General features: G+C 43.9%; 1 pseudogene; it reads left to right on the forward strand.

The window, feature by feature from the left end:
* Window positions 1-15,029: 15,029 nt before the first annotated feature.
* On the forward strand, window positions 15,030-15,147 carry LOC126482696 (5S ribosomal RNA; annotated as a pseudogene).
* Window positions 15,148-72,089: the final 56,942 nt, after the last annotated feature.

Here is a 72,089-nt window from a genome sequence, read left to right on the forward strand (position 1 = left end):
TTACAGAGCAACTTCTAAGCTTGACTGTCGACAGAAAACTTTAGTTCTAAAACGGCTGAAGGCCCATGAATTAAATACAACTGCAATAATTTATTTTATTGTATTTTATTTTTTTTTTTATTTTTTATTTATTTATTTATTTATTTATTTATTTATTTGAGACAGAAGGCTCTAGGCTTTAACTTTAAATAGTATTTAAGGCCAAGTGATGTAAGACTTGACTAGTCAGATAGATTAATTTTTTTTTAAAGCGGCTGAAGGCTGATAAATTTAAAACAACATAACTACAATAGCCTTTCAATAGTCACAAGGCCCAAGCTTTATGACCAATAAGAAACCTTACTCCAAAACGGCTGAAGGCCTTTGTTTGAAAAAAAAAAAAAATCTGCAACCAATTTTCCAAGGCAGAAGGCGCAAAGCTTTTAACCTTAAATAGTATTTAAGCGCAAGTGATGTAAGACTTGATAAGTAAGAAATCAAAATTTTAAAGCGGCTGAAGGCCCATCATTTTAAGAACAATACAACTACAATAAATTTTCAACAGGCAGAAGGGCCACAGCTTTATCTTGAAAGAATGTAATACTTGATAGGTAAGAACCTTAAAACTTAAAGCCGCTGAAGGCCGATGCGTTAAAAACAATACACTACAATAAATTTTCAACAGACAGAAAGCCCACAGCTTTATCTTTCAAAAGATAATACTTGATAAGTAATATCCATAAAATTTAAAGCGGCTGAAGGCTGATGCTTTAAAACAGTACAATAAATTTTCAACAGGTAGAAGGCCCAAGCTTTATCTTGAGACAATGTAAGACTTGCCCAATTTAGAAGAACTTACTTTTAAAACGACTGAAGGCCTTTGATTTTAAAAACACAATTACAAGCATACAAATTCCAACCATCGTCTATAAGCCATTAAAATACACAATTAAACGCCAACAAGAAAGGCCGTACAGGCAATGGCGCTCAGAACTTTCGAAGGGGCTCGGTCTGCCCTTGAAATCTTAACGTTGGCTTATGTGAGACAAGACGTCGGCCCAACTATACTCGATCCGCCAGCAACACAACCAAGAGACTGCCAGGAACCCACCGACAAGAGTACTTGTTAACCACCGACCAGTATACGAGAATTCCAAAGCCGAAACGTTACAGACATAGCCGGCCACAACCAAAAATACATTAAGCTGTCAAAAACTACACACCATGTTGGACAGCGTCAACAGGTGAGGAAAGGACACTGCCTGAATTTGCATCAGCGACCAGGGCAGGTAACCGGAACACTAACAGCCACAAGCCAGAAAATTCCGCTGGTGCACTTGAATTTCAAATCGACAAATATAGTTAATTCCACCACATGGCGGCTAAACCTTCACCAACTCGAACACTCGCTGTCGCTCCCAGGAATATCGCCAGCAGGGAATCACCAACCAAGGGGACATCATGAACAGACGTGGTTTCAGTAATTAAGTCACCACTCGACTTTCATGTCCTGGGTCGGTGAGCCACGAACCTCGTAGCACTCGGAACAGCCGCCACACACTCCGACACTGCACAGAGACCGCCAGCGGGCCCGGCCGACTGCGCCGCGCGGAGACTTGCTTGCTGATCCGCTCCAACCGACCAACTGACTGCCAGTACACCGACAACATTTAAAACAAGTTGTCACTGGAAATGATATCAGCTACACACACAGTTTGAGAAACACTTGCACGAAGACTTGAACGACACTCTGCAGTGGCTGTGCAATCACGAAGACAAATCGGGGGTCGATACACACACACGGCCAACCCATAAGCGATCGGCGACACAATTCACGCCGTCCTGTAGGACGACCTACCGACGATCCACCCTGGCTCGAGTGATGCGTGGCGGCAATGGTCGGGCGAGCCGTGGACATTCAGGCCTCACTGCTGCTCCAACCTGACTGGAGCCGCCTTCCAGCTCCACGACTGGTAGTTCGGAACTGCCTCCTGGCATGTTCCAGCTGGACTCCACGACAGACGACAACCAGGAAGTAATAGCAGTGAGGGCTGCAGCTGATGCTGCTGACAGGAAGACAAAGCTGCAACTCAGAGACAACAGAAATTGAAACTAATATAACGAGGTAGCTACACGAAAAAACAGGGTGTAAAATAAGAGATGGCACGGGTGTGAGCCATACACGGCTCACTTACCACCTTGCCAGTTGCTGGGCCAGTATGTTTACTCCTCAAGCCATCGTATAGCGCTTGGTGGAGGGTACCTTCTACCAGGGTAAAATAGCTATCTACTTGCCTCTGTAGGAGCCCTAATTCGTCTTAACTCATCTTCACGGTTCTTACTCTAAATGTACATTGGAAGGTGTAGAATACTTCTGCAGTCAGCTGCGACTGCCTGTTCTATAAATTTCCTGAACAGTTTCACCAACCGAGCGAGGTGGCGCAGTGGTTAGCACACTGGACTCGCATTCGGGAGGACGACGGTTCAATCCCGCGTCCGGCCATCCTGATTTAGGTTTTCCGTGATTCCCCTAAATCGCTCCAGGCAAATGCCGGGATGGTTCCCTTGATAGGGCACGGCCGACTTCCTTCCCTAATCTGATGAGACCGATGACCTCGCTGTTTTGTCTCTTCCCACAAACAACCCAACCCCCCCCCCCCCCCCCCAGTTTCACCAAAAGAACGCCGTCTTCCATCCAGGAATTACTATTTGAGTTCGCAAGTCATCTCCGTAGCACTCGCGTGATAGTCAAACCTATCGGTAGAAGATCTGTCAACACACCTCTGCACTGAATCAGTGTCATCCTTAAGCTCAGACTGATAGGGGTCCCAAACACTCCAACAGTACACGACAATGGATCGCACAATGGCGGATGCGCTCTGAAAAAGTACCCTCTCCCCGTTGCGTCCACACACGGATACCTGCGTGGTGAAGCTGTATATAGAACTGTGACTGGCCTGAAGACCCACCTCGAAAAATGTCGTCGTATAATTGTGGATCTGTTTGTCCACCCCATCTAGGGCTTCACCATATCAGTTAAAAGTTTCTTACATAAGGCCGATTTAAGTTCCTCAGATTTTGATGGTGTAATGACATTCCTATATTTTGCTGAGAATTCATCCACGGCGTTTGAATATTCGGCCCAAAGTCAGAGTTCTCCTTTAGGCATGCGTATACTGTTGGCAATAATTTTGTTGAAAAGATTATAACATACGGCGCTGCGTATGTGCGGTTTATTTTGTTCGTGTGCTGTCGTTCCATCAGAACTCTTTTGCAGCTCCACAGTCCAGAGGTCGGTTATAAGTCAATTGGTACTGGCAGCCTGGGAGGAGAACATACGTGACGTTAAAAGGAGTGTTTCGATTGTAGAAAGTGTTCAGGGTGTGTATAAATTAGCTATACAAAACTAACCTTTAATCGTGAGAAAGGTAAATAACTTACAGGAATGTTTGATTCAACACTGAAAGCAGTATATATTCAAGTTTTATTTACAACTGTTCAGTGGAGCTACCTTTGTTGCATGAAGAATGGCCCATCTGTAATCATTTTCCTGCCAAGTCCTAGGAAGTAGGTCTTGATGTATGGTGGCTATTGCTTGAGCTAGCCATTATCGCAAATCATCGACGTTTCCTTGAGGCAGTGGAACAGACACCCTGTCTGTAATGTAGCCCGATACACAGACGTCCACTGGGGTTAAATCACGTGATGCTGGTCGCCAGGATGTAGTTCCACCACGTCCAATCCAAGTCGCCAGACGCGACGACTGTTAGAATAACACACTCGCGAGTGCCACTTAGCGGGATCGTCGGGAACTAACATTGTTAGGTGGAAATAAATTTTAAGGTTTAATGCACTGAGTGCTTTACCAAACATTTCTGTAAGCTATTTACCCTGTTGACAATTAAAGATTGCTTTTGTACAACTAACTTATAGACGCCCCATATTTCGATATACCTCCAGGAATGCTAATTCTCAACTTACCTTTTTGATAGGATGTTTTAATTACAGCCCCTTCTTGGAAAGTTATTTGCAGAGTCCTTGTGGACGCTGACCGTGCAGTCCTTTTTTGGAAATTATTTGCAATCCAAAATTTTAATTTGCCTTTCCTTTCCACATCTTTTCTGAAAATATTAATAAAAACAATATATTCAGCATTATTTCAGTTTATCTGCAGTGTAAGCAGCCTAAAAAAAGTAAAAACGAAAAACAGTTTCCTCACGTGGACTCGAGCCCACAACCCTTGGATTGCCTTTCTCATTCAGCTGTGCCATCCGCCCCCTAGAATCCATTCTAACATATATGCTTCATGTCACGCCTGGCCCTCACAAGACAGGCTATATTTTGCTTAGTGCTCGGCCGTCTGGAACTCCCACTTTCATAACTTTCACTTCTGACCAGGCCCTGCACGTAGCGTAAATCTGGACGAAATCGCGCTGTTTCCTTGTCAGAGAGAGGCAGAGGACAGAGAGAAACAGAGAGGGAGAGAGATAGATAGAGAGAGGAAAGAAGAGGAGGGAGAGAGAGAGAGAGAGAGAGAAACAGGCTACAAAAGAAAATTGTTTTGTCAGAGACGTTGAAAATTAGGCAAGACAATACAGGAATGAGAGCCCATATTCTTGAAAGTTGTTAAGTATGCTAGCTGAAGTAATGGTACAGAGTATAGTGAATAATCGTAGCCAGGTCACTATCGCATTACAGAGATTGACACGACTAACGGCAGAGAGTAAATGCTCCCTTTACAGCGAACCACCAGTGACGCTGCAGAGCAACAAATTGAACAGGTGAGCGGCGCGCTGCAGCGGAGCGGCTGATGTAATTTGCGATGCGCGTGGTGGGGGGTCTGTCTGCCCCCCTGCCCCCAACCCTCATTACCCCCTGACAGATGTCGTTGCTGCTGCCAGAGCACTGTGCGGCGCGCAATGGCAAAAACTCTGACAGTGCGCCGCGCAGCGAATTTTATTCCAGTCCGCAAATACTCAAAACAGGGAGAATTTTTTGTGCTGCATTTCGTGGTTTCAGTCAGATGTGCAAGCACAGTACCGCTCAAAAATACCTAATATGTCTTAAAATATACTGCTGAAATATCCTATCCCTTTTTGGGGCTAAATATTTCATTCTGCAGCGGAGTATTTGCTGTAATTACCAAAATTACTGTTTGGTAGTGTTGGTACAGAACAAAAATGACGTGGTAAATAGTAGAATTACCGCTACTATTTGTAGCACTGGCAAAGAATGAAATATAAATTAATGTTTGAGAGAGAATCTGGGAGCCGACGACTTCTCTTTGTGTCTCGTTTGTTTGTTTTGCACATAATTAGAACCGCACATCGTCCACTGAGTGTTTTATATTCATACAAAACAAATATTGCATTTATAAGTAATAAAAATAAGTTAATCGAGTAACTTCTGCACCTTGATATCTCCAAAGCAATTACGTTTGATGCAAGCGCAGTTTACACTCACAAACATAAAAAATCTAGATAATTCAATTCAATTCAATTCAGTTCAAATGGCTCTGAGCACTATGGGACTTAACATCTGAGGTCATCAGTCCCCTAGACTTAGAACTACCTAACTAACCTAAGGACATCACACAAATCCATGCCCGAGGCAGGATTCGAACCTGCGACCGTAGCAGCAGCGCAGTTCCAGACTGAAGCGCCTAGAACCGCTCAGCCACAACGGCCGGCTTTTGTACAAAAGAGAACGTTTATCATCATGATGAGAGGAGAGTTTTCTATTGTTATTGACAAGTGGTAAAGTTGTTTAAGAGAAAGATAAACATGTTTTATATAGCCTCAACGAAGTACTGAAGCGATGTTTCATACGTATTCGTTTTGCGTTAGTTTTAATTTGAGAAAATTGTGTTTTCTGCGCTATATGTTAAATCTGTAACTTTTTAAATTTTTGCTACAACATACATTTGTTTCACGCTACAAATCAACGATTTTCGAATAAAACCTACCTTAAACATTGAAAATTTCAGTCTTACTATAAATATTGTTTATTTTTAAGTAACAGACAGGAGGATAACTACATTAAACAAGAATGTTCTATAGATTATGCGGCCCTTTATATATCCTAAGACAGCTCTGGACATATCAGCACTTCCGGTTTCTAGGGCAGACTAATACGGCACAGACTGCACATGCAAACAAAGGGATAGAAATGATGTAATGCCTGATAGGTATGGAACACATCTAATGCGCAGGTAACGCGCTTACGATCTTAGCTGACCAAGATTAAACACCAGTAATAATAACACTAATAATAATAATAAAAAATAAAAATAATCATAATAATGGCAAGCACCCGTATCATCTAACACAGCCACACATCGATCAAGACGCATCCAACACATGGCTACGAAAAGGCAATATATACAGTCAGACGGAAGGATTCATGATTGCAATACAGGATCAAACAATAAACACCAGGTATTACAGCAAGCATATTATTAAAGATCCCAATACCACAACAGATAAATGCAGACTATGCAAACAACAAATAGAAACAGTAGATCACATCACAAGCGAATGTACAATACTAGCAAATACAGAATACTCCAGAAAACATGACAATGTAGCAAAAATAATACATCAGCAACTTGCCATACAACATAAACTAATACAACAACACGTTCCCACATAGAAGTATGCACCACAAAATGTACTGGAGAATGATGAATACAACCATTATAACAGACAAAACAACACCACATAACAAACCTGACATCATACTCACCAATAAAAAGAATAAATTAACACAACTAATCGAAATATCCATACCCAATACAACAAATATACAGAAGATAACAGGAGAAAAAATTGAAAAATACATCCAACTGGCTGAGGAAGTCAAGGACATGTGGCATCAGGATAAAGTTGACATTATATCAATTACACTATCAACTACAGGAGTCATACCACACAATATCCACCAGTACATCTACGCAATACAGCTACATCCAAACGTATATATACAACTACAGAAATCTGTAATTATTGATACATGTTCAGTTACCCGAAAGTTCCTAAATGCAATGTAACATACACCGTACATTTAAAAGGAAGTAACGCTTGATCAAGGTCCACGTCACTTTCCATTTTTAACCAGACATAACGTCTGAGAAAGGAAAGAAATAATAATAATAATAACTGGCCAAAGTTACTAGCAAAACTACTGTAGTCTATGCTTACTTATAACAGCCTACATTAGTCTCTCATCTCTAGCTCTAATGAAACAGTTTCCCTAAAGCATAACCTCCAGCCGCTGTCCAAACGAAATCTCGGCGGTAAGGTCAGCACTAAGGAAGAGCAGGGTAAAATTGGCAAGTATTATGATCGTAATCGGTTGCGTGCTCTTCATCCGAACCATCCTTGTGTTCGCCTTAAAAATTATAAGGAAACAACGAACTGTATTCTCATCAGACAGCAACGAAGACACAAAGACATTTGGTATCTGTACAACCTGTATTAGGGCACATCGCTGGTAGTTGTAGTCGGGAAGTGTCGGATAGAGACAGCTCCAGGCGCCGTCCGCGCTGAGCAGACCTTCTGGCGTCAAACTATCTATAAAGTCCGCCGGCGCGTATCAACAGATCTCTCCGTTACAGTAAGTTGTTTGGAACGCGATGCTCCAGCCTCCCAGCGTCGCTGTGTACTTGCATTTTGTACTGTATTTCTGTTTGGGTGGGTTCGTGCTCTTCTCTCGACGGTCTTTGCTGTGTTTATGGAACCGCTGGTTCGAATCCTCTCACGTAGCTCGCGCCCATATCCAGGCAGGTGCGAAATGTGAACGTAGCCTTCACGATCTCCAGTGAATACATCGGCGTTTGGTGCTTGTGAAGTGGAACCCGAGCACCGCTATCCAGGACTAATTTCCTGAAGCCCAGCTTTGCTTTGCGGAACTTTCGTTCGGAGTACGTCACTGGCAGTGGCTGTTTGTATTTTGTGGCACATAAACTGTGGATCACCTAAATCTAGAAGACAAAAGGAACATCTGAAATACAGCCCTTCCGTACTCGATTAGGTTGTCTTATCACGGTGTAACGATCTAGTCACGCTCAGATTTTTGCTCACAAACGGGGTGGGTTTGCGTCCTAATTTCCACTCGTACAAATGTTTCATGTCATCCCTTTATTTGTGTCCCACAAAATAAACTGATCTACGCCTGAGACAATAATCACTGTGAGATAAATTCCATCTTGTTCCCCCAGTATCCACAACCGCGACATGACAGAGTTCCTTGTACGCAATGGAGGTGGTCAGCGCTTTCTCAAAAAGTCCTTGCAAGACCTAGAAAGCTCGACAGAAGGTCTTGCACCTTACAGACCTGCTCCAGGCCCAAAATTCCATACTGACTGGAAACGCGCAAGGCCTCAACTTGCACTGTTTAACTGGTGATCAATACGAGTTTGTAAACATCCATTCACGTTGTATCCTATTACGCGATTTATGTGTCAACATCGCGCGTCGGATCCTGTCACGACGTCGTGTCACAGCGTGGCGTCGACGTCATGATGTTGTCAGTTTTGGTCCAGATTTATGTATTATTACTAGTATTTGACGTCATAGTTTAGAAACTAACATGCTGGTAGAAATAGTGATGTCATAGAGAATTCTATAAGCCGAAGATATTGTATAAGAAATGACACACTACATTAGCAGATTGTGTGACTTCATGGTAAAATTCTGATACCTCCAACCAAAGGTATTATACGAGGTGCATTCAGGTTCTAAGGCCTCCAATTTTTTTTCTCCGGACTGGAAAGAGATAGAAACATGCGCATTGTTTTAAAATGAAGCTGCGTTCATCGTCAATACGTCCCAGAGATGGCAGCACCGTATGACAGATGAAATTTTGCCGCCAACGGCAAGTATGAGAACTGCTTTAAATACTTAAAATGGCGACGTTTTCCTTACTTGAACAGCGTGCAATCATTCGTTTTCTGAATTTGCGTGGTGTGAAACCAATTGAAATTCATCGACAGTTGAAGGAGACACGTGGTGATGGAGTTATGGATGTGTCGAAAGTGCGTTCGTGGGTGCGACAGTTTAATGAAGGCAGAACATCGTGTGACAACAAACCGAAACAACCTCGGGCTCGCACAAGCCGGTCTGACGACATGATCGAGAAAGTGGAGAGAATTGTTTTGGGGGATCGCCGAATGACTGTTGAACAGATCGCCTCCAGAGTTGGCATTTCTGTGGGTTCTGTGCACACAATCCTGCATGACGACCTGAAAATGCGAAAAGTGTCATCCAGGTGGGTGCCACGAATGCTGACGGACGACCACATGGCTGCCCGTGTGGCATGTTGCCAAGCAATGTTGACGCACAACGACAGCATGAATGGGACTTTCTTTTCGTCGGTTGTGACAATGGATGAGACGTGGATGCCATTTTTCAATCCAGAAACAAAGCGCCAGTCAGCTCAATGGAAGCACACAGATTCACCGCCACCAAAAAAATTTCGGGTAACCGCCAGTGCTGAAAAAATGATGGTGTCCATGTTCTGGGACAGCGAGGGCGTAATCCTTACCCATAGCGTTCCAAAGGGCACTACGGTAACAGGTGCATCCTACGAAAATGTTTTGAAGAACAAATTACTTCCTGCCCTGCAACAAAAACGTCCGGGAAGGGCTGCGCGTGTGCTGTTTCACCAAGAAAACGCACCCGCACATCGAGCTAACGTTACGCAACAGTTTCTTCGTGATAACAACTTTGAAGTGATTCCTCATGCTCCCTACTCACCTGACCTGGCTCCTAGTGACTTTTGGCTTTTTCCAACAATGAAAGACACTCTCCGTGGCCGCACATTCACCAGCCGTGCTGCTATTGCCTCAGCGATTTTCCAGTGGTCAAAACAGACTCCTAAAGAAGCCTTCGCCGCTGCCATGGAATCATGGCGTCAGCGTTGTGAAAAATGTGTACGTCTGCAGGGCGATTACGTCGAGAAGTAACGCCAGTTTCATCGATTTCGGGTGAGTAGTTAATTAGAAAAAAAATCGGAGGCCTTAGAACTTGAATGCACCTCGTATTTGTAGCACTCTTCTCAAGAGAGTCGTCCAGTATCTGAGACAACCACAGAAAAAATCATGTTGCTTGCTAGATGGTAGATAACCCCCCCCCCCCCCCCTAATACTCCTACGTGTGGGTGTGTAACCGCGAACACCGATGATAGCGGACAGAGGGTCCAGAAATTGGCGAGAAAGTTGCAGTTGGTGCCAAACATTGCTGGCCAAGATACGCCCCACTCGCGATAAAACGGCAAACAGATCCCGAGTTGTACGTGCATATGTCAAAGACCTAGTTTCGAGCATCTCCTCCCCTGTATTCGCCTCATACTGGAGATACGGAATGGAATTCCACGTACGATTGTAGCCACCAGGTCGCGAACGGGAGTGCTCCACATGTCTGTTTAACCCTACGCCAGACCATATCCCCAAAAGTGGTAGAGAAATTTGTACAAACTGTGTATAATCATCGGCGACCTAGTAACTGACACAAATGACGCTGAGTCGTCCAGGTATAGAGGACCTCGAGTCAGCAAAACCTGCCGTAACTTTGGAGATAAACGCTGCTAACAGTTTAAGCGCCAAGCGCTACTCCTCCTAGACCGTCAACAGTTTCTCTATGCAAAACAGTCGTAACTCACAGAGACCCATGTAATCCCCAGAGGAAATCTGTGAGTAGTAATGGGATGATGGAGTTCCGAAGAAACGATTGATATGAAAATGGTATGCAAATAAACAAATTAATTAGCCCCACCCCCAGATTATGTCATGGGTTTTCCACAGCCGGCCTGTGGAATCCCGCCCCAACCCTATCCCCCTCCTCTCCCTTCCTTTACTCCTCCCCAACCTGCCCTATTGGACGGAAATTCAAATTTTGGCAGGAATTTGAAATTTTGACAGGAAATTCAAAAGATGGTGGGAATCTTAAAAATGGCGGGGATTTCGTTGGCCCAAGGCTGTTCTGGTGTCCCACTCTACCACCACTCGGGACCTGGCGTAAAATTAAAAATGGCAGTGGCCTTCCGGGATTCGAGCCCCAGTCCTTCTCGTAGCAAAGCCCGATTAACCCCAGGCCTCCTCCCCCCCTCTCCCGCAACACAGGGAAACTCTCCAGATGCAGCAGAGGAAGATTAGTTTAGTGTACTTTATTATTTCTGGGTGGAAATTGAAGTAAGGATCGTTCCTAATTAGATAATCATAAAGATTGGGCTTAATTACACATCTACATGCATAGCGCTACACAAGGAGTGCCTAAAATCTCAAAGTATATCAAAAATTGAGGATACCATACAACTGTTGTTATCCTACTGGCAAAGAAATTCACAGTACTACTCAATCCTAGTGGCAGATGTATTCAAATTCTACATAGGATGATACCTTCACCTATAAGCTAACGGGAAAAAGTATGGAGGGGGAGATACTGTCTTTGTTTTTGGTGCGAAACTTGTTAAACTAACTAGATGTTTCTGTTGGACAGAGAGGAGTTTAACAAGTGTATTACCTGTAAGCATACAGCTGAGTCTGTGTTTATGCCTGTTTGACATTAATGTTCAATACAGACACCTACCGCTGCACTGCTCGACAGTCACCCCACAGTTCTTGTGCTCGAAATTCAGGAAGGCCATAATACTTGCTGCCACAATAGTTGGTTAACAGTTCTAATTATATATCGAAATTGTCGCGAAAAAACTATCACACATAAACAACAGGACATAATGCTACATATGTACTGGGGATTGAGAAAACCAATATTATAACACAACTATCACAAAAACCGACCCCAAAAGTTTGCACTAGGGGAGAGTGGTGGCAGCTGCACAAGTTTTCTCCTCGATTTGTGGTCATGAACTAACCAACTCAGAGCCAACCTCCTCTCCTCCCACCCGTCATCCATCCTTCTCCTCTACAGGCCTCTTGTATTCTGATGGTCCACTAAGAGATCCATCTGGTGGCAGTGATATACTGTCTCCAGTCTGTGGAAATCAATCACAGATGGACAAAAAAAAAAAAAGAGGATGCATCCTACGACCTGTTAAACGTATTTCTCGGAATGACTGACGCTCCACACACCCTGCTGGTTGGGACACAGCCAGCTGCCACCGCCATCCACCACATGCCAACAGCTGCCATAGCTGAGTGCACTATCTCCAGCAGGAATGGCTGGCCGTAGCTGGAGGTCCAAGTGGTCAGCACTATCAATACCAACAAAAGCTACACCTACACAATTGGCTGCAACGCCGGTGGGCCACAAAACAAAGCGACATGAATGATGGCTGCCTCGACCATGAGTTGTTTCTCTAAAAATGCAGCTGCAATAGCCTATAAGACATGCCCACACCCCACCAGCACCCATCATCACAAGCTCTTGCCATTCTGAGAGGTAAAGAACTTAACTTTAAAAACTGTACTTCATTTCAACTCTTCTCTTAGAGCGGAGAGCCAAAGAAACTAGTAGATCTGCCTAATATGGTTTAAGGCTTCGCGATCACGTACAAGTGTCGCAACACAGCATGGACTCGACTAATCAACTGAAGTGTGAAGTGAATTGCTGCATGGAAGTGCTGGAGGGAATTGACACCATGAATCCCTCATGGCTGTCCACAAGCCCGTAAGAATGCGAGGGGGTGAAGATCTCTTCTGAACAGGACATTGCAAGGCACCCCAGATATGCTCAATAATGTACGTGTCTTGGGATTTTGGTGCCCAGCAGACTTGTTTAAACTAAGAAGAGTGTTCCTGGAACCACTCTGTAGCAATTCTGGACGTGTGGGGTGCCGCATTGTCCTGCTAGAATTGCCCAAGTCCGTCGTAGTGCACAGTGGACCTGAATGTGCGTGCGTGTGAATTCCCAAGGGACCAAACTGCTGGGTCATCGGTCCCTAGACTTACACACTAAACTAACTTAAACTAATTTGTGCTAAGAATAACACACACTCATCCATGTCCGAGGGAGGATTCGAACCTCCGGCGGAAGGGGCCGCGCAATCCGTGACATGGCGCCTCAAACCGCGCGGCCACTCAACGCGGCTGGACATGAATGGATGCAGGTGATCATACAGGATGCTTACGTGTGCCGGCCGGGGTGGCCGAGCGGTTCTAGGCGCTACATTCTGGAACCGCGCGACTGCTACGGTCGCGGGTTCGAATCCTGCCTCGGGCATGGATGTTTGTGATGTCCTAAGGTTAGTTAGGTTTAAGTAGTTCTAAGTTGTAGGGGACTGATGTCCTCAGCAGTTAAGTCCCATAGCGCTCAGAGCCATTTGAACCATTTGGAGCTTCGTGTGCTTATATGTGTATCACCAGTTAGAATAGTATCTAGTCTTATCAAAGATCCCATATCACTCCAACCGCACATGCTCCACACCATTACAAAGCCTCCACCGGCTTGAACACCCCCTGCTGACATGCAGGGTCCATGGATTCATGAGGTTTTCTCCATACCCCTGTACGTCCATCCGCTCAATACAATTCGATACTCGTCCGACTAGACAACATGTTTCCAGTCATCAACAGGCCTATGTCGGTGGTGACGGGCCCAGGCGAGGTATAAAGCTTTGTGTCGTGCAGTCATCAAGGGTACACGAGTGGGCCTTTGGCTCTAAAGTCCCATATCGATGATATTTCGTTGAATGATTTGTACGCTAATAACTGTTGATTGTCCAGCATTGAAATCTCCACCAATTTTCGGAAGGGTTGCACTTCTGTCACGATGAACGATTCTCTTCAGTCGTCGTTGGTCCCGTTCTTGAAGGATCTTTTTCCGGTCGCAGTGATGTCGAAGATTTGATGTTTTACCGGATTCCTGATATTCATGGTACACTCGTGAAATGGTCATACGGGAAATTCCCCACTTCATCGCTACCTTGGAGATGCTGTTTCCCACCGCTCCTCCGCCCACTACAACACCACGTTCAAACCCCCTTAAATCTTGATAACCTGCCATTTTAGCAGCAGTAACCGATCTAACAAATGCGCCGGACGCTTCCTGTGTTACATAGGCATTGTCGACCGCAGCGCCGTATTCTGCCTGTTCACATACCTCTGTATTTCAATTCGCATGCCTATACCAGTTTCTCTGGCGCTTCAGTGTATAAGCCAGCATCTGTTAAAAAAGAAAACGCAATAGCGACAATAATAAATGTCCTGTTTCCATGAAAATAGACGCAGTCAATTTTCCTTATGAGCAAAATCGGCATAGTTTGAGAGAATTCCTCATCTTCAAATTCCACGAGGGCATTAGACTTTTTTTCAGATGATTCAGTTATCAATATAGAACGGTATCTCTACAGTCTTCCTTTACGTTTGATTGCAGGTTTCAATTCATATCTCTCTCGCCATCTCCGATTGATCTGTGAAATCCAATGAAGGGGAAAACTACAACCGCATTGCCATAGATACAGATGGGCAAACTGCAGTGTTTTGAGCTCTACAGCGATACATCCGACAGATGTATTAACTTATCTCACGTCTCATATACATGTCAACCCTGCGTAAAATGGAAGAAAATTTCACGATTTTGCTGCGAAAACTACTGATCATGCCAGAATGTTCTAATTATTTCGAAGCTTTCAAAAGCGAAAATTTAAACTCTGAAGAAAAAAAATCATACCGTCTAACAAAACGACTATGTTAAGGGATTTCTTTCAGCTTGATGGACAAAATTACATGATCTGAGTGCGTCCATGGCGTTCTAAACAGTATGAGTAAACAGTCATGCACATCGGTTTTACAGACATTTCAGGCATGTGAAATAACATTACAGAATATAGCCTTTGACATGTCAGAAAAAGCACTCTAGTTTTGTGTTCAGCAACAACAAGCCGTAATTCAAGAGGATATTGTTATTTTGTACAGTGTGGCAGGTCCTACTTTACCTGCGCAATGGTCTCTCATACAGGCGTTTACGAAATGTAAGAAACAATTCGTGAGAGCATGTCTTGTAATAGAACATCCTAACATCATCCAGCAGAGAATCCTATAAAATACCGTTTGTGAGGTGACATCTGACATTTTTGCTCCATAACTCAGCTCTGCCAACGGCCTTCCCGCAGTGGTAACACCGGTTCCCGTCAGATCACCGAAATTAAGCGCTGTCGGGCTGGGCTAGCACTTGGATGGGTGACCATCCAGTCTGCCGAGCGCTGTTGGCAAGCGGAGTGCACTCAGCCCTTGTGAGGCCAACTGAGGAGCTACTTGATTGAGAAGCAGTGGCTCCGGTCTCGGAAACTGACATACGGCCGGGAGAGTGGTGTGCTGACCACATGCCCCTCCATATCCTCACCCAGTGAAGCCTATGGGCTGAGGATGACACGGCGGCCAGTCGGTACCTTTGGGCCTTCATGGCCTGTGTGGGAGTAAAGTTTTTCTATAACTCAACTCTCCCGGCACGTATGTAAAGTTTCTGTCACCGAGCAGACAATAATTCGCAATAGCACCAGGTTCATGTATTGTAATTTCGTAATCAATGTAGTCTTCACCTCAGAACAGCCTGTTTCACACAATATAATCACATGTCGGGAAAACAGTATCATTTCTAAGTTCCGCAAAGATCTATAATACAAGTGGTGGTTACTTTATAATTAGAGGTTATGAAAAGTATGAAATAACACAGGACTTGCGGTAATAAATATTTTTAAACAAACAATCGTAACGATAATAATAACAATAGTCATGAACAGACACAGTCGATTTCTATTAGGGTTATGAGTAAAATCGGTGAGAGCATGCTGCGTGTTCAAATTGCAAGCTGTTGTGTAGAAGGCCATTACTTTCATTTGAGACATAGGAAATAGCAATACAGGTCAGCATCTATACAGTTGTTTATTACTCCTTATTGTTATTTTGTAACATCAAAAATAGGTAAAAAAATACTATGGATGATTCCCATGAGCCAGGGTAGGCCTGAGTTCGTGTTCGAATGTGGATCCACCCCACGCTACGCTCAGAACGATACCTAGAGATGGATCTACAATGCGCTACGTCTGGAGTAGGGTTCGAAGGTGAATCCACCTGCGAGAGGACTGGGTCAGGTTTATATAACCCATCCATGACACACGCCCAGACATAGAAATACAGAAAATAGAGCAATTGCATGGTATCTGGAAAATATCTGGTTGTAGAAGGCTGGGTGAAATGTTCATTGTTATCATCACTAATGTGTTGCTCTATCTCCAACATAAGAATAATACAAAGAACTGACTCCCTCCATCCGATGGGCACCTAGCACACAAAATAGTGGAATTGGGGTGATCATGTGTCATCATCATGGATGTTTAACTGTATAAAAGGAGGTGTCATAGGCGCATCAGGATGCCTTGGTTTGTTTTTATTACTAGAGAATCTAGGCAATCGTTTTACAAAATATGGATAACACAACTTGGATCGAAGATATTATGCTCTTTAGCAGGAGGAATTTAAACGTGCTTACGTCCCCTAGAGAGCTATTATGTGAAGAGTTTTTCGCTATTAGCAATGACGTAGCAAGTGGCTTAATTCGAGACTTCGCTATTGGTAATACATCTGCAGAGTCTCTATGTGTACGTGTGCAGAGCCGTCAGTGGCCAACTGCAGTTCGAATGCATGACGTGCCAACTGTTCGTCTATAAATTAAGCTCCCGGGGAGACGCACTCTGTAGGTAGGAGGAAGCGAAACTCTTACGGTCCAGGATGCTAACTACGGACGATACACTGTCAACTAATAAATAACTTATTACAAGGGTAAAAAATACCCTAAATCTACAGTTTTTAGATGTCCCAACAAGCTTGTGGGAATGTTTCAGAGGTGGAAGGTATAAACAAAAGCAGCAAAGTTCATCTGGTAAGCGATAAGGGGGTATACTTATGGGAAAAATACCAGAGCAGCAACAGAAATCAACGCTGTACACATGTCAACTCCCTGTTGCAGATCCCTACACAACAGAGTGGAAGTTAAATGAGCATATCGGACCGTTTCCAGACTTTGAGTTTCCACCTAGAGCAGCGCTGCAGGAGTCTACAGACAAGCTCTCTGATCTGTCGTAGCGCTACAGACTTCGAGTTTCCAATCTGCACCAGTCGTTGAGCCTCGTCTAGGTACAAATCGAGTATTATTATACGCTCCATGATCGTGCTATCCAAAATGCATGCATATACACTCCTGGAAATGGAAAAAAGAACACATTGACACCGGTGTATCAGACCCACCATACTTGCTCCGGACACTGCGAGAGGGCTGTACAAGCAATGATCACACGCACGGCACAGCGGACACACCAGGAACCGCGGTGTTGGCGGTCGAATGGCGCTAGCTGCGCAGCATTTGTGCACCGCCGCCGTCAGTGTCAGCCAGTTTGCCGTGGCATACGGAGCTCCATCGCAGTCTTTAACACTGGTAGCATGCCGCGGCAGCGTGGACGTGAACCGTATGTGCAGTTGACGGACTTTGAGCGAGGGCGTATAGTGGGCATGCGGGAGGCCGGGTGGACGTACCGCCGAATTGCTCAACACGTGGGGCGTGAGGTCTCCACAGTACATCGATGTTGTCGCCAGTGGTCGGCGGAAGGTGCACGTGCCCGTCGACCTGGGACCGGACCGCAGCGACGCACGGATGCACGCCAAGACCGTAGGATCCTACGCAGTGCCGTAGGGGACCGCACCGCCACTTCCCAGCAAATTAGGGACACTGTTGCTCCTGGGGTATCGGCGAGGACCATTCGCAACCGTCTCCATGAAGCTGGGCTACGGTCCTGCACACCGTTAGGCCGTCTTCCGCTCACGCCCCAACATCGTGCAGCCCGCCTCCCGTGGTGTCGCGACAGGCGTGAATGGAGGGACGAATGGAGACGTGTCGTCTTCAGCGATGAGAGTCGCTTCTGCCTCGGTGCCAATGATGGTCGTATGTGTGTTTGGCGCCGTGCAGGTGAGCGCCACAATCAGGACTGCATACGACCGAGGCACACAGGGCCAACACCCGGCATCATGGTGTGGGGAGCGATCTCCTACACTGGCCGTACACCACTGGTGATCGTCGAGGGGACACTGAATAGTGCACGGTACATTCAAACCGTCATCGAACCCATCGTTCTACCATTCCTAGACCGGCAAGGGAACTTGCTGTTCCAACAGGACAATGCACGTCCGCATGTATCCCGTGCCACCCAACGTGCTCTAGAAGGTGTAAGTCAACTACCCTGGCCAGCAAGATCTCCGGATCTGTCCCCCATTGAGCATGTTTGGGACTGGATGAAGCGTCGTCTCACGCGGTCTGCACGTCCAGCACGAACGCTGGTCCAACTGAGGCGCCAGGTGGAAATGGCATGGCAAGCCGTTCCACAGGACTACATCCAGCATCTCTACGATCGTCTCCATGGGAGAATAGCAGCCTGCATTGCTGCGAAAGGTGGATATACACTGTACTAGTGCCGACATTGTGCATGCTCTGTTGCCTGTGTCTATGTGCCTGTGGTTCTGTCAGTGTGATCATGTGATGTATCTGACCCCAGGAATGTGTCAATAAAGTTTCCCCTTCCTGGGACACCGAATTCACGGTGTTCTTATTTCAATTTCCAGGAGTGTAGATCATCTGGAAACGGGGAATTGTTAGGATTTTTTAGCAGGCTGGTGTATAAGACGCGCAAATATCCCACATAAAATCAGAAAACGCGTGTGTATGCGAGCAATATGACCATATATACACGGAAAACTATCGAAAAATATGAAAAATTACAAAAAAGCGGCAAAAATAGAGAAAACCTGGTATAATTACGACAAATTGATGGGAAATGCGTAAAATTGTGGGAAATACGACGATATATGTAAATTCGCGAAAACCCCGTAATAACTATGGAAATTGACTGGGAATACATGAAATTAGAGAAAAATAGCATGAAATGTGGGGAACTGAGGTGGGTTGGGCGTGCCCGGACACTCAAGACCGAGAAAAGCTAAAAAATTATGCTCTCTCTTCATTCACTTTCAATCTCCCCCTTCGTCTGTAAACTACGTGGGTTTTCGTAACACACACTTCAGCAAAGGCGACGTAAATATTACCCAGAAGCGCTGTATTACAGCAAGCGAAACATAAGCATTTCAATGCAAGACAATGTTCTCACATATGCAATCCAATATATATATATACTCCTGGAAATTGAAATAAGAACACCGTGAATTCATTGTCCCAGGAAGGGGAAACTTTATTGACACATTCCTGGGGTCAGATACATCACATGATCACACTGACAGACCCACAGGCACATAGACACGGGCAACAGAGCATAGAGCATGCACAATGTCGGCACTAGTACAGTGTATATCCACCTTTCGCAGCAATGCAGGCTGCTATTCTCCCATGGAGACGATCGTAGAGATGCTGGATGTAGTCCTGCGGAACGGCTTGCCATGCCATTTCCACCTGGCGCCTCAGTTGGACCAGCGTTCGTGCTGGACGTGCAGACCGCGTGAGACGACGCTTCATCCAATCCCAAACATGCTCAATGGGGGACAGATCCGGAGATCTTGCTGGCCAGGGTAGTTGACTTACACCTTCTAGAGCACGTTGGGTGGCACGGGATACATGCGGACGTGCATTGTCCTGTTGGAACAGCAAGCTCCCTTGCCGGTCTAGGAATGGTAGAACGATGGGTTCGATGACGGTTTGGATGTACCGTGCACTATTCAGTGTCCCCTCGACGATCACCAGTTGTGTGCGGCCAGTGTAGGAGATCGCTCCCCACACCATGATGCCGGGTGTTGGCCCTGTGTGCCTCGGTCGTATGCAGTCCTGATTGTGGCGCTCACCTGCACGGCGCCAAACACGCATACGACCATCATTGGCACCAAGGCAGAAGCGACTCTCATCGCTGAAGACGACACGTCTCCATTCGTCCCTCCATTCACGCCTGTCGCGACACCACTGGAGGCGGGCTGCACGATGTTGGGGCGTGAGCGGAAGACGGCCTAACGGTGTGCGGGGCCGTACCCCAGCTTCATGGAGACGGTTGCGAATGGTCCTCGCCGATACCCCAGGAGCAACAGTGTCCCTAATTTGCTGGGAAGTGGCGGTGCGGTCCCCTACGGCACTGCGTAGGATCCTACGGTCTTGGCGTGCATCCGTGCGTCGCTTCAGTCCGGTCCCAGGTCGACGGGCACGTGCACCTTTCGCCGACCACTGGCGACAACATCGATGTACTGTGGAGACCTCACGCCCCACGTGTTGAGCAATTCGGCGGTACGTCCACCCGGCCTCCCGCATGCCCACTATACGCCCTCGCTCAAAGTCCGTCAACTGCACATACGGTTCACGTCCACTCTGTCGCGGCATGCTACGATTGTTAAAGACTGCGATGGAGCTCCGTATGCCACGGCAAACTGGCTGACACTGACAGCGGCGGTGCACAAATGCTGCGCAGCTAGCGCCATTCGACGGCCAACACCGCGGTTCCTGGTGTGTCCGCTGTGCCGTGCGTGTGATCATTGCTTGTACAGCCCTCTCGCAGTGTCCGGAGCAAGTATGGTGGGTCTGACACACCGGTGTCAACGTGTTCTTTTTTCCATTTCCAGGAGTGTATATATATATATCCGAATTAGGGTTGGTTCTCACAAGCAATGTTATTCTGTTCGTATTAAGATGATGATGAGGATGTTTGGTTTGTGTAGCGGTCAACTGCGCGGGCATCAGAGCCCATACAGAGTTCCAGTTTTTACACAGTCCAATCTACCCACTGTCACGAATGATGATGATGATGAAATGAAGACGACGATACAGACACCCGGTTCCTGGGCGGAGAAAAATCCTCAATCCTGCCCGGAAACGAACCCGGAACACCGTGATCCAGATGCAGCAACACTAACCACTAGACCACGAGCTGCAGACATATTAAGAGATGAATCAATGTGTTTAACAGTCTTCAGCCATTCCCTAGTGTATTCCGTAGGAAAGTGGACTGATGCCACATAGTGTAAGGGGTACTGTAGAGACGTGGTGTTAAGACGAAATTCCTATATTATACTACACATGAACAAAACAACCTAATATCAGACCACGACTTCTGTGTGCAAGAGGAAGGCTACGAGGGCCGTGGCGACGTTAATGTAAACAGCAATAAGATTGTTACATCTCCTTTGGCTACTGGTAGTGGTGTTCTCTCTCTCATAAGAAGTCTCTGTTTCTTCGTGTGCATTTTCATGCAGCAGGTCGTGGGTGGTAACTCAGTGTATCAACTATCGAAAATATTCATGTTTTTTCTCCACCTACTTCCTTATGAAGCATGGCCCCATCCGTCAAAACCGCTGCTACTACTATAGTTCAATCCACAACGATGGCTGTTCTTGCATGTCGAGGCACTGACGGGAATGGCATTGTTGACGATTCCAAGCGACACTGGAATAATACTCCAGAATTGATAGTACAGTTGATTTACGTAAATTCTTTCGAACGTCGTCTGTTTGGAGCTCCATCTCGCATAAACCAAACGCTTCTTCGTAATCACTTGCTATATCATCACAATACTCTCACGTCTGCCATACACCGATACGGGGTGCTAACCTCCTCAATATGCACACATCTAGAGATATCTTGTGTACTTGAACAGCTGCCACGAGCAAGATTGGCGGAGAACAGCTGAACAGCAGTTATGGGGATAGCTCGCTCTGTTCCTTCACTAGATGTGCAATGTAACTGGTATATTATCCTCCTACTTTTGGTCAGTTGCAGATTAAATCGGCGACTGTGTTGCAGGGAGGGCTGCTCAAGGAAAATGCAGGGAGATCTTTCAATCTCCGACTACAATGGGGGTGGTAGTGGGGGGGGGGGGAAATGTAAGACTGACTCTAAGTTGGTTAAATCGTAATCGCACATCGAGGAAAACACATGTGCCGCTACCAACCCTCTCTCTTAGCGCAATCTTTTGGGATCGGTTTTTGTGGTAGTTGTGTTATTATAACGGTTTTCTCAATCTCCAGTACATATGTTGCATTATGTCCTGTTATTTATGACTGCTGGTTTTTTCACGACAATTTCGATGTGTAGTTAGAACTGTTAAGCGTTTCCCATCAGTTGCGATAGCGTGTATTAGCCTTCCTGAATTTCGAGCACCAGGGCTGTGGCGTGATGCAGCAGGAGGTGTCTGTATTGAACTCTGATGTCAAACAGGAATAGACACAGCCTCAGCTGTATGCTTACGGGTAATACACTTGTTAAACTCCTCTCTGTCCAACACCAACATCTCATCAGTTGAACATTTTCCCACCAAAAATAAAGACAGTACCTTCCACTACAGACTTTTTGCTGTTAGCTTGTAGGGGAAGGGAGATTTTGAATACGTCTGTCAGTAGTTTTGAGTTCTATTGTGAATTTTTTTCCCAGTAGGACAACAACAGTTATATGGCGTCCTAAATTTTTGATCTGTTTTGCGATTTTAAGCGCTGCTTGTGTAGCGCTACAAATATAGATGTGTAATTAGGTCCAATCTTTATTATTAATTATGTAATTAGGACATATCTTTACTTCAGTTCTCATCTAAAATAAATAAATTACACTAATCCAACATTCATATCCTGCATCTGGAGAGTTTACCTGTGTTGGGAGGAGGGCTGTCTGGAGCACCTGGGCTATCCACCAGAATGACTGAGGTTTAAGTCCAGGAAAGGGCACAACCATTTTGAATTTTCTGCCAATTACAGGGTGGCAGGTGGGGAGCGATATCAGCACAGCCTTGGGGCAACGAAATTCCCGCCATCTTTCATATTCCCATTGTGCTTTGAATTTGCTGCCAAAATTCTAAATGCCCGCCAAAATTCGAAATTCCCACCAATAGGTGGGGGTGGGGGAGAGGAGAGAGGGAAGGGGGATGGGGCAAAAGCGGGATCCACGTGCCAGCTGGAGAAAACCCATGATGCCATCTGGAGTTGGGGTGGGACGTGGGGGTAATTCATTGATCAATTTAATAAATCTGTTATCAAATCTCTCCTCAGAACCCCATCTTCCCACCACTTCTGTGGACCCCTATGTGGATAAACCTTGCTAACTGTTTAAGCGCCAAGCATATCTCTCCCCACCACGGTTTCTCTCTGAATCAATCAGAAACATACCTCACCCTCTCCCTCCAACCATTGTGTTTTTGGTACTAACAAGGGTGGCTCCATTTTCAGCTAGGTGACGCCTGGGTGGAATGAAGACTTGTAAAAAAATAACGAAATAAACGATGGAAGTATAAGCAACATTAATGTAAATCTCATTTGGTATGTAATTTGGAAGATTCATAGAATTCCTGACATATGCTGCACGCTCGGCGCACTGCTGTATTTGCTACGAAAACGTCTGTGTGCATAAATAATAAGTACCCCTAAATTTTGAACAGAACGGCTGCCACAGATGTGTCCTCCCTCGCTACATGTGAACTATACCTGGTATAGTGGGAAAAAATTACTGGCAGAAACACAATTCTAGGTGCATGTCGACTGTGGGATAGATCAGCCAGACTTGTAACTCCCACAGTATTGCTATAAATGGCTGTAAGACTTGTAAATAACTGTAGAAATAATCATATACGACTTTGCCAAATAGAAAAGTGATTGCAAAATGGTCACAGTGCAGAAGGGAACTCTTCCTGCATAGAAATTCATAGATAGATTAGCAGAGGACATGATACTATAAAATGGTACCTTAGAGACCAAATAATAAATTGCACAGAAAATAGGGAAAAATTAATATTTTTTCTTGTCACATTCACTTATTAAAAAAAAATATTTTTTCTCACAAAAGGTGAGCGTAATAAAATAAATTTTGCAATTTTTTTATAAAAGTCCACATAACAAAAAAATTAAATTCACTCTCACAAAGAATAACCCATATCAAAATTCTACTGGTTCAATAATTCAGTGTAAATAAATCAAAATTGTTCCATTCCATAACTAAAATTTTTCTAATTCTTTCTTCTTGAGCAGCTATAAGATTTCTATGAACAGTTGATATCTATCTTTTCCATATTTACCTTTATAAAGTTTATTAATATTATTTATATCTAGACAGTCACCACACTGCTTTAGCTTTTTGGTATTGTCGATTTAAAGATTATAAAACCAAATAGGAAAAAATAAATGTTTTAAAAATTGTCATAGAGTGAATTCCAGATCATGAAATTCATTGTTTCTATTTTTAAGTTTCTTCATTCCTTTATATTTCAGTTCCATCTGCTCTTTTTCAACTAATTGAAAATCCCAATCTGTAATTAATGTAGTACATCTATCTCATAAAATTATCTTAAATTGATTATTAAGCCCCACACAATTTTTTCTCCATATGTAGTATTTCCATATTCTCATTCAGTAATATCATATAAAACATTTATGTCTAACTCACTTATTCTTTTAGTCTCTTTCACACTTTCGTTTTTGACATTCTTGATTAGAGTCTCCATTTATATAGAAAAATTGTTATTAGATTTTTATAGTCATAATGTCCATTTGGTAATGTATGTAATGTATCTATTTTATTTTCCAAAACATATCCTTTGTCATCATGAGGATTCAGTACTTTGTTGTTTAGTTCAACTGTATAGATTACATATTTCTCACTTTGAACAATATTAATTTTTCTGTTCTGTTCTGTATTGTTAAACAAGCAATCATTATAATCTCCTAAATTTATTCTCTTCTTTACCACCAACTTCATAAGCATGCACATTTGCTCTTAAACCACAAAATTCTTCCATCATTTTTTCACTGAATTCATCTTCCATTTTTCCTAAAACTTTCTTTTTTACTTGAGGAATACCATAAATATTATTTTCAGGATAATCAATAGTATCAAATTTAGCTATGATAGATTTCATGTCTTCATAAAAATCTTCAGTTTTTGTATTGTAGAAATAACTGTCCATTTCTAGATAACACAAAAATGGCTCTGAGCACTATGGGACGTAACTACTGAGGTCATCAGTCCCCTAGAACTCAGAACTACTTAAACCTAACTAACCTAAGGACAGCAAACAAATCCATGCCCAAGGCAGGATTCGAACCTGCGACCGTAGCGGTAGCACTGTTCCAGACTGTAGAGCCTAGAACCGCTCTTCCACTCTGGCCGGCCTAGATAACACAACCCAATATTTTCTCCATATTTGCGTTTCATTATTCCATAGTGAATATAGTATATCAATTCTTTAGATAGAACAAGTAGATTAGTTTATTAAATGTATTTTTTGTTTTATTCATGTGAATATCAACAAGATCTTCATTAAATATTGTTCTTCCTTTAAAGTTTGGTTTTGCTGTAAGTTTATCACACTTTTACCATCTGATCGTAATTTTATATCCACTCTATATCTAATATTTTCCATAGTCTTACCAAATGCTGAAATATTCATCAATTTATAGAAACCTTTTCAAAATAATTTTTGTATTTGGTTCTCATTTCTGTATTTAAATATATATACTTCTTCAACTAATCTGATTGTTTAAATTTTAAAATTCTCTATATTTTTGTTCATTTCAGTCTTAATGGCAGATACTGTTTAAGATTTCTATAGTGGACAACTTAATTATTTCAAAAGAAGTTAACAATTTGTTTCCTTTAGTTCCTGGGACAAATTTATTTTCAGGAGCTAACGGTAAATCTTTTTGCAAATCATATAATTATTTGGATATTCTAAATCTGCTTCACAAATATATCCAATTATAGCAGTATCTGACATTTCACTTATTTTTGTAAACCAAGAGTATCGTCATTAGACGTTAGGAGGCAGGAATTACCCACGGGGTGGTAAATACGCAACTACTTTTTTAAATGCCTGGAATTCTGTTTCATTTCTCGGTTGTCAGTTCTGATGTACATCGATATATGAAGGGTTTCAGTGAGTACTAGCTCGTATCGAAAGATCTTGGTCGTTCTGGTCATTTTGTGCCACTTACATCCACCGAAGTATGCACTGTTTCTGAAATTCAAATTGTTTACAAGTTATCAACTACTTCTAGTACATGGTAAATGACATTAATTGTGATTTAAGTTTCAGTAAAGTTACGTTGATACGTAAGGGAACTGCTCCCTAAAAGCGACGTTTATGGCTTACTAAAATAGTATGACATATTGTACCTTTACCCAGCACGTTGACCTTTCGCAGTCTGTTCTTTTCAGAAAACCTATCAAAGCGTCTCATACGTCACACTTCATAGCCTCAATCCAGCATAACACGGTTCTCCTGCTGAGAAGTTCTCAGGTGCCCTCTTACAACGTTGCTGCAGTAACACTTCTTAGAAGGAAGACAGCGAACTCTAGCCACTAATGCCTTTTTAACATATATTTAAATAAAGGCATTTATTAAGAAATACCGCCACAACGTTCAATTTACTTCATAGTTAATCTTTAGTGATTCATCATGTGAGCGTATATACACCACGCCGCTGTTCGTGACATACAAAATAATGAGGAACGGGTTCATCAAGCACGGTGGAGAACAAGGCGTGGTACTAATGAAGCCGCCGCTGCCTGCGAGCAGTCTTTTGCCGCTGCCTGCTAATCGCCGCAGCTTTCTCCCCTCCCCTGGTTCCGCCAGCGCCTTCCAGATACCTGTGGCGCGCACTTCTTTCCGCTGTGTCAGAGATCCATCAACCATTCCTTTACACGCTGACTATTTTGCCCGTCTACTGTATAACTCCGAGCAGTGGGAAAGTAAAAACGAAAAGAAGTTTGCAGGAGGTACCTGCTGATTTCCTTGCATTGCATGTACAAGGTACCATTGCGAAATACATATTGTCAAGGAAAGAACCCCAGATATATGGGTCACAGTGGAATGGGGGAATCTAATCGAACAAAACGTCCTAAATCTACATCTGCATCTACATTTATACTCCGCAAGCCACCCAACGGTGTGTGGCGGAGGGCACTTTACGTGCCACTGTCATTACCTCCCTTTCCTGTTCCAGTCGCGTATGGTTCGCGGGAAGAACGACTGTCTGAAAGCCTCCGTGCGCGCTCTAATCTCTCTAATTTTACATTCGTGATCTCCTCGGGAGGTATAAGTAGAGGGAAGCAATATATTCGATACCTCATCCAGAAACGCACCCTCTCGAAACCTGGACAGCAAGCTACACCGCGATGCAGAGCGCCTCTCTTGCAGAGTCTGCCACTTGAATTTGTTAAACATCTCCGTAACGCTATCACGGTTACCAAATAACCCTGTGACGAAACGCGCCGCTCTTGGATCTTCTCTATCTCCTCCGTCAACCCGATCTGGTACGGATCCCACACTGATGAGCAATACTCAAGTATAGGTCGAACGAGTGTTTTGTAAGCCACCTCCTTTGTTGATGGACTACATTTTCTAAGGGCTCTCCCAATGAATCTCAACCTGGTACCCGCCTTACCAACAACTAATTTTATATGATCATTCCACTTCAAATCGTTCCGCACGCGTAATCCCAGATATTTTACAGAAGTAACCGCTACCAGTGTTTGTTCCGCTGTCATATAATCATACAATAAAGGATCCTTCTTTCTATGTATTCGCAATACATTACATTTGTCTATGTTAAGCGTCAGTTGCCACTCCCGGTACCAAGTGCCTATCCGCTGCAGATCTTCCTGCATTTCGCTACAATTTTCTAATGCTGCAACTTCTCTGTATACTACAGCATCATCCGCGAAAAGCCGCATGGAACTTCCGACACTATCTACTAGGTCGTTTATATATATTGTGAAAAGCAATGGTCCCATAACACTCCCCTGTGGCACGCCAGACGTTACTTTAACGTCTCTAGACGTCTCTCCATTGATAACAACATGCTGTGTTCTGTTTGCTAAAAACTCTTCAATCCAGCCACACAGCTGGTCTGATATTCCGTAGGCTCTAACTTTGTTTATCAGGCGACAGTGCGGAACTGTATCGAACGCCTTCCGGAAGTCAAGGAAAATAGCATCTACCTGGGAGCCTGTATCTAATATTTTCTGGGTCTCATGAACAAATAAAGCGAGTTGGGTCTCACACGATCGCTGTTTCCGGAATCCATGTTGATTCCTACATAGTAGATTCTGGGTTTCCAAAAACGACATGATACTCGAGCAAAAAACGTGTTCTAAAATTCTACAATAGGTCGACGTCAGAGATATAGGTCTATAGTTTTGCGCATCTGCTCGACGACCCTTCTTGAAGACTGGGACTACCTGTGCTCTTTTCCAATCATTTGGAATCTTCCGTTCCTCTAGACACTTGCGGTACACGGCTGTTAGAAGGCGGGCAAGTTCTGTCGCGTACTCTGTGTAGAATCGAATTGGTATCCCGTCAGGTCCAGTGGACTTTCCTCTGTTGAGGAAATCTATGTTTACGGAGATTTAAACGACAGCCAAACAGCGACGAGTGCACAAAAGTGTGTGCTCTGGACCTAAATGGCCCCGACTAGTACCTGTTGTGCTATGGAGCGCAGATAGCAATTGTAAGGACTTAAGATAAACTAGTTAAGCTAAACAGTCGAATTTAAGAAAACATAAGGAATTTTACATACGGCAAGTCAGATTAGATGACATTTTTCTATAGTTTTTACTGGAAAAAGCTTTATATGAAATCAAATATGTTGCAACATTATTAATTTGCGAAGGTAATAAGCAAATCTATGCAGTAAAATTTGCAACACTTATTATGAAATATAAAGGACAAGTACTATACACTGAAGCGCCAAAGAAACAAATATAGGCATGCGTATTCAAATACAGAGATATGTGAACACGGCGCTGCGGCCCCCAACGTCTATGTAAGACAGCAAGTGTCTGGCGCAGTCGTTAGATAGGTTACTGGTGTTAGCATGGCAAGGTGTCATGATTTAAGTGAGTTTGAACGTGGTGTTATACTCGGCGCACGAGCGATGGGACACAGCACCTCCGAGGTAGCGATGAAGTGTGGGTGTTCCCGTACGACGATTTCACGAGTGTACCGTGAGTATCAGTAATCCGGTAATACGTCAAATCTCCGACATTGCTGTGGCCGGAAAAAGATCCAACAAAAACGGGACAAACGACGACTGAAGAGAATCGTTCAACGTGACAGAAGTGCAACCCTTCCGAAAATTGCTGGAGATTTCAATGCTGGGCCATCAACAAGTGTTTTCCAAAGCTGTTTCACAGAGGGAGACTGCACTGAATTTCCCTCGTAGATTGTCGCATAGATGACAAAATTGTAGATATCGAAATAGATGACACAGGGATAGAAAAACAATTAAAATCGCTAAAAGAGGAAAGGCCACTGGACCTTATGGGATACCAGTTCGATTTTACACAGAGTATGCGAAGGATCTTGCCCCCCTTCTTGCAGCGGTGTACCGTAGGTCTCTAGAAGAGCGTAGCGTTCCAAAGGATTGGAAAAGGGCACAGGTCATCCCCGTTTTCAAGAGGGGACGTCGAACAGATGTGCAGAACTATAGACCTCTAACATCGATCAGTTGTAGAATTTTGGAGCACGTATTATGTTCGAGTACAATGACTTCTCTGGAGGCTGGGAATCTACTCTGTAGGAATCAGCATGGGTTTCGAAAAACACGATCGTGTGAAACCCAGCTCGCGCTATTCATTCACGAGACTCAGAGGGCCATAGACACGGGTTCCCAGGTAGATGCCGTGTTTCTTGACTTCAGCAAGGCGTTTGATACAGTTCCCCACAGTTGTTTAATGAACAAAGTAAGAGCATATGGACTATCAGACCAATTGTGTGATTGGATTCAAGGGTTCCTAGATAACATAACGCAGCATATCATTCTTAATGGAGATAAGTCTTCCGAAGTAAAAGTAATTTCAGGTGTGCCGCAGGGGAGTGTCGTAGGACCGTTGCTGTTCACAGTATATATGAATGACCTTGTGGATTACATCTGAAGTTCACTCAGGCTTTTTGCGAATGATGCTGTAGTATATCGAGAGGTTGTAACAATGGAAAATTGTACTGAAATGCTGGAGGATCGGCAACGAATTGACGCATGGTGCAGGGAATGGCAATTGAATCTCAATGTAGACAAGTGTAATGTGGTGCGAATACGTAGAAAGAAAGATCCTTTATCATTTAGCTACAATATAGCAGGTCAGCAACTGGAAGCAGTTAATTCCATAAATTATCTGGGAGTAGGCATTAGGAGTGATTTAAAATGGAATGATCATATAAAATTAATCGTCGGTAAAGCAGATGCCAGACTGAGATTCATTGGAAGAATCCTAAGGAAATGCAATCCGAAAACAAAGGAAGCAGGTTACAGTACACTTGTTCGCTCACTGCTTGAATACTGCTCACCAGAGTGGGATCTGTACCAGATAGGGTTGATAGAAGAGATAGAGAAGATCCAACGGAGATCAGCGCGCTTCGTTACAGGATCATTTAATAATCGTGAAAGCGTTACGGAGATGACAGACAAACTCCAATGGAAGACTCTGCAGGAGAGACGCTCTACTAGTAGCTCGGTACGGGCTTTTGTTGAAGTTTCGAGAACATACCTTCACCGAGGAGTCAAGCAGTATATTGCTCCCTCCTACGTATATCTCACGAAGAGACCATGAGAATAAAATCAGAGAGATTAGAGCCCACACAAAGACATACCGACAATTTTCTTTCCACGAACAATACGAGACTGGAATAGAAGGGAGAACCGATAGAGGTACTCAAAATACCCTCCGCCACACACCGTTAGGTGGCTTGCAGAGTATGGATGTAGATGTAGAACCATTCAACGAAACATGATCGATGTGGGCTTTCAGATCCGAAGGCCCACTCGTGTACCTTTGATGACTGCACGACACAAAGCTTTATGCCTCGCCTGGGCCCGTCAACACCGACATTGGACTGTTATTGACTGGAAACATCTTGTCTGGTCGGACGAGTCTCCTTTCGAATAGTATCGAGTGGATAGACGTGTAGGGGTATGGAGAAATCTGATATCAATGGTCCCTGCATGTCAGCAGGGGACTGTTCAAGCTGGTGGGGGCTCTGTAATGGTGTGGGACATGTGCAGTTGGAGTGATGTGGGATCCCTGATACGTCTAGACACGACTCTGACAGGTGACACGTACGTAAGCATCCTGTCTGATCACCTGCATCCAGTGATGTCCATTGTGCATTCCAACGGATGTAACCAATTCCAGTAGAACAATGCAACGCCCCACACGTCCAGAATTGCTACAAAGTGGCTCCAGGAACACGCTTCGGAGTTTAAGGGGAGCCGGAGGTGGTCAAATCCAAAAAATTACGATTTTTGTTTTTTTGCTACCGAAAATTAATTGGAACATTCCTCTTTAATCTAAACTTTGAATTATGGTTCTACTCGCTCTAGAAGTGGAGTTATTACCATTTCCCCCACGCCTGCAGAGGAAATGGGCGGCCGCTGAATAAATCTAAGACCCTCTCATGACTTCCTGGCGAACTGCTTGGGATTTTCTCGGCCTGTTACGCATACAGCGCCTTATGTTACGCATACAGCGAGTGTGCAAGGGTTGGCTACATTGTTTTCTGTGACAAATGAAGCGCTAAGAGCGCGGAACATCGTCTCTTTGCTGTTTACCGTTTCGACTTAGTTCAGTGTTGCGCCTGTTGTTGGTAGTATTATACTTCTTGTGTAAAGCGTTGTTCTGGTTACGATGCCACGTTTTAATAACCGTGTATATAAGAAGTGGAAGAACGTAGGGAAAAGAAAATTAACACTAATACCAAGTTGCGATACTACAATTACTGAAACAGTGCGTTCTTCTGCTAAGCAACACATGGCCGGCCATAGCCCTGTGACATCTTCTAGCAAGAAGCTGACTGGTGGAAGTGACAGATTTCGTGAATATGTTAGTGACAGTGATGATATTTACGAAGTACTGAACATTGGATTATAATCTTCTGTGCTGAAAGAAAGTTTTCTGTGCAAAATGTGTTCAAGTGTAGGAGTGGGACTAGAGATAACATAGCACTTTGGTTTAGCTTGTGAGGTGAAGATAATCTGTGCATGTTGCAAGCATCAAGTGACTTTCTACAATTCACATGCCAGTCTCGTTGGTGAAAATGGACGATCTAGAGTGTTTGTTGTGAATGTTCGACTTGTGTATGGTCTTCGATCCATTGGAAAAGGGTCGGCTGCTGGTAAACTGTTTTGTGGTATTATGAACTTGCCATCGCCTCCAAGCAAATTTGGGTACTACTGTGAACTGGTAGGATCCTCTGTTGAAAATGTGATTTTGAAAACAGTCGGCTCTCAGCAGTGGCAGCGTGCGGACGGCCCCGCGCGCCGGCCAGTGCTCCGCTGCAGGCGTTGTTGACTTCCGCGTCGTAGCTTTAAGGCTTGTGTCCGTCCACCGTGAACAACATGTCGAGCGCTTACCGCCATGCGACCCTTAAAGTTTCCTTCCCAGCTGAACATGCGCGACCTCGTGCACATGAAGTTGAAACGTTCATACGTGAAGAAGTTCGTTTAGATCCTAACCACGTTATCGGAATCCATTTTTCTATCACGAGTAGTGTCGTTCATATTAAAATGACAAACACCGAGGTGTGTGAAGATGTTATTCGCCGCCATGCCAATGGACTTAAGTTCAAATACTCTGATGGTCACGTCGGAGCTGTAACACTTGAACTCGCAGAGTACGGTCAACGCACGATTAGGGTGTTTGAACTACCTTTTGAAGTGCCGAAGGACGAAGTTGTCTCTGCGTTACAACCATACGGTAACGTCATCGGTTACGTAGAGGAAAAATGGCAAACCTTCACGACCTACCATGTCCTCAATGGTGTGCGTCAGGTCAAAATTGAACTGAAAAAACATATACCATCATACCTGACCATTGGCGGGGTGCGACCCATTGTCATGTACGACGGCCAACCCCGAACATGTGCGGGTTGTGGACAAGAAGGCCACGTCAGATCCGCCTGCATGCGACGCCGCCTGATCCAGACGCCGGTCGGCGAGGAAGCGTCCCCAGCGGTGATGACTCAGATCCCTGTCACATACGCCAAGGTTGCCCAGGAAGGTAGCACGTCTACACAGAGTCTTCCTGCTCCGTTGACGTCGTCTGATCAGGTAGATGCAACCGCTCCTGAGATTCCTTCTGAGGTGCCCCGGACGCCAGATCCTGACCTGCCGAATCATCGCAGCACTGTGACTAAAAATGCTACTGAGATGGACGTTGATCCGGGAGTGGCACCTACTTCTGCTTTCCTTCAGACTGGTCCGGAGTCAGACGAAAACCACTCGCAATCGGACTCTGAACGACCTGTTCGAAAACAAGAGTCGACACGAAAGAGAAAGAAACGTAGCCGTACACCCCCTGATGAATCCATTCTACGGATGGATACCAGGGATGCAGACCCGAAGATGGACGACAAACCGCTCTTTGATGACCAAAAGTCTGATGCGAAAGACCCGCCACAGGCGACAACTGGCAACGAACACCCCTCCTTACTGGCGCCGTCGCCCCCGCATGTCGACGTTGAAGAGAGCCTATCCGATGAGACGAAAACTACGTCTCCTCTCCACGTGGATGATGTGCACAGCCGATGCCCTACCGCAGTATCAGTCTCCTGGGCAGACGACGTGGAGATCGAAGGGACTGGGGTGGACGCTGCTGATGATGGGGCACCCCCATCGGTTGCGCCCCCGCCCGCAAACTCTCCACAATAGCAGCCTCTTCAGCGGACCGGCAAGATCGACGACCTCTCGCTCCTGAAGAAGAAGCCCCACCTGTGCCTGTGGGACTCCAACACCAGCATTATCGTGTCGCAACGATTAACCTCGCGACCATTCGTGCGCCCCACAAACTGGCGCTGCTCCGCGATATGATTTATGGTGCGGACATAGATATTGCGCTTTTTCAGGAAGTGCATGTCGCCGATTTTTCACCACCACATGGCTTCACGGTGCATCTTTCTCCCGCTTCGGACACCGGTAGTGGTGTTGCCATCATCTTACGCGAAGGTCTTCCTGCCGAAGATGTCCTATACCTCCCCAGCGGCAGAGGTATGGCCCTTACTCTCTTTGGTGTACGCATCGTCAACATTTATGCGCCGTCGGGCTCCAGCTACCGTCGTAAACGCAATGCCTTCTTCGCGAATGAAGTTACACCCCTTTTTATGGGACCACACGATGACTGGGTCATGGGTGGAGACTTCAACTGCACCCAGCGCCCTCAGGATCAATTGCCGCGTCACTCAACATGCGCAGCTCTGGAAACAGTCGTCACGCGGCTACAATTTGTCGACACGTGGAGACATGTTCACGGTTATCTTTTGGGCTTTACGTACTGCACTGCGCACTCCTCTAGCCGACTGGATCGCATCTACATCTCGCGATCCCTAATTCAACACACTCGACAAGCTGAAATCTGGCCTGTTGCTTTCTCAGACCATGAGGCTTACTTCTGTGATGTTGTTCTCACAAGACAGGCAGTATGGCACGGACGTGGTTTATGGAAACTGAACACGGCACTTCTTAATTCACCTGACTGTCGACTCCTAATAGAAGACACTTGGATCACATGTAATAGACGCCGACCCACGTATCCGTCTACCATATCCTGGTGGATCCAGTGTGCAAAACCTGCTCTTCGAAAAACTTTAATCCGGTATGGCAAAGATGTTGTCGCCTGGAGGAAGAGCACTATGGACTTTTACTACAGGATCCTACGATAATGCTTCACGATGCCAGCCTCCCCTGAGCGCCATACAAGGATGAACCAAGCTAAGGCCCAAATCTCCAATCTCATGCGACGGCATTTGGAAGGAGCGATAGTACGATCTCGTACTGCTGATCGCATGCCTCATGAACATCCGTCGATGTACCATATCATCCAAGAACGACAAAATCGACGCCGAAAATTGATTCACGTCCTAACGGATCAAGAAGGGCGTCGCTACGTAACCCAATCTGCAATAAGGAATGTGCTTCACGCCCACTACCGGCAGCTCTAGGCCGCAATTCCACATTCCCCAGAGTTGATCGGGGAAGTCTCACAGCTCAACTTCGGTGGTGTCCCAGGAGATGCGGCGATTGACTTGATGTCAGAGGTGACTGATGAGGAAGTCCGTGATGCGATCCGCCCAGGAACCATCAATCGCTCCCCAGGACCCGACGGTCTTCCCCTCGAATTTTATCGCACCTTCCGTGATTTCTTAGAGTCCACCTTCACCTCCATCTGTCGGGAACTGATGTCTCCGGAAGTACCTGTGCCGGACGCTTTCATGGAAGGAATTATTATTCCTGTACATAAACCGCACGGTGGCAACAATATCAGTGATTATCGGCCCCTCACCCTCCTTAACAGTGATATGAAAATCTTCACTCGCCTTTTGGCAGCACGACTTAAAAACGTTGCCCGATATGTTGTGTCGCCAGACCAAGCATCTTTGGGAGGAGGTAATAATATTCGCACGGCTTTATGCCGCTACAGGGATATGATCGCCGTTACCCAGGCACAACGCCTCTCTGGGGCACTTGCGTCTTTGGACTTTAGTCAAGCTTTTGATAGGGTTGACCATTCGTTCCTTACGGCCGTTCTCCACCATATGGGTTTCCCGGTCGCCGTTATCACGGTAGTGATGCGCCTTCTGCGGGGTGCCTCATCCAGGATTATGTACAATGGCAGACTCACTCCACCGATAATAATAGGTCGATCCGTACGTCAAGGTTGCCCTCTATCAGCAATTTTGTACGCCTTTTCCTTGGAATCCTTGCTATGTGGACTAAGACAACGTTTGGTAGGGTTGTCCATAGATCGCTACCGGTTCTGTTGCACGGCCTATGCTGACGATGTAGTCATCTGTTTACGTAATGCCGACGAGATTCGAGCTGTTTTGACGTGGGTAGCGACTTACGGTGAGGCGTCGGGTAGCTCTTTAAACGTACGTAAGTCACAAGTTATGTTCATTGGCACGGGACTTCCCGTGGAGTGCGTTACACCTCTCACCACCGTTGATACCATTCGTTGTTTGGGAATCGATTTTTCATCTGATCTCCGGCGTTCAGCCACCGTCAACTGCCGACGCCTCCTTTTAATGATCAGAGCAGGTCTTATGGACCATCGCCTTCGATCCCTAGATATTCTCCAACGAGCTCGATATGTCAATACCTATATCGCATCCCGAGTTCCCCATGTAGCACAAGTTCTACCTTTCCCGCTTACTGTGGCACGTCGCATGTTGGCGGCGATGGCATCTTTCGTCAGCTCTGGGCTGTTGTTCAAGGTTAACTATGAAACCCTTCCTCTTCCCCGTGAACGAGGAGGGATAGGTCTGTTTCACGTGCCGGATAGAGCTCGCGCCCTATTTGTCAGCTCCCAGATGACGGTATGGACCCGTTGCCCAACGAGCCTCACTGGTCTCCTCCTGTCGGCATATTCGCCGGTCTCACTGTCAGCCCCAGTGATGATCTAGGATGTTCCGGCCCAGTTCCATTATATACGATACTTCTTTCTTGAAGTCAGTTATCTACGCCTGACCTTACCAAGACAGCTTTTACTCAAGACAAAGGCAGTATACAATGTCCTCCAATTAGGTCGTCCACCTAACCCGATTGAACGAAAGTTTCCCCAGGTTGACTGGCGTCATGTACGGCGCGCGGTGTTCGCCTGTTACCTTGACACGAATGTTCAATCTGTCTGGTACCTAACTGTCAATGGTAAGCAAATCAACCAATTTCGCCTTCATCGTATCCACCTCGCCCAATCACCTCTATGCTCCACGTGTGGAGTGCCAGACAATGATGAACATCGGTTTGTTTGCGGATCGGCGGCGGAGGTTTGGGACTTGGTTCGACGTATTGTGGCTTTTCTAACGCGGGACATTCCGGATCGGATTACTCCCCTTTCATTATTATTTCCGGAACGTGACTATTTTCCTCGGACAAAGACCAATGCTGTGAATTGGATTCGCGGACATGCCATTCACATCTTATTTGGACAAACTGTAGACTCTGTACTCGATTTTTGGACATACCTCAATGACCGTCATTATGTCGTTGTCCGTCACCCAAAATACAGACAATTTTTCTCCAACTTCCTTGGGAGTGTTTTCCACGAGCCGCCTCGCAGCTGGGATGTGTTAAGCCAAGAGAGAAGAAGGTTTCCTGTTTCAACCAATGAGCATTTCTGAACAATTGAACGGAACAGAAAAAGGAAGATTTTGTTTTGTTTGTAAGGATAGCCCTAACCTTGATTTCCCATATTTCCCCTGGTATATAGGCAGCTCTCTGGAGTAGGTTTAGTCAGGAGCCAACGCCTGAAGTGGCCTAGATTTTTTTTTGTTATAGGATGAAAAGTGGCGGTGGCACTTGTTTTTTTAGTTCCATTAAAAAAAAGTGGTTAGCCTATCAAAAAAAATAAAAAATAAAAAAAGATGGATAGAGCGTAAAAAAATAGCTCAGTTGGGGAAAAAAAGGTGCATTAGCATAACGGTTAAGGTGTTGGGGTGCTACGCGAAAGGTTATGAGTTCAAACCTTGTGCGGTGCGTAATATTTTCATTATTTAAAAACAATATCGAAGTGCCTTACTTCACGAATTATATTCGTTTGAATGCAATTTTTTGAAAAAAAAAATCCCTCGTTCAAGTGGCGCGAGTTTGGTACAATTTGTGGCCGGCAGTCAAACTTTCTGCACGCCAGCTGTATTTGAAACTGAGTTTAGATTTTGGCTGCCTTACAGATTCATTGATTCAACTCCGTTAACTCACTGAAAAATTATTTGCTTGCTTTTCCTGTTGCCGTAATTTTGACTGTCGTGCGGCGACTTTCGTTGTATAGTAGTCGCCTGGCCCAATTCCTGTACTAAATTCTGCGTTCCTCTGTTAATGAGGCTACCACTTGTGCTCCATTTGGTGGGACTTGGGAGAAATCTACCTAGCTGATAGAGCAGGCGCATCGTCTGAAGCGGAGCCAAGTAAGGGCTCGACCGAACGATCAGGAGCATCTGCACCACTTAATCTTTCCGAGCCCACTCCACCTTGCCAAGACAGGTTTATAGAGTGCTTCGATGTATTTATTTGTGTCCGTATGACTGAACATATGCTGCAGCTCTCATTTTAATATTTTTATTTCTAGGGCAAATTGTTAAAGTGTTAACCGGCTAATTTACTAGTTGAGTAATTCCTAGATTTATTTACTTAAATGTGTTTATGCAAGTGTGGCTCGGCCAACTGAATGGTTATTAATCTTACCCCTTGTATGCACCTTTGGTTTTTGAACTGACCAAACACTATGAGGTTTAAGTCTGTTAATTTGAAGGTCCCTACTGACTGTTTGTACCATTCAGGGCGCAATATCGTACATCATATTTCTCTCGTGCCTTACGTATCTCCGCTATGCGACGATTTGTAATTTTTTTATAAGGTGCTTATTGTCCGAGTATAATTCTATTTTGGATTGCACATCTTAAAGTTTCTTTCGAGAAATTTTTTTTAGCTCTTTTATTGTACTGCTATAGTTTTTATTGTTGTATTTAATCTGTATGCTGTTAATAAATCTGGTATAGTTTTACGGTTGTTTCTTAGTAGTCAATACCACTGGATGTGTTTTTCCAATATATGTTTAATAACTTAGTGCTGTTAAAATAAAGAGAAAGTCCACCACAAAAAAAAAAAAAAAAAAAAAAAAGAAATGGTCTAGGGGTAGCGTCTTTGATTCATAATCAAAACGTCTTCGGTCCCGGGTTCGATCCCCGCCACTGCCTAAATTTTGTTAAATACTCAGCATTGGCGGCCGAAGACTTCCGGCATAAGAAGTCAGCCTCATTCTGCCAACGGCCTTGTCAAAGAGGGCGGAGGAGCGGATAGGGGTTCAGGGCACTCTCTTGTCCTAGGGGTGGGAAATTGCCCCTAAAGGCGGAAGAATCAGCAGTGATCAACGACATGAGGATGCAGAAGGCAATGGAAACTACTGCATTAAAAGACACGTAACGTGTACCCACAGGACATGTGGCCTGTAGTTGAAGAACTGTCATGATGATCTCTTCATTGGCAAAAGATTCCGGAATAGTCCCCCATTCGGATCTCCGGGAGGGGACTGCCAAGGGGAAGGTTACCATGAGAAAAAGATTGAATAATCAACGAAAGGATAACGTTCTACGAGTCGGGGCGTGGAATGTCAGAAGCTTGAACGTGGTAGGGAAACTAGAAAATCTGAAAAGGGAAATGCAAACGCTCAATCTAGATATAGTAGGGGTCAGTGAAGTGAAGTGGAAGGAAGACAAGGATTTCTGGTCAGATGAGTATCGGGTAATATCAACAGCAGCAGAAAATGGTATAACAGGTGTAGGATTCGTTATGAATAGGAAGGTAGGGCAGAGGGTGTGTTACTGCGAACAGTTCAGTGACCGGGTTGTTCTAATCAGAATCTATAGCAGACCAACACCAACAACGATAGTTTAGGTATACATGCTGACGTCGCAAGCTGAAGATGAACAGATAGAGAAAGTGTATGAGGATATTGTAAGGGTAATGCAGTATGTAAAGGGGGACGAAAATCTAATAGTCATGGGCGACTGGAATGCAGTTGTAGGGGAAGGAGTAGGTTACAGGAGAATATGGGCTTGGGACAAGGAATGAAAGAGGAGAAAGACTAATTGAGTTCTGTAACAAGTTTCAGCTAGTAATAGCGAATACCCTGTTCAAGAATCACAAGAGGAGGAGGTATACTTGGAAAAGGCCGGAAGATACGGGAAGATTACAATTAGATTACATCATGGTCAGACAGAGATTCCGAAATCAGTTACTGGATTGTAAGGCGTACCCAGGAGGATATATAGACTCAGATCACAATATAGTAGTGATGAAGAGTAGACTGAAGTTCAAGATATTAGTCAGGAAGAATCAATACGCAAAGAAGTGGGATACGGAAGTACTAAGGAATGACGAGATACGTTTGAAGTTCTCTAACGCTATAGATACAGCAATAAGGAATAGCGCAGTAGGCAGTACAGTTGAAGAGGAATGGACATCACTAAAAAGGGCCATCACAGAAATTGGGAAAGAAAACATAGGTACAAAGAAGGTAGCTGCGAAGAAACCATGGGTAACAGAAGAAATACTTCAGTTGATTGATGAAAGGAGAAAGTACAAACATGTTCCAGGAAAATCAGGAATACAGAAATACAAGTCGCTGAGGAATGAAATAAATAGGAAGTGCAGGGAAGCTAAGACGAAACTGCTGCAGGAAAAATGTGAAGGCATCGAAAAAGATATGATTGTCGGAAGGACAGACTCAGCATACAGGAAAGTCAAAACAACCTTTGGTGACATTAAAAGCAACGGTGGTAACATTAAGAGTACAACGGTAATTCAACTGTTAAATGCAGAGGAGAGAGCAGATAGGTGGAAAGAATACATTGAAAGCCTCTATGAGGGTCAAGATTTGTCTGATGTGATAGAAGAAGAAACAGGAGTCGATTTAGAAGAGATAGGGGATCCAGTATTAGAATCGGAATTTAAAAGAGCTTTGGAGGACTTACGGTCAAATAAGGCAGAAGGGATAGGTAACATCCCATCAGAATTTCTAAAATCATTGGGGGAAGTGGCAACAAAACGGCTATTCACGTTGGTGTGTAGAATATATGAGTCTGGCGATATACCATCTGACTTTCGGAAAAGCATCATCCACACAATTCCGAAGACGGCAAGAGCTGACAAGTGCGAGAATTATCGCACATACAGCTTAACAGCTCATGCATCGAAGCTGCTTACAAGAATAATATACAGAAGAATGGAAAAGAAAATTGAGAATGCGCTAGGTGACGATCAGTTTGGCTTTAGGAAAAGTAAAGGGACGAGAGAGGCAATTCTGACGTTACGGCTAATAATGGAAGCAAGGCTAAAGAAAAATCAAGACACTTTCATAGGATTTGTAGACCTGGAAAAAGCGTTCGACAATATAAAATGGTGCAAGCTGTTCGAGATTCTGAAAAAAGTAGGGGTAAGGTATAGGGAGAGACGGGTCATATACAATATGTACAACAACCAAGAGGGAATAATAAGAGTGGACGATCAGGAACGATGTGCTCGTATTAAGAAGGGTGTAAGACAAGGCTGTAGCCTTTCGCCCCTGCTCTTCAATCTGTACATCGAGGAAGCAATGATGGAAATAAAAGAAAGGTTCAGGAGTGGAATTAAAATACAAGGTGAAAGGATATCAATGATATGATTCGCTGATGACATTGCTATCCTGAGTGAAAGTGAAGAAGAATTAAATGATCTGCTGAACGGAATGAACAGTCTAATGAGTACACAGTATGGTCTGAGAGTAAATCGGAGAAAGACGAAGGTAATGAGAAGTAGTAGAAATGAGAACAGCGAGAAACTTAACATCAGGATTGATGGTCACGAAGTCAATGAAATTAAGGAATTCTGCTACCTGGGCAGTAAAATAACCAATGACGGAAGGAGCAAGGACGACATCAAAAGCAGACTCGCTATGGCAAAGAAGGCATTTCTGGCCAAGAGGAACCACTAATTTCAAATACCGGCGCTAATTTGAGGAAGAAATTTCTGAGGAGGTACGTCTGGAGTACAGCATTGTATGGTAGTGAAACATGGACTGTGGGAAAACCGGAAGCATTTGAGATGTGGTGCTATAGACGAATGTTGAAAATTAGGTGGACTGATAAGGTAAGGAATGATGAGGTTCTACGCAGAATCGGAGAGGAAAGGAATATGTGGAAAACACTGATAAGGAGAAGGAACAGGATGATAGGACATCTGCTAAGACATGAGGGAATGACTTCCATGGTACTAGAGGGAGCTATAGAAGGCAAAAACTGTAGAGGAAGACAGAGATTGGAATACGTCAAGCAAATAATTGAGGACGTAGGTTGCAAGTGCTACTCTGAGATGAAGAGGTTAGCACAGGAAAGGAATTCGTGGCGGGCCGCATCAAACCAGTCGGTAGACTGATGACCAAAAAAAAAAAAGAGGAACTGAAACCATATGGAAATGAATTTGTAGTTGAAAAGTTGGAATGCATTGGGCATGTGGAAATGCGTATGGGTGCTCGGCTTCGAAGACTCAAACAAACTTTGGGTTCAAGTAAGCTCAGCGATGGAAAGACAATAGGAGGGAGAGGCAGGCTTACTGATGAGGTGATTGAACGTCTACAGAGATACTATGGGTATGCTATAAGGCAAAATACTAGTAATGTTAGTGACATGCGAAAAGCAGTGTGGGCATTGTTCCTTCATACTGCCTCTTCCAATGAATACCCTCATACCCTCAACACAGCCTGCGCCCAAAAGATTCCTGGTGTAAATATAATGCAAAAAAGGACTATGATCACAAACATGGGTTGCCATCAGCTGTGATAAATGCAATAAAACCAATTTTTCATGACTTAGCACAGCCAGAATTGTTACACAAATGTCTACACGGAAAGACGCAGAATCCTAATGAGAGCGTAAACAATTTGATTTGGAAAGTGATTCCTAAAAGAGCGTTTGTAAGCATAAAAACACTGCACTTTGGCATTTATGATGCAATAGCAACCTACAACCAAGGCAACAGTATGAAGTGCGAAGTTCTGAAGGTTTAGTATTTACAGCTGGGGTGAACACTGAACGAGCACTAAGAAATATTGACAGAGAAAGGATAAGAGGAGCAGAAAGAAGAGAAAGGCATATGAAGTATGATGGAACAACAAGCCAGAAAAGAAGACAGAAGAGGAAGCTTTTGGAGGATGAAGAAGAAGACCCTGATAATCCATTCTATAGTGCAGGAATGTATTGAGAAACTTTGATAGCCATTTCCCGTAAATTAGAATTTTTCGAATATAAGGAACATTTTCTCAAAATACACTCAAGCTAGAGAGATGAAATTTTTATACAGCACTCCTAGTGGTCAAACTTACATTGTAACACAGCCATTTGGCAGTATGTTCAGTAGTTTCATTTCAGTTTAATTATAAAGCAATTATTTGTAAAAAAAATTGTGTCATTAATAAAAAAAATAATTGGAAGGAAACTAGAAAAGATACTCCAAAATCCCTCTGTCGTAACTGCAATACTAAACCACTCTATATGTAAAAAAAAATTCAAATTTTTCTATTTTGTAGTTTATTCATAAATGTTTCTCAAACAGTGATTTTAATATGGGCAGCATAGGCACCTAAGGCTCCCCTTAAACAATTCCGCTGGCCACCAAACTCCCGAGACATGAACATTACTGAGCATATCTAGGATGCCTTGCAACGTGCTGTTCAGAATAGATCTCCACCCCTCGTAGTCTCACGGATTTACGGACAGCCCTGCAGGATTGGTGATGTCAATGACCTCCAGCACTACTTCAGACATTAGTCGAGTCCATGCCACGTTGTGCTGTGGCACTTCTGCGTGCTCCCGGGAGCCCTATATGATATTAAGAAGGTTTACCAATTTCCTAGGCTCTTCAGTGTAATTTTCTTAATGTAAGGATCTTAACGACGAGATAGGAAACTTTAAGTAAATCACTGATAAGAAATTCTTGTTATTCTGAACGATATTTTAGAGAAAACGATCAAAATGCCTGCCTGAAACTTCCTACAAAGTTGAAGCTTTCGAAGAAATCCCTGACGCAGCCACTTAAAAATTTTTCGCCTATACGAGTGATTGCCGCAGCCTTGAAAATCTGTGATACCAACTCTTCACATGTATTGGCCGCTTCCTGGCTAATGCGGGCTATCACAAATCCGATGCTAAATTCCAGTGAGGCTAGATCTGCGAGGCCACTCTCACGGACCACCAAGGCCATTTCACTCGTGCCGAACGCCTTAGACAAACATAGGTTGTCTGGCAGAGTACTAGCAGGTGACGAGCAAATCACTCGACGTGACGTCCTTCGGAGTATTTGGCGAATAACACCTTGTAATTGTACGAGCAATATCCACTGGTAAAATTTTGGAACATCATAGAGCGAAAGCCCCATTCAAGTTTCCACTGGCGGCTCCAGCCCAGATAAACGCACTTCACGAAAATGCGTCTGGCGACTACGCTGTCGCGTGTAGTGGGGACTTGTGTAGTGGTAGTTGTGGAGCTGCAGTTGTCGGCGTTAAATACTCCTTCCCTCACGAAGGCACCCTCATCCCTAAACAGTATGAGGTAGAGGAAATGTACATTGTCGGGACGTTGTTTCTACCTTAACGTATAGAAGCACAGCTTGATCGCCTTGGATGATCATCTTTCAAACCAAAGGCCTTTGCCCATTGCAGAGAGCACAGCCTTTTACACTTGCTGCACCTAGCTCATCGTCTGTTGCTCTACTGCCGGATGAAGAATCTACTGTCATGTAGTAATCACTTACTGACTTGTACATTGTTAAGCTTAACGCCGTTGGAATCTAAGAGAGCACTCCAAGGTAGGATATCAAAAATACAGTGCAGAGAGCAGGCAAAACAGCATCTAGGTTACCAGAGGTAAACAGTAACGGTAGAACTCTGCAAATTGTAGATGCTTTGGGCAGGTGTCCCAGGGTAGAAGTTTCACTTTAGAGAATTAACTGATGTCTTCATACACCTCCTAGACATTGTCGTACGGTACCAAAGTAGAAGATTGTCACAGACAGGCATGTCTTAGCGTAGGCAGCGAGTTTGATATCGTTGCTCCAGGGATTCTTACAGGTTAGACTGAGATGGGAAATGAGTGAAATTGCTGTGACAGCGGTCCCCAATCACGAGAGCCTTCAGGGTGGGGCCTAGTGACGTATAACACTGTCGTTACTACCCATAACACGATGGGCACGACGTGTAGCTTTCAGCTCCATATTGTTGCTACCAAACTTGGAATTTGTTCCAGACTTTGAAAATGTTTATTTTTTATTCTTCATTTTACATGTAAATCTCTAATTCAGATTATAAACGGCCGGGATAGTGGTCCCGCGTTCTTCTTCCAGTCAACAGAAGGCAGTACTTTGGCCACTCTGGTTCACCAGTCTGCTTCTTCCTTCGCTTCCGCTACTCCCGACGGGCGGTTTTTAATTGTTTTCAAATTTTTTATGGATATTGTTTTTGTTTTTTTACGTGTATTGCTGCGTGTAAAAATTATGTCCCGTCCCTTGCTATTTTCAGTACGACACCTGAAGATGAGCGTATAAGAGCCCGAAACAGGTCGTGTGTTAATTAAAAGAACCTTACAACTGTGGCGCTATTTTCAACCTCTGGTATAATGCTCAGTTGCGGATGTTCCTCAGACAGGATTCTTTGTTGGTATTTGTTAATGTAAAAGCCAGCAACATCCCCACCTACAGAGTAGGAGGAGGGAAAGGACCTGAATCTGTTTGACCCGAGGCACCCTGGAGGTGCAGAGCAGCGCGTCTTATTGACCTATGTCCTTCCGGTGGAAGGGCAAACGGACTATCTGGAGTGAGAAATAGCTCGCCGCCACATTCATTCAAAAACCTCGTGATTTATATTCAGTACACTTGGTTTAAGAATCATGAAAGAAGGTTGTATACATGGAAGAACCATGGAGATACTAAAAGGTATCAGATAGATTATATAATGGTAAGACAGAGATTTAGGAACCAGGTTTTAAATTGTAAGACATTTCCAGGGGCAGATGTGGACTCTGACCACAATCTATTGGTTATGACCTGTAGATTAAAACTGAAGAAACTGCAAAAAGGAGGGAATTTAAGGAGATGGGACCTGGATAAACTAAAAGAACCAGAGGTTGTACAGAGATTCAGGGAGAGCATAAGGGAGCAATTGACAGGAATGGGGGAAATAAATACAGTAGAAGAAGAATGGGTAGCTTTGAGGGATGAAGTAGTGAAGGCAGCAGAGGATCAAGTAGGTAAAAAGACGAGGGCTAGTAGAAATCCTTGGGTAACACACGAAATATTGAATTTAATTGATGAAAGGAGAAAATATAAAAATGCAGTAAGTGAAACAGGCAAAAAGGAATACAAACGTCTCAAAAATGAGATCGACAGGAAGTGCAAAATGGCTAAGCAGGGATGGCTAGAGGACAAATGTAAGGATGTAGAGGCCTATCTCACTGGGGGTAAGATAGATACCGCCTACAGGAAAATTAAAGAGACCTTTGGAGATAAGAGAACCACTTGTATGAATATCAAGAGCTCAGATGGAAACCCAGTTCTAAGCAAAGAAGGGAAAGCAGAAAGGTGGAAGGAGTATATAGAGGGTCTATACAAGGGCGATGTACTTGAGGACAATATTATGGAAATGGAAGAGGATGTAGATGAAGATGAAATGGGAGATATGATACTGCGTGAAGAGTTTGACAGAGCACTGAAAGACCTGAGTCGAAACAAGGCCCCCGGAGTAGACAATATTCCATTGGAACTACTGACGGCCTTGGGAGAGCCAGTCCTGACAAAACTCTACCATCTGGTGAGCAAGATGTATGAAACAGGCGAAATACCCTCAGACTTCAAGAAGAATATAATAATTCCAATCCCAAAGAAAGCAGGTGTTGACAGATGTGAAAATTACCGAACTACCAGCTTAATAAGTCACAGCTGCAAAATACTAACACGAATTCTTTACAGACGAATGGAAAAACTAGTAGAAGCCAACCTCGGGGAAGATCAGTTTGGATTCCGTAGAAACACTGGAACACGTGAGGCAATACTGACCTTACGACTTATCTTAGAAGAAAGATTAAGGAAAGGCAAACCTACGTTTCTAGCATTTGTAGACTTAGAGAAAGCTTTTGACAATGTTGACTGGAATACTCTCTTTCAAATTCTAAAGGTGGCAGGGGTAAAATACAGGGAGCGAAAGGCTATTTACAATTTGTACAGAAACCAGATGGCAGTTATAAGAGTCGAGGGACATGAAAGGGAAGCAGTGGTTGGGAAGGGAGTAAGACAGGGTTGTAGCCTCTCCCCGATGTTGTTCAATCTGTATATTGAGCAAGCAGTAAAGGAAACAAAAGAAAAATTTGGAGTAGGTATTAAAATTCATGGAGAAGAAATAAAAACTTTGAGGTTCGCCGATGACATTGTAATTCTGTCAGAGACAGCAAAGGACTTGGAAGAGCAGTTGAATGGAATGGACAGTGTCTTGAAAGGAGGATATAAGATGAACATCAACAAAAGCAAAACAAGGATAATGGAATGTAGTCTAATTAAGTCGGGTGATGCTGAGAGATTAGGAAATGAGGCACTTAAAATGGTAAAGGAGTTTTGCTATTTGGGGAGCAAAATAACTGATGATGGTCGAAGTAGAGAGGATATAAAATGTAGGCTGGCAATGGCAAGGAAAGCGTTTCTGAAGAAGAGAAATTTGTTAACATCCAGTATTGATTTAAGTGTCAGGAAGTCATTTCTGAAAGTATTCGTATGGAGTGTAGCCATGTATGGAAGTGAAACATGGACGATAAATAGTTTGGACAAGAAGAGAATAGAAGCTTTCGAAATGTGGTGCTACAGAAGAATGCTGAAGATTAGATGGATAGATCACATAACTAATGAGGAAGTATTGAATAGGATTGGGGAGAAGAGAAGTTTGTGGCACAACTTGACCAGAAGAAGGGATCGGTTGGTAGGACATGTTCTGAGGCATCAAGGGATCACCAATTTAGTATTGGAGGGCAGCATGGAGGGTAAAAATCGTAGAGGGAGACCAAGAGATGAATACACTAAGCAGATTCAGAAGGACGTAGGTTGCAGTAGGTACTGGGAGATGAAAAAGCTTGCACAGGATAGAGTAGCATGGAGAGCTGCATCAAACCAGTCTCAGGACTGAAGACCACAACAACAACAACAACAGGGTTCTCAGTCAGACCGTTGAGAAGCCAACTCTGTGTCGCTCGTCGTCAGTCTAAGGTAAGCTCTGGCAAGACTGTTACTCTCACTTGGAGTGCTGATATCAATATTTGTATTATACAATGCTGTTAGTGACTGCTACCATTAAAATTGCTGCACCAAGAAGGAATGCAGATGACAAACGGGTATTCATTGGACAATTATATTATACTAGAACTTACATGTGATTACATTTTAACACAATTTGGGCGCATAGGTCCTGAGAAATCAGCACCCAGAACAACCACCTGTGGCCGTAATAACGGCGTTGATACGCATGGGCATTGAGTCAAACAGAGCTTGGATGACGCGTACAGGTACAGCTGCCCATGCAGCTTCAACACGATGCCACAGTTCATCAAGAGTAGTGACTGGCGTATTGTGACGAGCCAGTTGCTCGGCCACCATTGACCAGACGTTTTCAGTTGGTAAGAGATCTGGAGAATGTGCTGGCCAGGGCAGTAGTCGAACATTTTCTGTATGCAGAAAGGACCGTACAGGACCTGCAACTTGCGATCGTGCATTGTCCTGTTGAAATGCAGGGTTTCGGAGGGATCAAATGAAGGGTAGAGCCACGGGTCGTAACACATCTGAAATGTAACGTCCACTGTTCAAAGTGCTGTCAATGCGAACAAGAGGTGACCGAGATGTGTAACCAATGGCACCCCATACCATCACGCCGGGTGATACGCCAGTATGGCGGTGACGAATACACGCTTCCAATGTGCGTGCACCGCGATGTCGCCAAACACGGATGCGACCATCATGATGCTGTAAACAGAACCTGGATTCATCCGAAAAAATGACGTTTTGCCATTCGTGCACCCAGGTTCGTCGTCGAGTACACCATCGCAGGCGCTCCAGTCTGTGGTGCAGCGTCTAGGGTAACCGCAGCCACGGTCTCCGAGCTGATAGTCCATGCTGCAAAAAAAAAAAAAAAAAAAAAAAAAAAAAAAAAAAAAAAAAAAAAAAAAAAAAAAAAAAGTTCAAATGGCTCTGAGCACTATGGGGCTTAACAGGTGTGGTCATCAGTCCCCTAGAACTTAGAACTACTTAAACCTAACTAACCTAAGGACATCACACACATCCATGCCCGAGGCAGGATTCGAACCTGCGACCGTAGCAGTCGCGCGGTTCCGGACTGCGCGCCGAGAACCGCGAGACCACCGCTGCCGGCCTGCAAACGTCGTCCAACTGTTCGTGCAGATGGTTGTTGTCTTGCAAACGTCCCCATCTGTTGACTCAAGGATCTAGACATGGCTGCACGATCCGTTACAATCATGCGGATAAGATGCCTCTCATCTCGACTGCTAGTGATACGAGACCGCAGGGATCCAGCACGGCGTTCCGTATTACCCTCCTGAACCCACCGATTCCATATCTTGCTAACAGTCATTGGATCTCAACCAACGCGAGCAGCAGTGTCGCGATACGATAAACCGCAATCGCGATAAGCTACAATCCGATCTTTATCAAAGTCGGAAACGTGATGGTACGCATTTCTCCTCCTTACACGAGGCATCACAACAACGTTTCACCAGGCAACGCCGGTCAACTGCTGTTTGTGTATGAGAAATCGGTTGGAAACTTTCCTCATGTCAGCACGTTGTAGATGTCGCCACCGGCGCCAACCTTGTGTGAATGCTCTGAAAAGCTAATCATTTGCATATTATAGCATCTTCTTCCTGTCGCTTAAATTTCGCGTCTGTAGCATGTCATCTTCGTGGTGAAGCAATTTTAATGGCCAGTAGTGTATTTCTGTTTGCTCCTCTCGCCGCAGGGAGTCAGTAACTGACTTGTTTCGTGCAACACGTTGCATCCTTTGCTTCTCTAGTGCTTAGAATTAGCCTGCAATGTATTTGTCAGTCTGAAGGAAATAAATAAGTTTATCCAGTCGTTTGAGTCCCCTGAGACTATCCTCGTAGGTGACCTGTGACTGTTTGGCACTGATCCAAGCAATCAACCAGTCGTCACTGGAGGTTTTCCTTTCTGCATTTGCCCCTTACCGCTCGGGAATTGCCAACTGATCTGTAACCCACAATCTTCCGTCTCTCCTACTGCAGGACACGACGCTATTCAGGCATTCGTCTGTGTGGCACCATGCTCGCTCTGGATGGGTAAAAGCCTTAAGAAGGGTTCCTAGAGATCCCCACTCCCTGTACAGGACTGTCCTCGCACTGCCTAGCGTCTTAATAAACCTCATGCTTTCTGTAAGAGTGGGAAAACTTTTTACCACCTCATCATGGAGCACAGTCAACCGTGCTGTCTTGATTAAAAATTGAATTAACAAATGGCTCATGTGGCTCTGAGCACTTTGGGACTTAACATCTGAGGTCATCAGTCCCCTAGAACTTAGAACTACTTAAACCTAACTAACCTAAGGACATCACACACATCCATGCCCGAGGCATGATTCGAACCTGCGACCGTAGCGGTCGTGCGGTTCCAGACTGAAGCGCCTAGAACCGCTCGTCCACCAACGGCCGGCTTCAATTAACAGCTATTTTAATCTTTACAGCAGTAATGCTCTTTCTCGCCCAGATATTCTCTCCCTTGCCTTTTAAAAACTCACAGTGCGCCAGGCTGGTTTAGACAACGAAACTAAAATTAAAAAAAGGCTCTGTTAGCAATAAAGTTTCATAAATCAGAATATATCTGGACACTGTATTTAGAATCTTGCACCCCCTGCATAATTTTGACGCTAAGGGTCTGGTGCAGTTTGCATACGAACTCTTGTTTTGTTTCTACGTTATTGACAAATAAGAACTAGCGAATCGGTTGAATAATAAAACGGACGCATCACCTGCAATTTAATAGAAGAACTTAGGTAATAGTTTTAAACCAGATTTGTTGCGGAGTTGCACATTAGTCTGAAAGTAAACGTATAAATAAATGTCAAGAACTCGTTGATTACGAACTTTGTGTTTGGTCATCACCAAATCTGTGTTATCGTTTACATAACGTTCAAATTTCCATGTTACGAGACTAGTGCGAAAACAACGACATTCACTCGTTTCGTCAGTCCGTTTGGCGATTATTGCATAAAAAAGAACTCATACTGTGGCCATACTGAATTTAAAACCGCGAGTCTCACACTGCCAAGAGTTCTGACACATCAGACGTCAACTTATTTGAATTGCCGTTTAATACTCTTTATCTAAAGTGTTGGGTCGTTCGGTTCAGTAGAAAGCTGAAAATAGCTTTCGCTGATCGCTCGTATGGTTTACCTTTGGTGCTAGGAACAACTGTACAAGTTTATTGTTTATTTTTTAATGGATACCACGGAATCCTTCGTGTTCGACAAGTGCGATATTTACAGCCGAGCCCCAATAACTGCGTCATATTTGCAGCCAGTATTGGTACCGTATTGATTTATTGCGTTCATATGGTGGACGGAAAGCGAAGAACGGATCGGTGCCGTTATCTGCTCGGTCAACACTGCGTCGCAATAAAACGTTGGTACGCACGCACGCCGCTGCCGGCCGACATATGGCTGGCTGCTGCTGCTGCGTGCTGTTGCGTCGACCGCTGCTGCGTGCGGGTCCGCCGAGAACCTCTCCTGGGCAACATCTGCAAAGAAGGAACTGGATGGTGCTACACACTCAATGAAGAACAACAAAGCCGCCAGGCCAGATGACCTGCGTCCTAAACAAAAATGCCTGAGTACTCAACCCGAGACTGGATTCAAAGTACCTATTGAACAACTGCGTTCTTAAAATGGAAATCCCTAAGGTTTTTGGGAGGCCACAGATTATTGCAAAATCAAATCCTGTAAAGAACACAACAGATCCAAAAAAAACTTCATGCTGAACTCTCTTTTATGTCAGCTTCATAAAGTACTAGACAGGAGATCTTGAACCGCGTTTCAGTCTATGCTTATCGAGCCAATATTAGAGAACAAGTGGGTTTTCGCCCCGGCAAGTCTTACTGCGATCAAATGCTGAATGTTACGCAACTTGCAGAAGATGACTCGAAGGAAAAGCAGATCAGAGGCACGGCTTTCATTGATCTCACATCAGCCTACGGTACAACACATTATAGGAAACTGATAGTAAAACCAAACAATACCGTAAACGGTTGCAGACTGGTTCAGTTGACCCAGTAATTCTTACGAAGCAGACGATTCTTTATCATCTGACAAAGACAAAACAGATGTTAAGGTTTATAATTTATATAAAAAGCAGCTACCAGCCACATGTATGGTTTAAAAAGGTTTATTATCTTAAGATTATGACCGGTTTCGGATTTTTCTTTACAAATCCATCTTCAGATGGCAGATTACAAGTATTCTTAGTTGGTCCTAGTTTTGTTTATGTTATTCGTTTGCTGCACTGGGAAAGAAAAGAAATATTTTTGTTGTCATATCGGTAATGGTACTTTTACGAAAGATTTACTTCTTTTACAAAATCTAATTGCTCATGAGATGGTTTTTATAAACATTAGTAAACTTGCAGGTTAGTGTACTTACGAGCTGTGTGGTTCTGCCTGACGAAATATTCGTGCGTTTATGTTTTCAAACGCAAGTTTAATACACTTTTCAATATGCACTATGTGAGTGCTATTCCAGTCAGTGGACGTCACTTTCAGCCTCATCATCTTAATTACACACGCAGCACACACGAATAACGTTTACAAAACGTGGCCCAGCTTCACATTACAAACGAGAACAATATTTGCAAAGAGTCATAACGATGTTAACTTCAGATGCTGTATAGTCGATATGGGTACAGTAAAATATCTCTTTGCTATTGTATGAAATTAATCTAAAACGGAATAAATAAAATTACATACAAATAAGATTACAAACATTATATGTAGTACAGAATTACTGTGTGTTACTAATTAGTTGTTACAATAGTAGGAGATAAATTCTAATATATGACATAATATGCAATGCACATGTTTTCATTATGCAATTTTTCAATGACATATAAACAGTTTTTGGGGCCTGTATACTGAATGTTTTTGATGGAATATTGGGCTTAAGTTATTTTAAAAAAGTAAAAGCTTCTTCAAAGTTATTTAAGAAGGGGGTGTTCACTGACTCTGTCTGTTCATTCAAAATGAGATCAGGGAACCTGTTTTTATGTGTATGAATCTCAATCTCCTCTAGGAGATATGCTAGTAACACACAGTAATTCTGTACTACATATAACGTTTGTAATCTTATTTGTATGTAATTTTATTTATTCCGTTTTAGATTAATTTCATACAATAGCAAAGAGATATTTTACTGTACCCATATCGACTATACAGCATATGTAAGTTAACATCGTTATGACTGTAAGCTCTTTGCAAATATTGTTCTCGTTTGTAATGTGAAGCTGGGCCACGTTTTGTAAACGTTATTCGTGTGTGCTGCGTGCGTAATTAAGATGATGAGGTTGAAAGTGACGTCCATTGACTGGAATAGCACTCACATAGTGCATATTGAAAAGTGTATTAAGCTGGCGATCGAAAACATAAACGCACGAATATTTCGTCAGGCAGAACTACACAGCTCGTAAGTACACTAATCCTGCAAGTTTACTAATGTTTATAAAAACCATCTCATGAGCAATTAGATTTTGTAAAAGAAGTAAATCTTTCGTAAAAATACCATTACCGATATGACAACAAAAATATTTCTTTTCTTTCCCAGTGCAGCAAACGAATAACATAAACAAAACTAGGTCCAACTAAGAATGCTTGTAATCTGCCATCTGAAGATGGATTTGTAAAGAAAAATCCGAAACCGGTCATAATCTGAAGATAATAAACCTTTTTAAACCATACATGTGGCTGGTAGCTGTTTTATATAAATTATAAACCTTAAGTACAACAGCCACGTTTCTTAACATGTCGACTTTCGACAAAATAGCAAAACAGATGTTGGTGGATTCAAGAAACGGCATAGCTCAAGAAAATATTCTCGCTCCACCAATGCCGGTCAAACGGGACACCGTTCCAGTACTAATGCAGATGATACGGCCATCACCGTTCAAGACAAAACTTTCTAACGGGTGGGGAAAAACTAACCGCAGCCCTCGAGCACTTAACTGCTTTTACAATAACAATCACTTAATGCCCAATCCTGATTAACCATAAGTGTTTTCTTTACATTTGCACAGCAGAGAAGTCAAAAGAGAGCTTAACGTAACATGGAATGGATATCATCTCTCACGTTGCTAACCCGAAATATCCGATAGTCAAGACTGATCTCAATCTTACTATAAGGAACACTGTGCAACTCAAGAAAATGAAATTCTGCGCCTGGAACAATATAATACGAAAGGTAAGAAGCAGCAGATGAGCAACACAATTCACAGTCCTTAGTACATTGCTTTGCCTTCTGTAAATCAGACCTATCAGCTGATGGGCCTAGTTCGCTTAGAATTAGGAGAACACTCTCAGAGACTGAGAAATGAAAGCAAGAGACACATCCTAGACACCCTGTATTTGGACATATTCCTCATCCACTGAGACTGAAATCAAGAAAGTGGTTTTCACAACAAACCCTATTCCCACGTAATGAATGCTGAGTAGAACTGTGGAGGAAGTCGTCTGCAATGTGCCCGTGGAACAACCCGGAGAAGGAATTTTTTGGCGGTTTCGAGCTCCGTTATACGAGTTGAAAAGTCCTAAACACGGGTTTCATCCAGTGAAATTTGAAAGAATGGGGGAACATTACTACTGATCGACGCTGTGAATGCGAAGAACTGCAAGATTCGACCACTTGCTAATTTGCAGAAAGTTGAATGAACTGTGCCCCTTAGATTACCTGGTTACAGCAAATAACGAGGCTACTCAGGTTGCTATTTTCTGGAATAATTTTGGAATTTGAACAACCGGAAACGTTGATGGGCAGGTTTTTCGTAGCACATGTCGTGTTATAGTATTTCTAATATGTTTTTAATGTCATGACTCATATATGTTAACTAAGTTTTAATACTTGAGATTATAATTTTGTTTAATAGTTTTATTATTCTCGTGGTATGGTGTATAGGACAAGAGTAAATACTTAAAGCAGACTGAGGACGAATATCTTGGTTCTGTTTGTCAACCTAGACATTATTTGGAGTAGGAATGTTGTGGCATGTATTCAGTGGTCTCCATACAATCATTTAAGTTAGGAAGCATGGGAATGTTCCTTACCCTACTTAATGTGTCAATTATGAGTCTGCGTTATGTGAGGGACTGCAGTAAGAGGATATTTAATGTGTTTGTGGCTGTTACGGGTGATTACGGAAGCGGGTGACATCCAGAACCGACAAACAGGCACCAAGTGGGCCGCCCATCTTAACGACCCCACGCAACGAACAGATTGCCAATAACGGCGTCACATGCCTTCACTTCAAGAAACTTTATATTTCCTTACTGGATTCTCTGTAAGCCGTAGCATACAACCTAGTATCCTGCGAAACTGCTTACTTTAATACACAGATTCTAATCCTAAATTTACAATAGTGGAATAACGAAGGTGTAATTACAATAAAATAGATGCCAATATTGTTTTGTATTTGCATGTTAACCGGGGCCTAGGAACAACGGAAAAGGCTCCGCCCTGCCGCAGCCGTAGTGCTCCACAACCCCTCGCCGACTACCGCAGTCCACTTCAACCCTTCACAGCGCCACACTGAACCACTCTTTCAGGGTTATTGTGCGGTTCGGCCCCCGCTGGACCCCCCCCCCCCCCCCTGGGGAACGTCTCACACCAGACGAGTGTAACCGCTATGTTTGCGTGGTAGAGTAATGGTGGTGTACGCGTATGTGGAGAACACGTTTGCGCAACAAACGCCGAAATAGTGTAGCTGAGGCGGAATAACCGGAACCAGCCCACATTCGACGAGGCAGATGGAAAACTGCCTAAAAACCATCCACAGACTGGCCGGCTCACCGGACCTCGACATAAATCAGCCAGGCGGATTCGTGCCGGGAACCAGGCGGCCCTTCCCGCCCGGAAAGCCATGAGTTTGACGGCACGGCTAACCGGGCGGGCCTGATGCCGATATTACCGACACTACTATCATTTCAGTTCTACATTTACTACTGTTTACCTCCACTTCGACCGAGCGGGGTGGCGCAGTGGTTAGACACTGGACTCGCATTCGGGAGGACGACGGTTCAATCCTGCGTCCGGCCATCCTGATTTAGGTTTTCCGTGATTTCCCTAAATCACTCCAGGCAAATGCCGGGATGGTTCCTCTGAAAGGGCACGGCCGACTTCCTTCCCAATCCTTCCCCAATCCGATGAGACCGATGACCACGCTGTCTGGTCTCCTTCCCCAAACCAACCAACCAACCAACCAACCAACCTCCACTTCTTTTGTTCTGGTTTTAGAACAGTTGTGGCGAAAGTACGGATACCTAGGAAACCCTGGTCACCGAAAATTATGCGCTTTCATTCAAAAATCCACTTATTTTTGAACGTAATTGTCAGTTGTCCTTTATGCATTAGCTCCTTTATTGTACCAAAAACACTCTACGTCCACATATTACTTTAGATGTAGGAGCATGAGCAAGACAGTGTGTGCCAAAACTGGATAACAGAGTAGGTGTTTCAGCAATCCGAAGTTTTAGTTATCCAGTTTTCCACTGTTAATACTCCATTATGGTGAAGTGCACAATCCTGAAGACAGGCGACTTTTTTCTGTTGGAAATCCACGCTTCACTTACTTATTTTTATTGCCTTTCACTTCCTCCCGCAAATACTTCGGTAAAATACCATGCACATACTATCAGAGAGAGTCGTTCTCACACGGAAGCTTACTGGGAATCGCTCTTCCCGTGTACCACGCTCGACTGGAACAGGAAACAGAAAAAAGGGAAAGACACATTAAGTACCGGGTGATCAACAAGTCAGTATAAATTTTAAAACTTAATAAACCACGGAATAATGTAGATAGAGAGGTACAAATTGACACACATGCTTGGAATGGCATGGGGTTTTATTAGCACAGAAAAAAAGTTCACAAAATGTCCGACAGATGGCGCTGGACATCAAAACGTCAGTGACTGCGCATGGCAATCGTGTACAAAAGGAGCTGTAATGAGAGAGAGAACCAGATGCGCCAGCAGTTGCAGCATGTTGTTGCTTTTAGTGAATCTGTATTATCAGAATGGGGAATGTGCTAGTTCAGCGTTACGATCCTATCGCCATAGGAAGGGGATTAGAACCAGTAAAGGTCCGTTGACAAATGCAGCTGTGGCGAGAATGATTTCGAAGTTCGAAGCCACGGGTTGTTTAGACGATAGGCCCCGTAGTGGCCGACCGAGTACAAGGCGTAATGCTGCTGAGACAGTTCAGGAAGAAATTGAGACAGTAGCGGGTTCGTCTATTCACGGGGAAGTCAGCGCTGGTGCAGTCGCACGTCGCACCGGTATTCCATACACTACTGTTTGGTTGGCACTTAAGCGTACCCTCCGATGCCATCCGTACAAAATCCATCGGCATCATGAACTGTTACCTGACGATTTAGTGAAGCAGAGGACATTTGTGGCGTGGGCGTTTCAAAAGATGGAGGAAGGTGACGATTGGTTGAGTAACGTGTTGTGGACCGACGAAGCTCATTTCACGCTCCGAGGGTCTGTCAACGCCCACAACTGCAGAATTTGGGCTACCGAAAATCCTAGAACTGTCGAGAAAACTCCATTGCACGACTAGAAAGTGACGGTATGGGTTGGATTTACCACATCTATCGCTATCGGGCCTTTTTTTCTTCGAGGAAATGCGTGATTCTGGTTTTGTAACTGCTACCGTGACGGGTGAGAGGTACGCCGATATGTTATAGAATCGCATCATCCCCAGCCTGGCTGATAAACACCTGCTGGAACGTACGATGTTTATGCAGGATGGCGCTCCACCCCATATTGCTAGACGCGTGAAAGATCTCTTGCGCTCGTCCTTTGGTGATGATTGAGTGCTCTGCCGCCACTTTCGTCATGCTTTGCCTCCCAGGTCCCCAGACCTCAGTCCGTGCGATTATTGGCTTTGGGGTTACCTGAAGTCGCAAGTCTATCGTGATCGACCGACATCTCTAGGGATGCTGAAAGACTACATCCGACGCCAATGCCTCACCATAACTCCGGACATGCTTTACAGTGCTGCTCACAACATTATTCCTCGACTACAGCTACTGTTGAGGAATGATGGTGGACATATTGAGCATTTCCTGTAAAGAACATCATATTTGCTTTGTCTTACTTTCTTATGCTAATTATTGCTATTCTGATCAGATGAAGCGCCATCTGTCGGCCACTTTTTGCACCTTTGTATTTTTTTGGTTCTAATAAAACCCCATGTCATTCCAAGCATGTGTGTCAATTGTACCTCTCCATCTACATTATTCTGTGATTTATTCAAAATTTATACTGACTTTTTGATCACCTTTACCCTCCACCACGCACCTTAAAGTGGTCTGCAGAGTACAGGCGCAGCTGTAGATAGTATTTGCCAGTTACTGTCTTTCCTGCTGCAAGGTAATCGGTAGAAACATCTTTTCATCAGAGGCACATGAAACTGACTTGGCCTTAGTTGGTACAGGGTTGCCGAGTTCTGCCAACTACGTTGAGTGCCTCTTCGTGTCTGGTGTGAGGTAGGGATCCACACAGTAACAGATATGTGTCCAAAGTCAATTCGCTACTATATAGATATTCCAGACACCAGTCCATTTATTTGAAGGAAACATGGGTATTGCAAATACCCGGTGAACGTCATCTGGCAGCGTGTGTAGTGCCAACAGTAAAATTCGGAGGCGGTGGTGTTATGGTGTGGTAGTGTTTTTCATGGAGAGGGCTTGCACCCCTTGTCGCTTCACGTGGCACTATCACAGCACAGGCCTACATTGATGCTTTAAGCACCTTCTTGCTTCCCACTGTTGAATGGCAATTCGGGGATGGCGATTGCATCTTTCAAATGTCTGATCAAAGGTAACCCGGACTCCTACTAGTGGACATTAATATGGACTGCCTCCACCCTTCCCCTTTACGACGGTTCAAATACTGTCAGTGATGCGTCTGGTTGTCTGTCGAGGAAGGCGGCCCATTCTTCCCATGAGGCGAAAACAGGGAAGATAGTAACGTGGGACGTTAGGGTCTGGAGCGAAGTCACGTATCAGCTTATTCCAAAGGTATTCCACTGGATTCATTTCGGTACTCTGGGCAGACCAGTCCATTTCAGCAATGTCACTGTGCACAAAGCATTGACTCACACATGCTGCATGCTGACGGGGTCCACTGTCATTCCGATACAAACAGTCGTCGTCTCCGAACTCTTCCCCTACTGAGTGCACTTGGTGTAGAATGTGTTCATATTCTCTTGCATTTAACGTTTCTTAAGCGTGTTAAGGGGATCACACCCTAACCACGAAAAGCATTCCACAGCGCAACACCACATCGCACGTACTTCACCGCTGACTCAACACACGATGGGAGGTAACTTTCTCCAGACATTGACTAAACCCAAAGCCGTCCCCCAGATTGCCACAGGAAACAAAGTGAGTCATTACTGCACATAAGTCTTTTCCTATCATCCACTGTCCAGTCGCATCGCTGTTTACACAATCTCAAGTGTCACTTAGCGTTTACCACACAAATGTCATGAGGAGCTACTCGACCATTCTACCCCATTCATTTTAACTGCATGCGACGCGCAGTCATTGTGCTGGCTGGAATGCTGGTAGCGATTACCAGTGGTTCTTCTGCTGATTTCAAGCAATTTCTTACAGTCACCTCTTCAGTGCTCAACTGTCCCCGTCCGTCAGTACATGAGGTCTGTGTAGATGTGGCGGGACGGACCACCAAATGGTTATCCAGTAGGGATAACTTCCAATAATAGCGGGACAATTAATTACATAAAGATCGTGGTATAATTCAAAATACGAGAAGGTAAACTTGCCACCATTTGCTTGGAGAAGCCTTCACAAGTAAGTTACAGGCGACTAAAGTCCGAAATACTAGGAGCACGAAGAAAGATTGCGTGTTGTCATGTTAGAGGCTGAGGGCGTGTAGAGAGAGTTCCTTTGGAACCGACGATGCGTCCCCCCAGACCACATGTGACCATCTTCCCACATATTCCACCGGTCGCTGTAGGTGACGCTCTCAAAGCATGCCTCGCCAGCAGCCTCTAACTAGTATGGACTACTGTTGACTTTCAAAGTAGGCTAGCGTCGTTGTGCAAATCGTAGGAATGGTTCCGCGAACAGATGATAATTCCCAGCATGAAACATGGAAAGTTTAACAAGTCCAAGTAATCAATAAAATACTATCGAATTCCTCCAAACAGGTGGTTGCTCGCATTCCTCCCCCAGGAATGGTGACTTGCAACGTTTACAGTATTGAGCCAAACGCTCGGGGATGTCTGGAGGGTGCGAAGTCCATAACATTCGTCTCAGGGTCAACAGTAGGCCTGCAGTTATGGAAGGCTAAGTCTCGTAGTGGCAACTTGTGGATTCATGTCGACTTGTAGCTTTCTACTGCTAGACTGCCTGCAACAGTTTAAAAAATCAGGATTATTTTTATGAGATTGCTGTGTACTTGTTTTACCAAGACATCAGTTCCAGGCAATGAGGGCTAGGCTTGGGCGTGAAGTAAACAGACAACCACGCCACAGTGGCTCTGTCATTATGCTGTGTAGTCGTCATTTCGAAGCTGGAGCCTCAACCGGGCCGGCGATGTGATAATCACCAGATATTGTGGCGGCAGTTCTTGTCACGTCGGCAGGTAGACCGTCTCGTGGTGGTGGTTGGTCAGCTGCGGTCTGATCCGCTTCCTGACCCCTTCCGTTAGACGTGGTAGCGTCGTTATTTTATTCAGTACTGCCAAAAGTAATGGTGGTGTTACAAAATACACTAGTGTGTAAAGGTTAAGGACCAAAGTATATTTTGCATAATGTGATACTGCTAAGTAACAAAGTGTGATGAAACTTGGACCATACATTGAAACAACTACTACAGTACAGTGCAGTGCAGAAGGCAACTGAAAGATATATGGAAAGAGTGGAACACTAATCACACCTTTATTATAAGACAATAACTACACTTCAGTTGCCACAAGAGACCCCCTCGTCATTAAAAAAGCGGGACATGTTTTAAATAGGGTGTGCGGAAGGCAATGAGTGGTCTGATGGCCGCTAGGATGGTAATGAGTTCTAGCAGGAGGGCATTCCATCGTTCCACCAGCATGATTGATAAACGCAGGGTGGTCGTCGGTGCACATGGACATGCTGCACTACATTTCCCCAACGCATCCCACGTGTGCTTCGCGGGATATGAGTCGAGGGGGGGGGGGGGGGGGAAGGGAAGGCCGGTGTGTTCTTGCCGTATGTCCACTCGTTCCAGCTGCTCCTCTACCTGCGCTGTTTGATGCAGTCGCGCATTGTCATCCACAAACATGAAGTCAGGACCGAATGGACCCCTGAAGAAACGCACGTGGAGGAGTACAGTGTCACAGTAAAGTTGACTGTTGTGTATTCCGTGTTCAAACAGTTGGAGGACAGTACACCTGTGCTACATTATGCCCCCCCCCCCCCCCCAACAGCGTAACACGAAGATCATCAAAATGATCGTGTTTGACCCCCATCTCTCGCAGTATGAGTTTCTTCAACACACCCAAGAATATTCTCGAAATTTATCCATGTTTCATTTAGTTCACTTCACTAAATGTTGTTGTTGTTGTGGTCTTCAGTCCCGCTACTGGTTTAATGCAGCTCTCCATGCTACTCTATCCTGTGCAAGCTGCTTCATCTGAAGCTGCTTTGTGTATTCATCTCTTGGTCTCCCTCTACGATTTTTACCCTCCGCGCTGCCCTCCAATACTAAACTGGTGATCCCTTGATGCCTCAGAACATGTCCTACCAACCGATCCCTTCTTCTAGTCACTTGTGCCACAAACTCCTCTTCTCCCCAATTCTGTTCAATACCTCCTCATTAGTTATGTAATGTACCCATCCAATCTTCAGCATTCTTCTGTAGCACCACATTTCGAAAGCTTCTATTCTCTTCTTGTCCAAACTATTTATCGTCCATGTTTCACTTCCATACATGGCTACACTCCATACAAATACTTTCAGAAACGACTTCCTAACACTTAAATCTATACTCGATGTTAACAAATTTCTCTTCTTCAGAAACGCTTTCCTTGCCATTGCCAGTCTCCATTTTATATCCTCTCTACTTCGACCATAATCAGTTATTTTGCTCCCCAAATAGCGAAACTCCTTTACTACTTTAAGTGTCTCATTTCCCAATCTAATTCCATCAGCATCACCCGAGTTACCTCGACTACATTCCATTATCCTCGTTTTGCTTTTGTTGATGATGACCTTATATCCTATTTTCAAGACACTGTCCATTCCGTTCAACTGCTCTTCCAAGTCCTTTCTTGTCACTGACAGAATTACAATGTCATCGGCGAACCTTAAAGTTTTTATTTCTTCTCCATGGATTTTAATACCTACTCCGAATTTTTCTTTTGTTTCCTTTACTGCTTGCTCAATTTACAGATTGAAGAACATCGTAGAGAGGCTACAACCCTGTCTCACTCCCTTCCCAACCACTCCTTCCCTTTCTTATCCCTCGACTCTTATAACTGCCATCTGGTTTCTGTACAAATTGTAAATAGCCTTTCGCTCCCTGTATTTGAACCCTGTCACCTTCGGAATTTGAAAGAGAGTATTCCAGTCAACATTGTCAAAAGCTTTCTCTAAGTCTACAAATGCTAGAAAGGTAGGTTTGCCTTTCCTTAATCTTTCTTCTAAGATAAGTCGTAGGGTCAGTACTGCCTCACGTGTTCCAATATTTCTACGGAATCCAAACTGATCTTACCCGAGGTCGGCTTCTACCAGTTTTTCCATTCGTCTGTAAAGAATTCTTGTTAGTATTTTGCAGCCGTGACTTATTAAACTGATAGTTCGGTAATTTTTGCATCTCTCAATACCTACTTTCTTTGGGATTGGAATTATCATATTCTTCTTGAAGTCTGAGGGTATTTCACCTGTGTAATACATCTTTCTCACCAGATGGTAGAGTTTTGTCAGGACTGGCTATCCCGAGGCTGTCAGTATTTCTAATAGAATGTTGTCTACTCCCGGGGCCTTGTTTCAACTTAGATATTTCAGTGCTCTGTCAAACTCTTCACGCAGTATCATGTCTCCCATTTCATCTTCATCTGCATCCTCTTCCATTTCCATAATGTTGTCCTCCAGTACATCGCCGTTGCATAGAATCTATACTCCTTCCACCTTTCTGCTTTCCGCTCTCTGTTGAGAACTGGGTTTCCATCTGAGCTCTTGATATTCATACAAGAGGTTCTCTTTTCTTCAAAGGTCTCTTTAATTTTCCTGTAGGCAGTATCTATCTTACCCCTCTTCAGATAAGCCTCTACATCCTTACATTTGTCCTCCAGCCATCCCTGCTTAGCCATTTTGCACTTTCCGTCGATCTCATTTTTGAGACGTATGCTAAATGTAAATGTAAAAATAAATTCTAAGGAAAACACACGCATCACGTAGGAATTATCCGAATGCGACGGAGATCGGTAGCTGTAATGTACATTTACAGACAACCAAATGATTAGAATTTTAGAGAAACTGGATGATTTATTCAAGAGGGAGAGCTTCACAAACTGATCAAGTAAATAAAGCATCGCTCCACCTCTGGCCCTTATGGTCAGTGAAGACGTGTCAGGAGACAGGCAGTGGTTGGAAGGCAACCTGAGCGTCGGCGCCATTCGGTCCGACAGCCAGGAGTCATGGTCTGGGCTGCCATTTCATTTCGTAGCAGGGCAGCTATGGTTGCCATCAGCGCCGCCCTTACAGCACAGCGATACGTAGACGGTATTCTACGGTCCGTTTTGTGCCATCCTGACATTACATTTCAGTGAGACTGCCTGCCCGCACACTGCCAGAGTTTCTTCTGACTGTCGTATTGCTTGCTTGGCCAGTAAGTTTACCAAATATCTCCCCAATTGAGAACTTCTGCAGCAGTATGGGCAGGGCTCTCTAATCAGCTCGGTATGTGGCTTTCTGGCGCACCACATGGACTTAATGTGGCACGATATCCCTCAGAAGGACACCCAAGAACTCTGGCACTCAATGCCAAGCCGAATAACTGTTTACACAAGGGCCAGACTTGGACCAACGCGTTACTGACTTGCTCAATTTGTGACGCTCTTTCTCATGAATAAATCGTGCATTATTTCTGAAATTCTAGACATTTGTTGGTCTGTACTTGTATGTCACATCTACCGAGTACCGTCTCATTCGGATAATTCCATCTTGGTTCTTCTTTTTCTTTCTTATAGTGTAAATAAGTACACTGAAGCGCCAAAGAAATTGGTACAGGCAAGCGTATTCAAAATGGTTCAAATGGCTCTGAGCACTGTGGGACTTAACTTCTGTGGTCATCAGTCCCCTAGAACTTAGAACTACTTAAACCTAACTAACCTAAGGACATCATACACATCCATGCCCGAGGCAGGATTCGATCCTGCGACCGTAGCAGTCGCGCGGTTCCGGACTGAGCGCCTTAACCGCGAGACCACCGCGGCCGGCCAAGCGTATTCAAATGCAGAGATAAGTAAATATGCAGAACACTGCGCTGCAGTCGACAAAGCCTATATAAGAAAACAAACGTCTGGCGCAGTTCTTAGATCCGTTACTGATGTTTTAATGGCAGGTTATCAAGATTTAAGTCAGTTTGAATGTGATGTTATAGTCGGTGCACGACCGATGGGATACAGCATTTCCTAGATAGCTATGAAGTGGGGATTTTCCTGTACGACCATTTTAAGAGTGTACCGTATCAGCAGTCCGCTAAAACATCAAATCTCCGACATCGCTACGGCCCGTAAAAGAACCTGCAAGAACGGGACTAATGACGACTGAAGAGAATCGTTCAGCGTGACAAGTGCAACCCTTGCGCAAATTGCTGCAGATTTCAATGCTAGGCCATCAATAACTGTCAACGTGAGAACCGTTCAAACAAAACATCATCGATATGGGCTTTCGGTGCTGAGGGCCCACTCGTGTACCCTTGATGACTGCACGACACAAAGCTTTACGCCTCGCCTGGGCCCTTCAACACCGACATTGGACTGTTCATAGCTGGAAACATGTTGTCTGATCAGACGAATCTCGTTTCATATTGTATCGAGTGGATGGACGTGTACGGATATGGAGACAACCTCATGAATCCATGTGCCCTGCGTGTCCGCAGGGGACTGTTCAAGCTGGTGCAGGCTCCGTAATGGTGTGGGGCGTGTGCAGTTGGAGTGATATGGGACCCCTGATACGTCTAGATACGATTCTGACGGGTGAGACGTACGTAAGCATCCTGTCTGACCACGCGCATCCGAGGAACACTCTTCTGAGTTTAAACACTTGCGCTGGCCCCCAAACTCCCCAGATACGAACATTATTAGCCATATGTGGGATGCCTCGTAATATGCTGTTAGAAGAGGTCTCCACCCCTCGCACTCTTACGGATTTATGGACAACCCTGCAGGATTCCTCCAGCACTATTTCAGACATTTGTCGAGTCCATGGCACGCCGTGTTGCGGCACTTCACCGTGCTCGCGGGGGCCTTACACGATATTAGGCAGGTGTACCAGTTTCTTTGGCTCTTCAGTGTATAGTATATTTGTATTGAAGGTTCTTTCTTATGAAGGTGAGGGTCCTGAGAAGGATCTCTTAGGGTATCTTTCTTCCATAGACTCTGACCAAAAGATCGGTTGAGAGAGTTTGGTCTCATCTTAATACTCAGCGCTCGCTTCCCACCACCCGGCGCGCACCTGTAGGGTAACACAGAAGTAATATCTGAGGATGAGACATGCAAAATCCATCTCCGGACTGTGGCAACTAAAATCAAAACTCGGAACGATATACTCCGAAAGTTAACAGGAAACGCCTGCGGTGGCACCGCAACAGTCCTTTTTAATCTCTTTCGTAATGTTTCAGAATACTGAAATTCCATTCCGCTGAAAAGTGTTCCCACGAAAAAAAAGGCATAGAAGTCAGACAAACATGTGCGTCATCAAACTGTTCATTCTTCATACAAATACGCACTGTCTACCGCTTCTTTATAATATTTCACAGCGATCCATAAAATCACAGCCACAGCTGAGTGTGTGGACAAACACAAAAGAATAAGAAACAACTCAGAATTATCAGTTCGTTCAGAAATTTCATTACCAGAACCCCAGCGAATGAGGTCTATAAAACCATTGTGACGCACAACACTCAGCGTACATGACAGTACTTTCAACATTCAAGAAGCTCGGAACAATCGCTGAAAGGAATAATCTTCCATGAAGGATCAACAACTAATTACAGTTCCCAAGCAGCGACCCGCAGGTAATCTTCCACCCCGATGACACTGGCGCATACTGAATTGCATCAGAACTGATCGTGGCAGACGTGGTGCATTGCTGCACCATCAAGGTTGGACGCCTGCCCTAAATGTGTCTTGAAGAGCAGCAAACGGTATATCAAATAAAATTTAAATATTCTCACAACATTCGAAGAGTCAGTGAAAGATCTGTACAATTTTCAGCAGAAGCTTCTTACTGGATTTCAAACCTTCAGTTACCACTGCGAACCCAGTATCAACTCGAAACTGTGGGTATGTGTGTACAAGTGTACAAGTGTATGTATTTGTTGTAAAAGGATGCTTAGTATTTCCACTGTCATCATATGATAAATAAATGTAATAAAAATACAACTCATTATAAAGTATAAAAAGTTATGTAACCTAGAAAAATGTTTAAAAATGAAGGTTAAAATATTAATCTTATAATTTGTGTCATATCATGCTTGAGTGCAACTAATTAGCTAAATATACAAACAATATAAACCATGACCACCGAGTACTTCCTCTCAACCATAATCAAAAGGCTTGGTTGAATAATAACAGAGTTTTAAAGGAAAAAAAATGTAATAAAGTTGGTAGAAAGGAAAGGTATAAGTCCTACAGAACCAGCAAATATAGCAAAAGGTAAAATATATAAAGAAAATAAATTGTCAGAAACATGAAACTTAAAAATAAGATAATCCAAATAAGAACCTAGTGCTGCGACCTGACGTGTCGGCCACTGCATTACGTCATGGTATTACGTTCCTGATGTCAGGATACAGCCAGACTGTCACCCCTTGGGTAAGGACAAGCGGTGGCTTGCCGTGAGATGGCCTACTTGACTCCCAAAAGCACTAATAAAACATCATCAACCAACAACCGGAGAAACATTTGCTGTTACGGAATACACAGTTGGCTTCATTCACAGCTGGCAGCAGCTACAGTGGGCCGAAGTGGCGCTCGCCCTTGGCGGGGGTACGGACTCAGCGTCCAGCAATGTCGTGGGTCGCTGGCCACAGCTCGGCCGGTGCACACTGCCTCAGGCGCCAGCAGTTCAGGAGAGTGGGAGACCACTGTGCTCTCGTTGACATCGTAAGCACCCACTGGCAAAGTCAAGCAGAGTCACACTGAAGTACATCCACAGGAATGGGAGGCAGACAGCAGTCACGAGGAGCTTTACAATGATGACAGCTACTGACTGGTGCCTGGGCCCGCTGGTTAGACCACCAGTAGGTCTGTCAGCTGTTGTCGCTCAAACTCCCCATCAGTCTTGACTACGATGGTAACACTGCAGCTTTCAGTGGTAACATCGATCAGAGATCCAGACATGCTCGATAAGCAGAGGATGGACAAACACAGGTACCACCTCCAGGACGTATGGCTGCGAGCTGAGTACAAGCAGTTCAAGCTACTGGACAGGATTCATATCTATACAAGAACTGTCACGCGTGTGTCGCAATTGGAGGCGATGACTTCATTGGCCTGTGTTTCCTGCCTGGAAATCTTTCTGGACACTCTGGCTGTAGGTGAAATGTGTCTAAAATTTGTCTTCGAGAAGCCATGGTGGATATATTCTGCTGCTTTAGTTTTCTGAATAACTGTTCTTACAACCAACTTATACCTCCTTATCCACTCTGTATAGTCGACACAATGAACAGTGTCCCTCTATCCCTACAATGCCACTGTACTGCATTGGTGTCTCGAGCACTCAGTTCTTGTGACGTGTAGCATCTAACTCTGTCTTGCAGTCGTATTGCACACAACATCAGTGATGCGTGCTTGTTGTCACTCCACCTGACTGTTCTGTAACACCAAGCTTTGCTTACCTCTTGTGTGTGTCTAAAATTTTACTCAGTTGCCAAGACTATTATTTTGGTGTCCTTTATTAAATTAACTACAATACTTATTAAAAATTATAGGAAAAAGGCAAAGCAGTTGTATGAGGAATAGGAAAAATTAATCAAGTAGAAAATATTCCACTAAAAACAGCAGCAAATAATACACCAATTACACAGAAAGAAATATAATAACCAACAGGAAAATCTGATTCAAAATTATTAAGGGATATAATAGCTCTTATCAAAGTAAAACTTGAATAAAATTGTAACAGGAGATGTTGAATAATGAAATAAAGGAAAAGAGATATAAAAAAGATCAATTGATTAATCCATCTTAAACAAATCATCTTAATAATTAAATCTTTCGAATAAAAACCAGCTAGAAAGGCATTCCACGTAATAATAATTTACTAATATTAAAACGAACAGAAGTTAAAGGCATACGTTCACAACAGGAACTTTAAAACAAATATCTTGAGAACCACTTTAATCATGAGTTTCTGAAACTGCACATATAAATAATAATGCCTTGAACAGAACATGAGCCAATAGATGGACAATAGCAAATTTTGCATAACTGGTTGTCAAAATTCTTATTAATAGTTCAAGCTCTTTGAAGTAAAAAGAGTAATAATGTTTTTCAAGTCAAATTCAAAATCAGCTTGGAGATTGGCTGTAAATGTAGTTATACAATCAATTAACAACAAAAACAAATTACAATTATAAATATCAAATACTGGACTAACACAAATTAATATATAACCCTTAACTCAGGAGATGATTTTTGTGTAGTATGCTACAATCTATGGCATCTGAGACCACTATGTTTAAACCTAGATTTAAGGCACAGACCATTTAAAAGCTGTAATGTAAGCTACATAATACGTATTTTTGCAATTACTGTAATGTTGATTAAACTCTCCACATTGATTTCATTGCTCTAAATAAGGCCTACAGTATTTTAATTTTCATCACCCAAAATCACATACTCTTGTGCAGTTTTTTAAATAGTATACATAAATGAACCAATCAATGAACGGATTTCCATATCAAGATGAAGGGGAAAATTTTCAACAATTATAAATGTACATACACCCTTAGAGGATGCATTTGAACAACAGAAGGATGAGTTTTATAGCAAAGTAGAGTAGTTGTATGATCAGCCTCCTAAACTTGATGTTAAGATCTTAATAGGAGACTTGAATGCAAAAATAGGAAAAGAAGAGGCTTATCAACTGACTATAGCCTCCATGAAATATCAAATGACAATGGAATTAGGGTTGTAAATTTTGCTATAACATGACTGTCAGCAGTACATGGTTTCCACAAAAAATAAACACAAAGACACATGGATTTCACCAGCTGGACAAACTAGAAATCAGATAGACTCTATAATGATTGACAGGGGCACGTATCAGACATATTGGATGCTAGGAGCCAATGTGGAGCTGACTGAAATTCAGACCATCATCTAGTGAGAATTAAGTACAGGCAAAGGATCTCACTCTTGAGCAAACAAAAAGGCCACAAACAGAAAAGTTTTGACATTAAGAAACTAAATTCAGAAGAAATATGGAGAGCATATCAGGCAGAAACAGAAGAGGGGATTAAGAACGATACTGACACATCAAATGAACATATAGAAATAATGTGGAAACAATGTAAGACTGCAATCCTCGAGGCAAAAGGGGGCTGTTTTGGGACATGTACAGGCTCAGAGAAAGAGAGATTGGTTTGATGAAGAATGTACAAGAAGAATTGAAGAGCGTAACAGAGCATGAGTGAAATTATTTCAGAGAAGAACTAGAGCAAATCGGAATGAATATAATGAAAGTGCCATGTAATTAAGAGGGTTTGCAGAAAGAGCACTAGAAAAGAAAAAAACTGGAAGAAATTGAACAGCTAGGAGGAGAGAAGCAGGTACGTGAAATATACCAAGGCTGGGTTTCAAGCCAGAACAAATCCTGTATATGTAGAAATAAAGAAGGGGATTTGATACGGGAGAGTAATAAAATACTCGACAGATGGGCACAATACTTCCCAGAGTTACTGAACCCAGAAGTATAAGAATTAGAACAAGAAGAACTGGTGGAAATAATTATGGACCAGAGGTCTTAACACCAGAACTCACACTGGGGGAAGTGATACAAGCCATTAAGACCTTAAAAATAATAGGACACCTGGAGAAGATGAGACACAGGCGGAACTACTCAAATATGGCGGGAAAGCTTTGTGGAAAGCAATACATGAAGTAATACTGAACATCTGGCAAGAGGAGAGCATGCCAATGGAGTGGAAAGCGGCTATTATGTACCCCATACATAAAAATGAGATAAATTAAACTGCCAGAATTACCAAGGAATATCGTTGCTAAATACTACATATAAAGTCAGTACTTTAAACATAGCTGCGCTACAGCAACGGTTCCACGTAAATCAGACTAAGAGCAGCCGACCAGTTGCAAAGGATAAAGTAATCTTTACCTAGGTTTCAATAGATATAAATCTTCTGAAGAAGATAGATTTATATCTATTGAAACCTAGGTAAAGATTACTTTATCCTTTGCAACTGGTCGGCTGCTCTTAGTCTGATTTACATATAAAGTGTTCTCCAAGATCCTAATTACGAGACTTACTCCCTATGTGAAAGAGAGAATTGGAGACTATCAGAGTGGCTTTAGAAGAAATAAGTCAACAAGTGACCAAATATTCACATACTACTTGAAAAATGTTATGAACATCAAACAAACATACATCAGCTTTATACCGATATTAAACAAGCTTATGATAGCATCTCAAGAGTCGCATTGCGGAATGTGATGGAAGAGACAGGAATACCTAAGAAACTCATTAAACGTATTATGATAACCCTCAGTGAAAGCAACTGTAAAGTAAAACTACAGGGCGAAATCTCCGGAGAACTGGAAGTGAAGAAGGGACTGAGACAGAGTGACAATATCTCCTCACTGCTATTCAACATCTGCCTAGATGGTTCAAATGGCTCTGAGCACTATGGGACTCAACATCTATGGTCATCAGTCCCCTATAACTTAGAACAACTTAAACCTAGCTAACCTAAGGATATCACACAACACCCAGTCATTACGAGGCAGAGAAAATCCCTGACCCCGCCGGGAATCGCACCCGGGAACCCGGGCGTGGGAAGCGAGAACGCTACCGCACGACCACGAGCTGCGGACATCTGCCTAGAAAGAGCGATAAGTCAGACACAGATAAATAGAGGAGGAACCGTTTTTAATCGGTCACTGCAGTACCTGGCCTACGCAGATGATGTGGCATTACTCGCACGAAACACCACTGTACTGGCTGATGCCTATCAACAACTGGAGAGAGGTGCAAGGGAACTTGGCCTGGTTGTCAATGTCGCAAAGACCAAATATATGGCAATGACCAACCAGCGAAACCTACCAAATCTCAGGATAGCTGACAAGGAGTTTGAAAGGGTGAGAGACTTCAGGTACCTCGGATCGAGTATCACAGAGACAAATGACATCAGCAGTGAGGTGAAAGCTAGAATAGCAGCAGGCAACAGATGCTACTTTGCCACACTACCCATGCTTAGGAGCTCACTTCTATCACGAAAATCTAAAATCCTTATTTACAAAACAATTATGAGACCAGTTGTTATGTATGGTGCCGAGACATGGACTGTGGCTGCAAATGAGGAAAGGATCCTTAGCCTTTGGGAGAGAAACGTTCTACATAAAATATACGGCCCGATATACGGTCAAGAACGCTGGCACATCCGTACGAATGCAGAATTGGTTCAAATGGCTCTGAGCACTATGGGACTTAACGTCTTAGGTCATCAGTCCCCTAGAACTTAGAACTACTTAAACTTAACTAACCTAACGACATCACACACATCCATGCCCGAGGCAGGATTCGAACCTGCGACCGTAGCAGTCCCGCGGTTCCGGACTGAAGCTCCTAGAACCGCACGGCCACCGCAATGCAGAATTAGAACAACCTTTTGAAGAACCTGACATTGTCACTACCATTAAAATAAGAAGTCTGCGATGGGAAGGACACGTGGTCAGAATGGAGGAAGACAGTACATGTAAGAGTATTTTTGATGGCAAGGCTGGAGGCAGAAGGGACGTCCCAGAAAGAGATGGGTGGACAGAATTGAAGAAGACATGAAAAAGCTGGACCAGATAGAATGGCAGGATATTGTGATGCAGGCCATGGCCTTCTGAGTGCTGTAAAGCCGAGGAGTAGTAG

The sequence above is a fragment of the Schistocerca serialis genome, chromosome 5 (genome assembly GCF_023864345.2).
Source record: "Schistocerca serialis cubense isolate TAMUIC-IGC-003099 chromosome 5, iqSchSeri2.2, whole genome shotgun sequence".
NCBI lineage: Eukaryota > Metazoa > Arthropoda > Insecta > Orthoptera > Acrididae > Schistocerca > Schistocerca serialis.